Source organism: Bos mutus, unplaced genomic scaffold (assembly GCF_027580195.1).
Source record: "Bos mutus isolate GX-2022 unplaced genomic scaffold, NWIPB_WYAK_1.1 CTG213, whole genome shotgun sequence".
Lineage (NCBI taxonomy): Eukaryota > Metazoa > Chordata > Mammalia > Artiodactyla > Bovidae > Bos > Bos mutus.
In genome coordinates this window covers 74,182-146,270 of record NW_027219586.1, presented here as the reverse complement: position 1 = coordinate 146,270, position 72,089 = coordinate 74,182, and the positions used below count along the sequence as shown (strand labels likewise).

At 39.8% G+C, this 72,089-nt stretch overlaps 1 pseudogene; it reads left to right on the top strand.

Annotated features, from left to right (window-relative positions):
* The first annotated feature begins 13,034 nt into the window (after nucleotides 1-13,034).
* LOC138986839 (ubiquitin-like modifier-activating enzyme 1) lies at nucleotides 13,035-58,454 on the top strand (annotated as a pseudogene).
* The last annotated feature ends 13,635 nt before the right edge of the window (nucleotides 58,455-72,089 follow it).

Here is a 72,089-nt window from a genome sequence, read left to right as displayed (position 1 = left end):
AGTGACACTCCAGTAAATCACCAGAATACCTGACTCTGCAAAAACAATACCTAGTTGTAGATGTGACTGGTGATAGAAGCAAGTCCAATGCTGTAAAGAGCAATATTGCATAGGAACCTGGAATATCAGGTCCATGAATCAAGGCAAATTGGAAGTGGTCAAATAAGAGAAGGCAAGAGTGACTGTTGACATTCTAGGAATCAGCTAACTAAAATGGACTGGAATGGGTGAATTTAACTCAGATGACCATTATATCTACTACTTCAGGCAGGAATCCCTCAGAAGAAATGGAATAGCCATCATGGTCAACAAAAGAGTCAGAAATGCAGTACTTGAATGCAGTCCCAAAAACAACAGAATGATCTCTGTTTGTTTCCAAGGCAAACCATTCAATATCACAGTAATCCAAGTCTATGCCCCAACCAGTAACGCTGAAGAAGCTGAAGTTGAATGGTTCTATGAAGACCTTTTAGAACTAACACCCAAAAAGATGTCATTTTCATTATAGGGGACTGGAATTCAAAAGTAGGAAGCCAAGAAACACCTGGAGTAACAGGCAAATTTGGCCTTGGAATACAGAATGAAGCAAAGGCCAAAGATTAATAGAGTTTTTCCAAGAAAATGCACTGGTCATAGAAAACAACAACACAAGAGAAGACTCTAGACATGGACATCACCAGATGGTCAACACCAAAATCAAACTGATTATATTCTTTTCAGCCAAAGATGGAAAATCTCTATACAGTCAGCAAAAACAAAACCAGGAGCTGACTGTAGCTCAGATCATGAACTCCGTATTGCCAAATTCAGACTTAAGTTGAAGAAAGTAGGGAAAACCACTAGACCACTCAGGTATGACCTACATCAAATCCCTTATGATTATACAGTGGAAGTGAGAAATAGATTTAAGGGACTAGATATGATAGATAGAGGGCCTGGTGAGCTATGGACTGAGATTCATGACATTGTAGAAGAGACAGGTATCAAGACCATCCCCATGGAAAGAAATGCAAAAAAGCAAAATGGCTGTCTGGGGAGGCCTTACAAATAGCTGTGAAAAGAAAAGAAGTGAAAAGTGAAGGAGAAAAGGAAAGATATAAGCATCTGAATGCAGAGTTCCAAAGAATAGCAAGAAGAGATAAGAAAGCCTTCGTCAGCGATCAATGCAAAGAAATAGAGGAAAACAACAGAATGGGAAAGACTAGAGATCTCTTCAAGAAAAATAGAGATACCAAGGGAACATTTCATGCAAAGATGGACTCGATAAAGGACAGAAATGTTATGGACCTAACAGAAGAAAAATATACTAAGAAGAGGTGGCAAGAATACACAGAAGAACTGTGCAAAAAAGATCATCACGACCCAGATATTCATGATGATGTGATCACTCATCTAGAGCCAGATATCCTGGAATGTGAAGTCAAGTGGGCCTTAGAAAGCATCACTATTAACAAAGCTAGTGGAGGTGATGGAATTCCAGTTGAGCTATTTCAACTCCTGAAACATGATGCTGTGAAAGTGCTGTACTCTATATGCCAGCAAATTTGGAAAACTCAGCAGTGGCCACAGGACTGGAAACGGTCAGTATTCATTCCAATCCCCAAGAAAGGCAATGCCAAAGAATGCTCAAACTACCGCACAATTGCACTGATCTCACACGCTAGTAAAGTAATGCTTAAAATTCTCCAAGTCAGGCTTCAGCAATACATGAACCATGAACTTCCAGATGTTCAAGCTTGTTTTAGAAAAGGCAGAGGAACCAGAGACCAAATTTCCAATATTCATTGGGTCATCAAAAAAGCAAGAGAGGTCCAGAAAAACATCCATTTCTGCTTTATTGACTATGCCAAAGCCTTTGACTGTGTGGATCACAATAAACTGTGGAAAATTCGGAAAGAGATGGGAATACCAAAGCACCTGACCTGCCTCTTGCGAAATTTGTATGCAGGTCAGGAAGCAACATTTAGAACTGGACATGGAACAACAGACTGGTTCCAAATAGGAAAAGGAGTTCATCAAGGCTGTATATTGTCACCCTGCTTATTTAACTTCTATGTAGAGTACATTATGAGAAATGCTGGGCTGGAAGAAGCACAAGCTGGAATCAAGATTTCTGGGAGAAATATCAGTAACCTCAGATACGCAGGTGACACCACCCTTATGGCAGAAAGTGAAGAGGAACTAAAAAGCCTCTTGATGAAGGTGAAAGAGGAGAGTGAAAAAGTTGGCTTAAAACTCAACATTCAGAAAATGAAGGCCATGGCATCCGGTCCCATCACTTCATGGGAAATAGATGGGGAAATAATGGAAACAGTGTCAGACTTTATTTTTGGGGGCTCCAAAATCACTGCAGATGGTGATTGCAGCCATGAAATTAAAAGATGGTTACTCCTTGGAAGAAAAGTTATGACTAACCTAGATAGCATATAGAAAAGCAGAGGCGCTACTTTGACAATAAAGTTCATCTAGTCAAGGCTATGTTTTTCCTTCCAATTTTATTTTATTTTAAACTTTACATAATTGTATTAGTTTTACAAATATCAAAATGAATCCGCCACAGGTATACATGTGTTCCCCATCCCAACCCTCCTCCTCCTCCTCCCCCCCATACCATCCTCTGGGCCGTCCCCAGTGCACCAGCCCCAAGCATCCAGCATCATGCATCAACCTGGACTGGCAACTCGTTTCCTACATGATATTTTACATGTTTCATTGCCATTCTCCCAAATCTTCCCACCCTCTCCTCTCCCACAGCCTAGCAGTGGGGTTGCTGGATCATAAGGCAGTTCTATTTCCAGTTTTTTAAGGAATCTCCACACTGTTCTCCATAGTGGCTGTACTAGTTTGCATTTAAAATGTGGTGTTGGAGAAGACTCTTGAGAGTCCCTTGGATTGCATTGAGATCCAACCAGTCCATTCTGAAGGAGATCAGCCCTGGGATTTCTTTGGAAGGAAATCCCAGTTTGGAAGAAATGCTAAAGCTGAAGCTCCAGTACTTTGGCCACCTCATGCGAAGAGTTGACTCATTGGAAAAGACTCTGATGCTGGGAGGGGTTCGGGAAAGGAGGAGAAGGGGACGACGGAGGATGAGATGGCTTGATGGCATCACTGACTCGATGGACATGAGTCTGAGTGAACTCCGGGAGTTGGTGATGGACAGGGAGGCCTGACTTGCTGAGATTCATGGGGTCGCAAAGAGTCAGACATGACTGAGCGACTCAACTGAACTGACTCTGGCAAGAACTGGGATTCTGACATAAAACATATAAACCTAAGCAAAATTTCCAAACAATCACAGACTCTTTTCATTACCATTGTCTTTAGTCTTTTCCCCAACTGAGCTGCTTAGTCACAGCTACAGGAAGCTGTTCTCTTTTCCTTCTAAGGAAAGGGCTAACTCTGTGGAGCTTGGTATTCAAGTGTTCCTTGTAGTTAGATTCCTTGCCTTCAACCCCAGCTCAGTCGTGATGACCTTCAGGTCTCAAATAACATACTATGCAACTGGTGCATTTTACATTCTTACCACAGAAAATAACTGTTAGTTGTACCTCCACAGTATTAACTTAGCCACAAGGAAGCTCTGGCAAAACTGAACAAAATGTTAGAGAGAGAGGACAGCATTTCTATGAAATCTGCTGTCAGCATTACAAACGACCTATAAACTATTAAGACATCACTAAATAGACATCTACTTAATGCACATTTCATTACTGGTTTCTTGCTTCATATATAATCATTTTAAACTTTCTGATTTGCAACTTTTTCATAAAACCTGGGGTCCACTTTTTCAAAAAAAACTGCCTTTTTTTTTGAAGAAAAGATTTAATGGATGTCTTTAAGATGTTCATTTTAACATTTACATAATTCATAACCCCAAATATATAAAAAATGATATAAAACATCATAAATACACTAAAAAAATTATGTTAAATTTTTAGAGCCTCTGGTAAATGATAACAAAATTGGAACAGAAAAATTTTAGAAACATTTAATGATATTTCAACAATATTTTTCTTTTTTTTTAAATTTTATTTTATTTTTAAACTTTACATAATTATATTAGTTTTGCCAAATATCAAAATGAATCCATCACAGGTATACATGTGCTCCCCATCCTGAACCCTCCTCCCTCCTCCCTCCCCATACGATCCCTCTGGGTCGTCCCAGTGCACTAGCCCCAAGCATCCAGTATCGTGCCTTGAACCTGGACTGGCATCTCATTTCATACATGATATTTTACATGTTTCAATGCTATTCTCCCAAATCTTCCCACCCTCTCCCTCTCCCACAGAGTCCATAAGACTGTTCCATACATCAGTGTCTCTTTTGCTGTCTCTTACACAGGGTTATTGTTATCATCTTTCTAAATTCCACATATATGTGTTAGCATACTGTATTGGTGTTTTTCCTTCTGGCTTACTTCACTCTGTATAATAGGCTCCAGTTTCATCCACCTCATTAGAACTGATTCAAATGTATTCTTTTTAATGGCTGAGTAATACTCCATTGTGTATATGTACCACAGCTTTCTCATCCGTTCATCTGCTGATGGACATCTAGGTTGCTTCCATGTCCTGGCTATTATAAATAGTGCTGCAATGAACATTGGGGTACACGTGTCTCTTTCCCTTCTGGTTTCCTCAGTGTGTATGCCCAGCAATATTTTTCTAATCTTTTTTTCATTTCCTATTTCACGTGTGCTTTAAAACATCAGTAGAGTATTGGGCTTCCTTGGTGTTTCAGAGGGTAAAGCGTCTTGTGTAATGCAGAACCGGGTTCCATTCCTAGGTTGGGAAGATCCCCTGGGGAAGGAAATGGCAATCCATTCCAGTATTCCTGTCTGGAGAATCCTACAGACGGAGGAGCCTGGGAGGCTACAGTTCATGGGGTCACAAAGAGTCAGACATGACAAAGCAACTTCACTTTCACTTCAGTAGAGTATTATCATATGTTTAAAAATCTATAAAAATCTGGTAAAAATTTCATCATTAAAGGTACATATTCAGCTGTTCTAATTCATGGTGTGAGTAATCTGAAACAACTTGGGTTTTCATTGTTATTTGTGGCCATGCCGCACAGGAGGTGGATCATGCTTTTCCAACCAGGAATTGAACTCATGACCCCTGCAATGAGCATCTTGAAACACTAGACCACCAGGGTAGTGCCTTGTTTTCATTTCCTAAATGATTTGGAAAATCATCAAAGTATAATATGGACTGGTATGAACAGGATAGATGCAGCAAACGAATAGGAAACTGTAAACTGTATAATCTTGGTGAATATGTGATTGCTCAATTCAAATTAAAATTCACTTTCTCTGTGTCTGAAAATGATCTTAATAAAGATGTTGGTGATGAAGAGCTTGAAATCCATGTTCTAGGTCAGTGATCCAATTTAGACTTCCTACAATCTTCTCCTGGAATTCTAGACCTCTACCTTATTACTCAGCCATTAAAAAGAGTACATTTGAATCAGTTCTAATGAGGTGGATGAAACTGGAGCCTATTATACAGAGTGAAGTAAGCCACAAAGAAAAACACCAATACCGTATACTAACGCATATATATGGAATTTAGAAAGATGGTAACGACAACCCTTTATGCAAGACAGCAAAAGAGACAAAGATGTATAGAACAGTTTTTTGGACTCTGTTTGGGGGGGTGATTTGGGAGAACGGCATTAAAATATGTATAATATAAAAAAAATTCTTCACTGAGGAAAAAAGAAATTCAATTAAGAACTCATTTATTCTTTTGCACTTTTGCTTTCTACAGTACATTTTTACTACAAAAGTACCAAAAGAAGACAAAGAAGTCTAACAGGCCTTACAAGAGGATAAGCCATACTGCTTGTAATCAATCTTTGGCTCAACAGTTTCATTCCAAGAAAAATCATCCTAACTACAAACATATCACAGAGAACAAACTCACGATGAAATCTCTATAAGAAATTCACTGCCAAGTAAGTATTGATCTGATTCTCAATTATCTTAGTATTTCTTTTTTTTCTTTGTATTTCTTAAATGGCCTATATGTCATCAGAATCTTCACTCTTACTCAAAAACTCATAACTTTATAATAAAATGCACTGTAATAGAACAAAAAATTGCTATCATGTTCAAAATGTGAGTTTAGTACACTTCCTCTTTTTTTGTTACTAGAAACTTATTTTAATTGTTCCAAGCTTACTAGAGGAAGAATAGAATACTTTTATTTCTAAGAAAAAAAAGGGGGGATTTAAAAACACTGTCCACAAAGCTCCACAACAGTGCTCTATATACTAAGAAAAACTGAATGGTACCATAAATGTTGTCCTTGATTAGCTGAAAACAGGTATGATCTCTTAAGAATTGTTTTTAAGAGTGTAAAAGAGGCACTCCTTTAACAATTATTATGTACAAGTCTAGGACTTGTGAGCTTTTTAATTCCCCACCAAAAGAACATATATTAGGAAGAGAATCCATTACTAAGTTGTTAATATTCTGAAGTATTTAATACATACTTAAAGCGAATTTAAGCATCCATGCAAAAATACAGCAAAGAGAGTATTCTGAAACGACTGTTTCACCTAAACACTAACTAGCAAATACTATGATAAGACAGGGGCATGTAATAATTTTCACATTAATTACCATATTCCAGAAGCTCTCCATAAGCCTTCAGACTTCTAGCTTCATCTGCATTATACTTTAAAATTACATCAGCTTTGTTATCCTTAGAGAAAAATAAGGAAGGATCAAATTTGGTTATGCAAAGAATCATCAGTTGTCTCATAAATTACTTTCAAATTAAACACACTTAAGCAAAACCTCTGGAGACGGCAATGGCACCCTACTCCAGTACTTTGCCTGGAGAATCCCATGGATGGAGGAGCCTGGTGGGCTGCAGTCCATGGGGTCGCTAAGAGTCGGGCATGACTGAACGACTTCCTTTCACTTTTCACTTTCATGCATTGGAGAAGGAAATGGCAACCCACTCCATTGTTCTTGCCTGGAGAATCCCAGGGACGGGGGAGCCTGGTGGCTGCCGTCTGTGGGATCACACAGAGTTGGACACGACTGAAGTGATTTAGCAGCAGCAGCAGCAAGCAAAACCTCATTATTCTCTCACCTTCCTTCTATCATCTGCACGTGCACACACACACACACACACACACACATATACACACACAATCCTCGTGACAAAGTTTGCATGCATGACCAAATAAAGTATAGACTAAGGAAGTTATGTATACAATTCACTGAATCAAAGAAAGAAAAGGAAACACTTGGGGTGGCAGTTTTGCAATGTGGTCCTTGTCCACACTCTAACACTGCAGTTCAAATTGAAAGTGATATTATTACCCAAGAGAAACCTTACTATAACCCACAGTTCTTAGAGTATCTTACTGATTTGAATTGTCTGTGGTTGTTTATAAAAGATATCTATACCTTCCTAAAACCTTACAGGCCTGATGTGAAGTCTTTTTGTGTTTATGATGCAAACATGCCTGACAATGACTGCCCTAAAATGTTCACTTTTCTCTATTTTAAAGAAGCTGAGTCATTGACAGAGGAAAAAGTTCTGAATGCTTACAATTAAGTTAGAAAAGGCCTAAAGATAGGCAACTGAAAATATCACAGTCATAAAACTGCAGTGTAATAAAAACCAACACTTCTCAAACTATAATGTGCACCAAAAACACATAGGTATTTTGTTAAAATTCTGAGTGTAACTCAGTAGTAAAGAGATAAGCTAATAAACTGCTAATGTAATTCCATAGAGTAGTGATGCTATTATCTTTAGATTATGATTTGTGTAGCAAGAGTTTGTAATTATCCGCAACAGATTAAAAATCAGAAGAGCCATTTGTGGCTATCACTTTACAGTTGGTATTTTAATCCCTTGAGGGATTAATTGTGGTTACACTGCCCATCAAATAAAGAATTAAACTGGGAATTAACTATTATTTTATCCATTGGGGGTTATATGTAGTTAAACTAAAATAAATGGGCATGAAAATGATACACTTTATGGACAGATTCTATGTTTTTAGTCATCACATATAAAAAAATGGAAAGGTTATCAATGGATGTTCCAGATAATGAAACATACAAATGAAAAAAAAAATCAGTAAAATTTCAGGGTATAAAATCAACATAGTTAAATCTGTTATAATATTAATGTATCCATATTACCCAAAGTAATGCACAGATTCCATGTAATTCCTATAAAAATTCAAGTAGCATTTTTTTTTCCACAGACAAAGTTATATGGAACCTCAAGCAATCCAAACCTCCAAAGTAATCTTGAGAAAGAAAAAAGCTAGAGGACACACACTTCCTGCTTTTGAAATATAACTGTCCAAACAATATGGCACTGGCATTCCACCAGTAATGCACATCCTAGAACAAAGCTGAGCACTCAGAAATAAAATTTTTCAAAACTGGACAACTAATACTTGTGAAGGGAACCAAGATCACAGTGTAGAAAAGACATCCTCTCCAATAGACAGGGCTGGAAAAACAATACTTAACATAAAAGTACACCCCTTTCTTACACCAGAAACTACCTAAAATTACCCTGAAATAGATCAGAGATTTAAACACAGAGCTGAAACCATAAAACTACTGCAAGAGAATACAGTGTAAAACTACCAAATGCCACTCTTGCTCTTTGCTTTTGGTATAGGACACCAAACCCATAAGCAACACAAGCAAAACCTTAGTATGTGAAAGTATATCACACTAAATCACTTTTGCACAGGAAAGGAAATTGTCAACAACAAAAATAGACAGTACTAGATTGGTAAAAATATTTGCAAATGATATGACCACTAGGGATTAACACACAAGGTAGATAAATCCTGCCATTTGCAACAACATGGATGAACCTGGAGTGTAGTGTGCTAAGAGAAAAAAGTCACACAGAGAAAGCAAACACTGCAGGACCTCATTTATATGTGGAATCAGGACTGAACACAAACTCAGCAAAGTTCAGGGGTACTCCTAATCTCTCAGCTTTGAGTGACCTGGATTTTCTATACAAGCCTGAAATGAAGAGAAGAACTATCAGTTGGCTGAGTATCAAAAGTATGCCCCTGCAAGCTCAGAGACTAAAAGGAGAGGTTGAGAGCCGTACTGGTTTTTAATGAAACCTCAAACATGGACTGTCTGCTAGGTTATAAACAAGCATTCAGTGGTCACACACAAGGAAAAGATACATACCATACAGAATCTGTTTCAGAAATCACCCAAGAAAATGCTTTGGGAGAAGAAATTTGATGTCCAGTCTCACTACGTTACATCTGCATTTTCTAGTTTTCAACAACAACAAACAACAAAGAGAGACACACAGAGAAATAGGAAAAGGTGTTCAGTCACATATAAGGAAATAAATAGTCAATACAAAGCATGGCTGAGACAGCCTAGAAGCTGGCCTTAACAGATACTAACGCATATATATGGAATTTAGAAAGACGGTAACGACAACCCTGTTTGTGAGACAGCAAAAGAGGCACAGATGTATACAACAGTCTTTTGGACTCTATGGGAGAGGGAGGGGGGATGATTTGGGAGAATGGCATTAAAAAATGTATAATATCATGTAAGAAATGAATTGCCAGTCCAGGTTTGATGCAGGATACAGGAAGCTTTAGAATGGTGCACTGGGATGACCCAGAGGGATGGTATGGGGAGGGAGGTGGGAGGGGGTTCAGGATGGAGAACATGTGTACACCCATGGCGGATGCATGTTGATGTATGGCAAAACCAATACAATATTGTAAAGTAAAATAATAATAATAATAAAATTTAAAAAAAAGAGACTTCACATCAGGTAGTATAGATAAAAAGAATACAAGAAACAATGTGTATACTGCTTTTTTTTTTAATTGTCAAGAATATTTCAGTAGAGAATCAAGACATACAGATTCTTTAAAAGAAAACCAGTGGAGATGAAAAGTGGAGTGGCTGACTTCAAACTATCTCTTTAAATCACTAATAGAACAATCACACCAAAAAATCAACAAGATAGGACAATCACACCAAAAAATCAACAAGGAAACAGAAGTCTGAAACTTTACAAATCAGAAAATCTTAGGTATTTACAGAAAACATGACCTGACAATAGAATAGAAAGAAACAGCAATTATTTCATTCAAAATGTAATGAACCACAAGCAATGGGTTTGACAGAGAAATCTAAAGGATTTCTGTGTCACAAGTCATATTCCAAACATTGAGATCATACTGGGCAACTACCAAGTAGTTCTCTAAGTGTTCATCTTAGATTTATAACTTACACTTTAAAAGAACTAGTCTATGTCTTGCCTTTCTCCTATAAGGAAAAAAAAAAAACCATTTTGGAAATAGAAGTTTTGCCCTATTTAATTTCATCATCTATAGCAGTGGGTTCTCAAACTTGGGTCTGAGACCTTTAAGTTTAAAAAATCATAATTGAGAATCCAATATAAACTGACTAATTTTTTCTTTTGATGAGTGAGTATACTAATGAAAATCACTGTCATATGCTATCTTCTTATTTCAAGAAAGGTCATTTTTCAAAAATACTTAAAAAGCAAACCAGGGGGGAGTCCTCTGGTGGTCCAAAAATTAGGACTTACGGTTTTCAAAGCAGTATTCTGGGCTCAATCCCTGACTCGGGATCTAAGATCCAATAAGCTTCAGTGCCATCAAAAATAAAATTAAAAAAAAAAAAGAAAGAAAGCAAAATGAATAATCTTGCTCTGTGAAATATATATCATAAAATACGAAGATATCCTCTCGCTTTACCACAGTACACTGAAAAAGTCAGCCTGCAGCATAAACCCTGAAAACCTAGCACAGAGCCTTGAATACACCTGAAATTTAAATGAGGACAGAATGATGAGCTGTAGTATTTATCCAAAATTATGAGAATATTTATTGCATATTATATTTAAAATCAGAAAATAAACAACCAGTCTTCCCATACAACACATATACCATCAGTCAGCCAGAATCTTATCATCTTAAACATAAGTGGATCATAACAAATTTTGATGCCAGGAGGATGAGAATCATAACTGGCTAGAGCAGGTCAAATGCATTTTATTGCATCACTGAAATACTGATATTAATGATTCCTGAATTTAAGAACATTGTAAATTTAAGTGTAATTGTTACCTGATAGTCTCAAAGACCAACCAATATAATATCTGAAGTATTTATTCAAATCTATAAAACAAAACTCACAGTATATTGTATTTAAAATGCACACAAATAGTAGTGTTTGATATTAAGCCATACTTAATGTGATACAAAAAATACAATTCACTTAGTGTGTGAAAAGTATCTGCTAAGGATTAGGGGAAAACTAAAGATTGTGTGTATGTGTGTGTGTGCATGTGCAGGTATGTGTGTATGATGCGTGTGTGTGCTCATGCCACTTTGGGTCACATTTTCTAATTTAGTATATTAAAATATACAATAATTTTACTTCAACTAAAGTCTTTCAAAATTACAAAAACATAGTTATTTGCCATGTAAATTACTTTTATTCACAAATTGCTCTGGGAATTTTTAGTTATTTTAAAGAAATGAAAATAAGCCATCTACCCAAATAAAGCCATCTAGTTATCAATCTACATCAATTCAGGCCTCAAGTCACTAACTGGAAAAAAAAATTACTCAAGATAAAAAACTGTTTTTTTTAATCCAATAAATTCAGGTTGAAAGAACTTTTAAATAATATGATCAATAAATGTGCCAAAATTACTAAATAAGATGGTCTATTATATTCCAATTTCAAATGCTACTAACACCACCTATGGCTGTTTTCACAAATCAAAGTCTTACCCAGGACCATACACTATACTTAATTAGCAATTAGACTCCTTTGTCTTAAAAATAATTTTCAGGTTTTTTTTGTTTTTTCTTCCATGGCTTAATATTTTTGTTAAGAGTCTAGGTCATTAGTTTCACACACAGAATTTGTCTGTTTCCTCAAGTGCAAACATATCTGGCATAAGTCCAGCTTAGGTGTCACAAATCATTCTTTCTAAACATAATCCTATTATGAAAGTTATCAAGGATTTTCTAATTTTGTGCATTTATATTGCCAGATAAACCACTATTTTTGAAGTCTTCAAGAATTCACAAAAGTCAGTCACTTGGAAGCACATGTTAATTTTTTAAAGGTAAGTTTTGTATTAAAGTAAAATATATCTCCACACTGACATTTTGTCTGAAGCTTCCTCAGATATGACATATCGTTGTCACACCATCAAAACACATTGCTTTCAATCGTGCATTTCCCAACATTTTGGTTATTTGAGAATATTCTTTGGAAGGGGCAAAAACAAACAAACAAAAACTATAAGTTACGGTTCAATTTTTCTTAAAATGTAATGTTTGTTATTAGGTTGGTAACTTCAGTTTCAGTGCTACCTTTAGACCAAACCATGATAAATAAATAAATAAATAAAAGTCAAGTATTATAACAAATAACTGTCTCAAGGTGACATATTAATTTTCTCCATGGAAATGAGAGGACTCTTAATCTCTCAAACAATGTCTATAGTCTCTTGCAGCTACACTCATGTATTTATCCCCTTATGTTTAGAGCAAGTAAAAATCAACAAAAGTGAAGCTGTTAATCCAAAATCACAAATGCTATTTCCATGAAAAGCTATCTGCTACTGGGAATATTTAACCTATCCACTAATTTGAGGGGAAAATAAAATATCAATCTTAGTCTTAATGACTGCATGCTCTATTTTTGAACATCAAAGCGGCTCATTTTAAACTGCAACCTAAATGCTGACTTAGCAACTTCTCACGCTGAGTATTCGTCAAATCTTAGTTCTCCTTTCCTTCATGAACTCTACTGATTATAAACGGTAGGTTGATCATTAACAAACTTTTGCTTTAAAATACATTGATACTTATTCTAAAGTTCTTAAAATTGTAATTCAAGATAAAGCATCACATGTTTAAAAACAATTATATGTAAGAATAGTCAAGAGGCTACCTAATTCTACTGTCACTTGAAAACACTGACATAAGCATTAGCCAGTATGGGGCGATGTCTTTTTGACTTAAATGACAAAAGTGGGCATCAGAATAAAGAGCAAGAAACAGGTAATTAATATAAAAATGGTACACTACTACATTTTTTCATAAGGACTAATATCAAAGTGATAGCCACTGAAGCCATGATTAAAAAGTGCTTGCTCCTTGACCATTAAGTTATGACCTAAATCAAATCCCTGATGATTATACAGTGGAAGTGGGAAATAGATTTAAGGGACTAGATCTGATAGACAGAGTGCATGATGAACTATGGAAAGAGGTTTGTGACATTGTACAGGAGACAGGAATCAAGACCATCCCCAAGAAAAGAAATGCAAAAAAGCACAATGGCTGTCTGAGGAGGCTTTAGAAAACCAAAAAGAAGGGAGTCAAAAAGCAAAGGAAAAAAGGAAAGATATACCCATTTGAATGCAGAATTCCAAAGAATAGCAAGGAGAGACAAGAAAGCCTTCCTCAGAGATTAGTGCAAACAAATAGAGGGAAAAATACAATGGAAAAGACTAGAAATCTCTTCAAGAAAATTAGAGATACCAAGGGAACATTTCATGCAAAGATGTGCACAATAAAGGATAGAAATAGTATGGACCTAAGAAAAGCAGAAGATATTAAGAAGAGGTGGCAAGAATACACAGAAGAACTGTACAAAAAAGATCTTCATGACCCAGATAATCATGATAGAATGTTCACTCACTTAAAGCCAGACATCCTGAAATGTAATGGGCTTTAGGAAGCATCACTACAAGCTAAGCTAGTGGAGGTGATGGAATTCTCGTTGCTTCTGCTGCTGCTGCTAAGTCACTTCAGTCATGTCCGACTCTGTGCGACCCCATAGACGGCAGCCCACCAGGCTCCCCCGTTCCTGGGATTCTCCAGACAAGAACACTGGAGTGGGCTGCCATTTCCTTCTCCAATGCATGAAAGTGAAAAGTGAAAATGAAGTTGCTCAGTTGTGTCTGAGCTATTTTAAATCCTAAATGATGATACTATGAAAGTGCGGCACTAAAAATGCCAGCAAATGTGGAAACCTCAGCAGCGGCCAGGGAACTGGTAAAGGTCAGTTTTTGTTCTAATTCCAAAGAAAGGCAATGCCAAATAATTCTCAAACTACCGCACAATTGCACTCATCTCACACACTAGCAAAGTAATTCTCAAAATTCTCCAAGCCAGGCTTCAGTAATACATCAACTGTGAACTTCCAGATGTTCAAGCTGGTTTTCAAAAAGGCAGAGAAACCAGAGATCAAGTTGCCAACATCTACAGGATCATCAAAAAAACAAGCAAGTTCTTCAAAACATCTACTTCTGCTTTATTGACTATGGCAAAGCCTTTGACTGTGTGGATCACAATAAACTGTGGAAAATTCTGAAAGAGGTGTGATTACCAGACCACTTCACCTGCCTCTTGAGAAATCTGTAGAAAGAGATGTGATTACCAGACCACTTGATCTGCCTCTTGAGAAATCTGTAGAAATGCAGGTCAGGAAGCAACAATTAGAACTGGAAAGAGAACAGCAGACTGTTTCCAAGTAGGAAAAGGAGTACCTCAAAGCTGTCTATTGTCACCCTGCTTATTTAACTTCTATGCAGAGTATATAATGAGAAATGCTGGGCTGGATGAAGCACAAGCCGGAATCACGATTGCTGGGAGAAATGTCAATAACCTCAGATATGGAGATGACACCACCCTTATGGCAGAAAGTGAAGAAGAACTAAAGATACTCTGGATGAAAGTAGAAGAGAAGAGTGAAAGAGATGGCTTAAAGCTCAACATCAGAAAACTAAGATCATGGCATCTGGTCCCATCACTTTATGGGAAATGCGGAAACAATGGAAAGAGTGGATGACATTTTTTTAGGGGTGGCTCGAAAATCACTGCTGATGGTGATTGCAGCAACAAAATTAAAAGACACTTACTCCTTGGAAGGAAAGTTATGACTTATGTAGACAGTGTAATAAAAAGCAGACATTGCTTTGTCAACAAAGGTCCATCTAGTCAAGGCTTTGGTTTTTCCTGTAGTCATGAATGGTGTGAGAGTTGGAATGTGAAGAAAGCTGAATGCCTAAGAATTGATACTTTCTTACTTATTGTTGGAGAAGAGTCTCGAGAGTCCCTCAAACTCAAGGACATCCAACCAGTCCATCCTCAGGGAGATCAGTCCTGGGTGTTCATTGGAAAGACTGATGCTGAAGCTGAAACTCCAATATTTTGGCCACCTGATGCCAAGAGCTGACTCTATTGAAAAGACCCTGATGTTGGCAAAGATTTAGGGCAGGAGGAGATGGGGATGATAGAGGTTGAGATGGACAGATAGCATCACCAATTCAATGGATATGAGTTTGGGTAAACTCAGTGAGTTGTTGATGGAGAAGGAGGCCTAGCATTCTGTAGCCCATGGGGTCACAGAGTCAGACACAACTGAGTGACTGAACTGAACTGCTCCTTGGAAGAAAAGTTATGGCAACTCTAGACAACATGTTAAAAGGCAGAGATAACACTTTGCTGACAAAGGTCTATATAGTCAAAGCTCTAGTTCTTCCAGTAGTCACATATGGAAGTGACAGTTGGGACCATAAAGAAGGCTGAACGCTGAAGAGTTGAAGCTTTTCACTTGTAGTACTGGAGATACTCTTGAGAGCCCATTGGATGGCCAGGAGATCAAACCAGTCAATCCTAAAGGAGATCAACCCTGAACATTCACTGTAAGGTCTGCTGCCAAAGCTCCAATACTTTGGCCACCTGATGTAAAGAGTCAACTGAAAGGAGAAGACCCTCATGCAGGGAAAGCAAGAGGGCAAAAGAAGAGAACAGTGGAAGATGAGATGGTTGGATGATATCACAGGATTAAAGGTATATGAGTCTGAGAAAACTCAAGGAGATAGTGAAGGACAGGGAATACTAGTGTACTGCACTTCATGGGATCCCACAGAGTCGTAGACATGACTTAGCAACTTAATAATAACTGCAACAAAGAGCTCCTTGTCTAATCTGTAATTATCCTGAAAGCTAAATGGAATTCACACACTGGAGAGTTTCTTTGATAACAGATCATGAACCCAGCTTAGTACTCAGGATTGCTACATAGGAGAAAATAACAAAGAAAAGAAGACAATAATTTAAAAATTGGCCATGAAAACAAACTTCTAATGTAAGGAAAAATTATGAAGGTCAGGGACCGGATTATCTTTAGCCTCACATCATGCTCCAAATAATTAATAAAAATGTTTGTGTTTGTATGTGTGTGTGTGTGTGTTGTGTGTGGGTTTAGTGGCTTGTGCTATGCAGGAATAACTACATGGCTTAGTTATGAAGTGCTGGAAATTACTGAAATAAATGGAGAAATGTGAATGGAGGTTATACATCAGCTCAACAACAGAGAATAGGATTTTCAATTAAGAGAAAGGTATACATGTGAATTGAACAATATGCTAATTTCCATTCATTTCAACATCCACATATGGCTAGTGGCTATACCAAAAACAGGTTTCCCCAGTGGCTCAGCCATGAAGAATTCACCTCTAAATGCAGGAGACAAAGACAGGCATTTGACTTCCGGGCCAGGATGATCCCATGGAGAAGGAAATGGCAACACATTCCAGTATTCTTGCCTAGAGAATCCCAAGGACACAGGAGGCAGGTGCGCCATAATCCATGATTTCAGAATACAGTCAGACATGACTAAGCACAAGCAACAGTGCTAGAAAAGAATACTTCAGTTCAGTTCAGTTCAAACTCTCAGTCGTGTCCAACTCTTTGCAACCCCATAAATCGCAGCATGCCAGTTCTCCCTGTCCATGGCCAACTCCTGGGGTTTATCTGAACTCATGTCCATCATGTCCGTAGTTTGATGCCATACGACCATCTCATCCTCTATCTTCCATTCTTCTGCCCCAATCCCTCCCAGCATCAGGGTCTTTTCCAGTGAGTCAAACCTTTGCATGAGGTGGCCAAAATATTGGAGTTTTAGCCTCAGCCTCAGTACTTTCAGTGAACACCCAGGACTGATCTCTTTCAGGATGAAGTTGTTAGATCTCCCTGCAGTGCAAGTGACTCTCAAGAATCTTCTGCAACACCATAGTTCAAAAGCATCAATACTTCAATGCTCAGTTTTCTTCACAGTCCAACTCTCACATCCATACATGACCACTGGAAAAAAACAAAAAACAAAAAACAAAAAAACAGCCTTGACTAGACAGATCTTTGTTGGCAAAGTAATGTCTCTGCTTTTCAATATGCTTTCTAGGTTGGTCAAGAGATGGTTATACCAGACCACCTGATCTGCCTCTTGAGAAACCTATATGCAGGTCAGGAAGGAACAGTTAGAACTGGACGTGGAACAACAGACTGGTTGAAAATAGGAAAAGCAGTACATCAAGGCTGTATATTTTCACCCTGCTTATTTAACTTCTGTGCAAAGTATATCATGAGAAACCCTGGGCTGGAAGAAACACAAGCTGCAAACAAGATTGTAGGAAGAAATATCAATAACCTCAAATATGCACATGCCACCACCCTTATGGCAGAAAGTGAAAAAGAACCCCAAAACCTCTTGATGATAGTGAAAGAAGACAGTGAAAAAGTTGGCTTAAAGCTCAACACTCAGAAAACTAAGATCATGCCATCTGGTCCCATCACTTCATGAAAATAGATGCGGAAACAGTGGAAACAGTGGCAGACTTTATTTTTTGGGCTGCAAAATCATTGCAGATGGTGACTGCAGCCATGAAATTAAAAGACGCTTACTCATTGGAAGGAAAGTTATAGCCAACCTAGATAGCATATTCAAAGGCAGAGACATTACTTTGCGAACAAAGGTCCATATAGTCAAGGTTATGGTTTACTAGGTGACAAGAGAATGGTAAGGTTCAACTTCTTGTGACCGTGTCTCCTGAAGTTACATAGAGAAAGGCTTTGCTCTTAGGTGATGAAATATATCGGGCTAAAATCCATAACTGTGTAACTATACCTGACTATAACAAAGTTTAAAATGTTATGTTCATGTACAGAAAGAAAGTACAAAAAGAAAACTTTAGAGATTAGTAAGTCTAAGTAAAAAACATGTGGGAGATGTACTCACATTTCCAACATTTCCATAGGCTTAACTTTTCATTAAAAGGAAAAAAAAGTAGGTGTTTCTGTCAATTATTACTCTATTTTAGTCTGCACTTACTTAAATAAGAGTCAGTTATTCGGTTACTTTTTAAAATATAATCATGCATTAGTGACACTGTAGTACTGATGGTCTGAGGTCTCGGCATGGATTTCTCATAGTCTACTGAAAAATATTTCAATAGTAGGTAATTTTCAATGTTGGCAGCCAGCCTTACTCTGCTCTAAACCCTAAAATTCACTCAGTTATACCATGCTGAGGGAGAAGTCAGAAGCTCATGTTATGTATTCGGGGAAATGCTATATCAGGGGCACCAATTATCAGAGGGACTAGTCAATTACCAAAACCTCCAATTATGATTGGTATTACTATAAAGAAGATTATTACAAAATGTGTGCCATTACAACTACATTATAGATCTGGTCATCTCCGAGCAGGGTTCTGGGTTGACCTAGTTCAGCACGAATTAGCAGGCTTAGGGCTATTCCTACTATGGCATCTCAGGCACCAAACAGTAAGTACAAGGTACCAATATCTTTATGGTTGGTTGAGAATAATCAACGGTTAATAAGCATGGGTAGAATGATTGAGCAAAGCATTAGACTGTAAATCTTAAGACAGAGTTTTAGTTCTTTTTTTACCAGGCCCTGTGGTGAACTTACATGTTGAATTGCAAATTCGGAGAAACAGCTTCAACTCTGCCCTGGCTTCTCCTGCCCTTTTTTTTTTTTTTTTTCTCACAGTGGGAGAAGTAGATTGAAGCCAGTTGATTAGGGTATTTAGCTGTTAACTAAAATTTCATGGGGGTGGAGCCCACCAATCTAGTGAGGATTTAGCTTAATTAAAGTGGTTGATTTGCATTCAATTGATGTAAGATATGATCTTGCAATCCTTATCAGGAATTAAGTAAACTATACTTGCTTAGGGCTTTGAAGGCTCTTGGTCTAACCTAAATTCCTATTCTAGTACTGATAGAATTGGCATTAAGTGGTAGTAGTATGGTGGATAGTACAATTATTATTGGTAGGAGAGTTATTTGTTTTGTAGCAGAAACCTGTTCTTTTATTTTTATATTGTTTGTGGAGGGAAATATTGTTAATGCAGTGGAGTATGTGAGTCATATTTAAAAGTATAGATTTAGTAGTGCTGTGATTGCTATAAGGGTGGGTAGGATCATATTGTCATTTTTTGTCATTTCTTAGATGATTATTCATTTTGGTATAAATCTTGATATTGGGGGGAGTCCATCTATTGATAGGAGGGTGATGAGAAATAGGACGGTCATGACAGGTGCTATATTTCATGTGTGTGATAGTGATGGGGTGGTGGTGGTTGAGTTGGCTATAAATAGTGTAAATATAGTAGAGGTTATAATAATATAAATAATTATCTCTTCAAGAAAATTAGAGATACCATGGGAATATTTCATGCAAAGATGGGCTCGATAAAGGACAGAAATGATATGGACCTAACAGAAGCGAAGATATCAAGAAGAGGTGGCAAGAATACACAGAAAAACTGTACAAAAAAGATCTTCACCACCCAGATAATCACGATGATGTGATCACTGACCTAGAGCCAGATATCCTGGAATGTGAAGTCAAGTGGGCCTTAGAAAGCATCACTACAAACAAAGCTAGTGGAGGTGATGGAATTCCAGTTGAGCTATTTCAAATCCTGAAAGATGATGCTGTGAAAGTGCTGCACTCAATATGCCAGCAAATTTGGAAAACTCATCAGTGGCCACAGGACTGAAAAAGGTCAGTTTTCATTCCAATCCCCAAGAAAGGCAATGCCAAAGAATGCTCAAACTACCGCAAAATTGCACTCATCTCACACGCTAGTAAAGTAAGGCTCAAAATTCTCCAAGCCAGGCTTCAGTAATATGTGAACCGTGAACTTCCCGATGTTCAGGCTGGTTTTAGAAAAGGCAGAGGAACCAGAGATCAAATTTCCAACATCCACTGGATCATGGAAAAAGCAAAAGAGTTCCAGAAAAACAAAAACAAAAACATCTATTTCTGCTTTATTGACTATGCCAAAGCCTTTGACTGTGTGGATCACAATAAACTGTGGAAAATTCTGAAAGAGATGGGAATAACAAACCACCTGATCTGCCTCTTGAGAAATCTGTATGCAGGTCAGGAAGCAACAGTTAGAATTGGACATGGAACAACAGACTGGTTCCAAATAGGAAAGGGAGTACGTCAAGGCTGTATATTGTCACCCTGCTTATTTAACTTATATGCAGAGTACATTATGAGAAACGCTGGACTGGAAGAAGCATAAGCTGGAATCAAATGATATGCCAGGAGAAATATCAATAACCTCAGATATGCAGATGACACCACCCTTATGGCAGAAAGTGAAGAGGAACTCAAAAGACTCTTGATGAAAGTGAAAAAGGAGAGTGAAAAAGTTGGCTTAGAGCTCAACATTCAGAAAACGAAGACCATGGTATCTGGTCCCATCACTTCATGGGAAATAGATGGGGAAACAGTGTCAGACTTTATTTTTGGGGGCTCCAAAATCACTGCAGAGGTGACTGCAGCCATGAAATTAAAAGACACTCCTTGGAAGGAAAGTTATGACTAACCGAAATAGCATATTCAAAAGCAGCGACATTACTTTGCCAACAAAGTTTCATCTAGTCTAGGCTATGGTTTTTCCTGTGGTCATGTATGAATGTGAGAGTTGGACTGTGAAGAAGGCTGAGCGCCGAAGAAGTGATGCTTTTGAATTGTGGTGTTGGAAAAGACTCTTGAGAGTCCCTTGGACTGCACGGAGATCCAACCAATCCTTTCTAAAGGAGATAAGTCCTGGATGTTCTTTGGAAGAAATGATTCTAAAGCTGAAACTCCAGTACTTTGGCCACCTCATGCAAAGAGTTGACTCATTGGAAAAGACTCTGATGCTGGAAGGGATTGGGGGCAGGAGGAGAAGGGGATGACAGAGAATGAGATGGCTGCATTGCTTCACAGACTCGATGGATTTGAGTTTGAGTAAACTTCAGGAGTTGATGATGGACAGAGAGGCCTGGCCTGTTGCAATTCATGGGGTCGCAAACAGTCAGACGCAACTGAGCAACTGAACTGTTGTACAGGTATTTTTTTTCTTTAGGTAAATTTAGTTCTAAGTATTTTATTATTTTCATTGGAATGGTGAATGGGATTGTGTCTTTAATTTACTTTCTGTTTTTTCAAGTAAAACCAGAACCTATAAAAATCCTTGAGGAAAACATAGGCAAAACACTCTCTGACATAAATCGCACCAGGATCTTCAATGATCCACCTTCCTGAATAATGGAAATAAAAGCAAAAATAAAACAAATGGGACCTAATTAAACTTAAAAGCTTTTGCAAAACGAAGGAAACTATAAGCAAGGTGAAAAGACAGCCTTCAGAATGGGAGAAAATAATAACAAATGAAGTAATTGACAACAAATTAATCTCAAAAAGATACAAGCAACTCCTGCAGCTTAATTTCAGAAAAATAAGTCACCTGATTAAAAAATGGACCAAAGAACTAAACAGATATTTCTCCAAAGAATACATGCAGATGGCTAACAAACACATGAAAAGATGTTTAACATCACTCATTATCAGAGAAATGCAAATCAAAACCACAATGAAAAATCATTTCATGTCGGTCAGAATAGCTGCTATCCAAAAGTTTACAAACAATAAATGCTGGAAAGAATGTGGAGAAAAAGGAACGCTCTTACACTCTTGGTGGGAATGCAAACTAGTACAGCCACTATGGAGAACAGTGTGGAGATTCCTTAAAAAAAAAAAAAAAAAAAAATGAAAATAGGACTGCCATATGACCCAGCAATCCCACTACTGGGAATACACACTAAGGAAACCAGAATTGAAAGAGACACTTGTACCCCAATGGTCATCGCAGCACTGTTTATAATAGCCAGGATGTGGAAGCAAGCTAGATGTCCATCAACAGATGAATGATAAAAAAAAAAACGTGGTACATATACATGTTGGATTATTACTCAGCCAAATGAATACATTTGAGTAAGTTTTAGTGAGGTGGATGCAACTGGAGCCTATTATACATAGTGAAGTAAGCCAGAAAGAAAAACACCAATACAGTATACTAACGCATATATATGGAATTTAGAAAGAGGGTAAGGATAACCCAATACGTGAGACAACAAAAGAGACACAGATGTATACAACAATCATTTGGACTCTGTGGGGGAAGGTCCACAGAGCTTCTATGAGGGTGGGATGATTTGAGAAAATAGCACTGACACATGCATATTACCATATGTGAAACAGATCGCCAGTCTAGTTTCAATGCATGAAACAGGGTACTCAGAGCTGGTGCACTGGGATTACGCAGAGGGATGGGATGGGGAGGGAGACGGGAGGGAGGCTCAGGATGGGGAATACATGTACACCCATGGCTGACTCATGTCAGTGTATGGGAAAAAAAAAACACTACAATATTGTAAAGTAATTAGCCTCCAATTAAAATAAATTAATTAACAAAAAACATTTTCTGTTTTCTCATTGTTTTGTATATGAATGCAAGGGTTTTATCTGTATTAATTTATATCCTGAAACATTGAGATATTAATTAATTAGCTCTAGTTGTTTTCTGGTGATGTGTTTAGGGTTTTCTATGTAATGGATCATGTCTGTGGCAAACCGTGAGACTTTTACTTCTTCTCTTCCAATCTGGCTTCCTTTTATTCCTTTATTTATTTTTCTTCTCTGTTGGCTGTGACTAGGACTACCAAAACTATGATGAATAGTAGTGATGAGAACAGACATCTTTGTCTTGTTACTGTTTTAGAGGAAAATTTTTCAATTTTTCACCATTGAGGAAAATGTTTGCTGTGGGTTTGTTGTATGTGGCTTTTATTATGTTGGAATATGTTCCTTCTCTACCTGCTTCCTGGAGGGTTTTTATATCACAGGTGGATGTTGAATTTTGTTAAAGGCTTGCCTGCCTCCATTGAGATAATCATATGGTTTTTAATGGTGTATCACATTGATAGATTTGTGATGCTGAAGAATCCTGGCATCCCTAGGATAAAGCCCACTTGGCCATGTTGTCTGATCTTTAAAATATGTTGCATTTTGTTTACTGAAATTTTGTTGAGGATTTTAGCACTTATGTTCATCAGTGATATTGGCCTGTAGTTTTCTATTTCTATGGCATCTTTGTCTGGTTTTAGTATTACAGTGATGGTGGCCTTGTAAAATGAGTTTTGGAGTTAACCTTTCTCTGTAGTTTTCTGGAAGAGTATACTCGGGATATATGTTAGCTTTTCTTTAGATTTTTGATAAAATTCATCTGTGAAGCCATTTGGTCCTGGGCTTTTGTTAGTTGGAAGATTTTTTGTTACAGCTTTGATTTTTATGCTTGTGATGGGTCTGTTAAGATTTTCTATGTCTTCCTGGTTCAGTTTTGGAAAATTATACTTTTCTAAGAATTTCTCCATTTTCTCCAACCTGTCCATTTTTTAGCATATAATTGCTCATAGTAGTTTCTTATGATCTTTTGTATTTCTGTTGTGTTGTCTGTTGTGATTTCTCCATTTTCAATTCTAATTTATTTATTTGATTCTTTTACCATTTTTTCCTTGATGAGTCTGGCTAATTTTTGTCTATTTTATTTATCGTCTCAAAGAACTAACTTTAAGCCTTTGTGACTTTTGTAATAGTCTCCCTTTTTTCTTTTTCATTGATTTCTACTAGGACTTTTATGATTTCTTTCCTTCTACACATTTTGCAATAAACAAAGTTTATTTGTTTCAGGATGGTGGGATGTAGGGAGCCACCTTAGGCATTACTGACAAAATGGAGGCTTGGTCCCCAGCCCCCTCTCCTCATTCTGCAGGCATGGGTCCTGGGATGAAGGAGTTAGGCCTTGTAATTCTGATTTGTCTTTTCCTCTCCCTGGCTGAGTTGACTGAAAAGGAATATTAAGGTGCTTATTGTTCTTGAGAAGAGCATAAGTAGGTACAAAGCCTTCTGCAGTTGTGCTCAGAAAATAATTCATAAAGTTAATCATTGACATTTGTTCAAGGACTTTTACAAAAGGGTGTTCTAGGATGAGCACATAGGCTGTAGCTTGAGGCCATGGGAGGGATTGATATCTGAAGCCTATTTATGAGGAGAATGTTTATGGCAAAAGGAGTTTACTGAATTTAGGGCTTAGAAATAATTAAAATAGTTAGAAGTTAAAGATTTAAGAAATGTTGTAAAGTTAGCATATTTTACTATAGCTTATAGAAGTTAGGAATTTTTAGAGACACTATAGCTAGAAGCCTTTTTAAGAGGCTCTTAAAAAGTGACATCATTGAGCTCAGGATGTTAGGGGCAAACAGGATTTAGGAAGATAAGTAGTAAACTGAGGAGTGTAGCATTAGCTACAATGTAATCACAAGTTAACTATAGGACACATTAGCGGAGGTAGATAATAGATGATAAGGGTGATTCCAAGAGAATCACTGAAGCAGGAATTCTGTTTGAGGAACAACAATGACTTATGGAGATAATAAATCTGGAAGAAGGGGAACTGAAAATGTCAAACCTCTGGTCTAATGTTTTTGTAAAAGTATAAAAGAGAATCTTAAACTTGGAATAAATAGGCAGACCACAGAAAACTGAGAGGCTGTCTCATTGCTGACACCGTTCATCTTTTCAGGTTGAATCCCTGGTTGCTGGAGTTGGACTCTGGCAGTGGGAGACATGTACATGTTTGGCAATTCATGTAGATATATGGCAAAGGCCACCACAATATTGTGAAGTAAATAGCCTCCGATTAAAATAAATTTTACAAAAAGGAATAATAAAGATCTAACTTTTTAGTAAATTAAAAAGTGTTTATATTAAAAATATATCTGGTAATTTCTTTGGGACTGTTGTGGGCAGCATGGAGTCAGTTCAGTGTCATAGAGTTACTTGTTTCAGCTAGTGCTTGTTCTCAAGTTCTATAGGTGTCTGTGAAAGACACAATCTCCAGTATTAAATGCAGGCTTTTAATCTCTTGCACTTTTCACTTCCAGAGTCCTCCTCCATTGTTTATTTTGACTTCTTCTGTTCACAAATCTCTTCAGTGTTTAATTTCTGCCATGACACAATGGGGTAAATGAAGGAAAGTTACATAGCTCAAAATACCCTGGAGTTAAAACTTCCTTCCAGGTCCTCCCCATCATTCTATGCAAAACAAAGAACTCTCTCAACCAAAGAAGAAATAGACATTAACGTTTATTATGCCCAGCTCTCCACTGGTCCAGCCTCTGGCCTATCTTCAACATTCCTTGCCCCAGCTGCTTAAGAGATAAATACTCCAAACAACTCTGGAGAAGAGCAGGCCCCTTTAAGACAGTAACTTTCCACATACATGCCTATATATACATACTCTTTTCATGGTTAAGCGCAGCAGCTTGCTTATCTGACTGCTGCCCCTTTTCACTTCATTAAAGGTGATCTGTTTCTGTAAAGTGCTAGTCGGGGTCTTTTTCTGAACCTTGCCTCCTCTAAATCCCTTACCTTATAATAAAGGTGGCCATTTACTTAGGCTAACTTGTTCAGTTGTGTTTTGGGGAGGGAGGGACGTGTCAAATACCACTGGCACATGTGGGGAGTGCTCACAGTGGACGGCCAACACTGGGTTTGCCACAGCCTTAATGGACTGTACTTCCCAGATCTGCACGGCTCAGTCTCCAGGGTGTTCTGCACAGTCACCGTCTCAAGTGGGCCCTGCTTTTCATGCAGTTCCCAGGACTATGTCTCTCAGGTTTTCAGGTGCTCTGCTTGGGTACAGACCCAGATGGGCTGTGCAATGTGTGCCCTTCCCAGGTTTGAGCAGTGCAAGTGACAAGGTGCTCTGTGAGTGTACTATCCAATGTGCACCATGCATCTTATTTACATGCCTGGTCAAGCTGCCCACTTTCCCAGGTGCACTGAGAGGACACAGTCCCAAGTGTGTCATGTGTTTCCTTTGGGGAGCTGATGTCAGGCTGTGGTACTCCTGGCTGATGTCAAATCATCCAGGATCCCAGGCAAATGTTGTTAGCAATTGGGAGCCTTTTCACAATTTGGTGGAAGATGCAGTCTTTGGGGTCAACATTGCAGGAACCCCTTGCCTTCCAGCTTTGGCTGTCACTCTTCTGACTCTCTGTCTTTGAGAAGGGAGGTCCCTATATGTCAGGCAGCTGGCTTACTCTCCTTTGGTATTTCCTCAATCCTTTGTTCTGTGATTGTGCCAGGGATTAGAGCCTTTAGTGGGAAAAGTCTTCTTCTTCTTTGTCTCTCTGGCAATCCCAAGGTTTGGATTGCTTTCTCACATTATTTCCCTCAGATTGTCCCCCAGGCATTCAAACCAGTCCTTACCATAAGGATCGATGATGCAGCCCGTGCCTCCTTGCCCAGCCTCCTTTCACTGGTAGCAGACACAAGCATTCTGGCCACTTCTCTGCTGGTCATTACACCTAGATGCATATTCTGTGAGCTTTGCCCCACTTCTTGTTATATTGCCCTCTGAGATTCCAAAACTCTCCACAGACATGCATACGAGAGGGTTACCTACTGTGTGGAAACTTCTCCTCCTTCATGACTCCCTCCTCAGAGCAAGTCTCCATTCATGAGTATTTTTTCTCTGTTTTTGTCTTTTATATTTTGTCCTACCTAATTCTGAAGAGATTCAGCTGCCTTTCTGGGTGCCTGATGTCTTCTTGTTTAGAAGTTGTATTGTGGCAGTTCCTCAGCATTCAAATGATCTTTTGATGAATTTTGGGGGAGAAAGTGGTCTCCCCATCCTATTCCTCTGCCATCTTAGGACCACCCCCATAATATTCTTTTATGATTGTATTTCTGTGTTGCTTGTTGTAATTTCTCCATTTCCATTTCTAATTTTATTGATTTGAGTCTTCTCCTCCTACCTCTCTTTTTTATTGAAGAGTCTGGCTGGGGATTTGTCTATTGTGTTTATCTATGCAAATAAATATTTTTAGTTTTATTGATTTTTCTGTTATCTCCTTCATTTCTTTCTAGCAACACTGTTTTGTGTGTGTGTGTGTGTGTGTGTGTGTGTGTGTGTATGGGATTCTCTTTCTATTTGTTTTGGATGTAAAGTTAGGTGTTCCATTTGACTTTTTGCCTGGATGATCCATCCATTGATTTGAGTGGGGCATTAAAGTCTGTCACTATTATTGTGTTACTTTCAATTTTCCTTTTATGGGGTTGTTAACATTTTCCTTATGTATTGAGGTGCTTCTGTGTTGGGTGCATATATAATTATAATTGTTATATCTTCTTTTTGGATTGATCCCTTGATCATTATGTAGGGTCCTTCTTTGTATTTTATAATGATCTTTATTTTGAAGTTTGTTTTAACTGATATGAGTATCTCCTTCACTTTCCAGGTACAAGTCACTCAATCTCACAGGGAAGCACACAGTTCCAGGTTGGCCATAGGTCTCATCAACCTCCCAGGTCCAAGCCACTTAGGTTCCTGGGTGTTCCCTGGGGTGGAACAGTCCCAGGTGGGCCATGTATCTCAGGAGATCTGGTTGGAGGCTGTGATACTCCTGGAAGATGGGAACACTCAAGGATCTCCTGAAGAAGTGATTTGTGACTAGCAGCCGGCTCACACTTAGAGGTAGATGCTGTCTCTTGGGCCTAGATTAGCAGAGGTCCTCACATTCTGCATCTGGCTGCCACACATCTGCCTCTCTGCCCCCTCAGTGGGCCTAAGAGCACCTGTCTTGCTCTCCTTTGGCATTCACTAGGATGTAAACCTTTGTTTCATGAGTGTGCCAGTGTGTCTTTAAAGCTTTCCTTCAAAAAAGGTCCTTTGCTTTTGTTTGTATCTCTGGTGTTCCCACAGTTTTGGGTGTTATGTCACATTAGTCCCCTGAGAATGTACTCAGGGCATTTAATCCTGGTTCTTACTCTAAGGACTGATGATGCTGCCCACATCTCTGCAACCATCTCATATTTAGTGCTGAAAAATAAGAGTTGTGAGCAGTTACTTCACTGGTAATTGCATTTTTGTGCAGATTCTGTGGTGACTTTTCCCCCCTTCAGTTATCCTGCCTTCTGACAATCCAAAGATCCCAACTGACCTACCTGTGAGTGGGTTTCCTATTGTGTAGAATCTACTCTTCCTTCAAGGTTGCCTCCACAGGATGGGTCTCCGTCCACAAGTCCTTTGTCTCTTTTTGTGTTTATCTTTCATCCTACTTCATTAGGAAGATATTGGTGTGCCTTTCTGTGTATCTAGGGTTCTCAATCAGCATTCAGAAGTTGTTTTGTGGAAGTTGCTCCATATGCAGATGATCTTTTAATGTATTTATGGACTTCCTGTACTATTTGTCTATCATCTTGGGACCACCTCAGGCATGCTTCAAATGCTGAGCTGGTGCTTTAAGAACATGTGCCACATCTCCTGAGCTTTCATTCTACAGCATAGCTCCCATCACTAACAAGCATGTGGTCTAGGGCTGACATGGCAAGCTATGGGGATGGCACTCTGGACCTGTGTCTGACCACTACTGAGTCTGAATTTGAGTACAAGTGCTGAAAATACTGAATTTACAGTATGTAGCACAGCACCCTTCCTGACACTATTGTGCTTGCACTTTAGAGCAGGCTGTCTGAAAACACCCAACTGGTTCCTGGAAAGATATAGCCAGACACTACTGAGTCTGCATTCTAGAGCACGGTCCCATCACTATGTAGCCCATGCACTACAGCAGAATGGCTAAAACTCCTCAGTTGCATTCTGGAACATGGGACTTTCTACTACTGAACTTGCATTCTACAAATGTTCCACAAGTACTGAGCCTGTGCTCTAAAACTGGCATGCCCCCAATACTTTTCTTGACTTCTAGAGCCTGTGTCTTGCAAACGCTAAAGCACTGCTTTAGATAAACAGTGCTGTAATCACTGAGCTTCCCAGAGCATGCCTGAACCCACATTTAATACCACACCTACCTCCACAATGGATGCTGTGCTCTAAAAACTATGAAGACACAGGGAGTAAGCCCAAACTGCAGACTATGTGTGCTACACATATTAATTTCCCTTTGCATCATGCATCTCAACACTAATGAATCCTGGCACTAAAATATACATGCTGCAATGACTGAGATACACACTGGTGCACATTGTCACACCATGAGTGAGTTTCACAGTAAGCAAGTTTACTGCAACTATTCAGCCCATGCTCTAAAATATGCATTCACAACCTCTGTTGTCACACTCAGGAGCACATATTTCATAACTACTGAGACTGTGCTTTGGAACACAGATGCTGCAACTACTGAGTTTCCACTATGAACAACACATTCCACCACTAATGAAATAGTAGTCTAGAGAAGATATGTCCAAGCTACTAACCTTGTACACTGGAGAACCGATCGCAACATTACTGAATCTGAATATTAAACACATGTGCTGCCACTTTTGACCATGTTTCTAGAGAAAGCATATGAAGTTACAGTTTTTGCACTCTGGAGCATGTGTTCCATCACAACTGAGACTGAGCTCTGCAAAACACATTCTCCAACTTCTGAACTTGAATCATGGAGCACATGTCCCACCATTACTCAACTTGTACTCCTGAACTTGCATATGAGGCTCACATTCTGCCACTACTGAGCAGGTTTTCTAGCAGGCATTATACCAATACTGAACCTGATTTCTATAGCATCTCTGAGTACTACTTAGCCCAAGTGAACAGCATGTATTCATCAAAACTACTGAGCTCACCCTCTGCACCATGTGCCACACAATTATGCAGTTGCAGTCTGAATCATGTTTCTTATAGCCACTGTATCTCAGATTATTGCAGTACTTTTACTGCAACTAATGAGTTGGCATTCTGGAGAATATAAACAGCCACTACTAAGTGCATGCTCTTGTGCATGCATCTGGCCCCTAAGGAGCCTGTGTAACAGGAATGATGCTGCTACTGAACTTGTAATCTGGAGCCTCTGTTCTGCAATTAGTATGCCTGTGACCTTAAGCACTGTGCTACAACATTGTTGTCTGGAGCATTCCTCTAGTGTTCATTTGTTTGTATTCCAAAGGACAAGTCCTGCCTCTCCTAAACCTGTGCTCTTGGTAGACATGAACAAGCATCTAAACTTTCACCATGGAATGTTTTCCCCACAGCTTAAGAACTCGAATTCTGAAGTACCCAGATGAAAATTTGCTGCTATGAGCCATTAATGATGCTAGGATTCTTGGCCTCTGAAAGAGAGAAATTCAATCTGGGGCCAGTAGTGAGGCTTTATCATTCAGAACTTTTGTGAAATAAAGTTTTATTAAATTATTAAAGAGAGAAAGTTTCTGAAATAGACATCAAAAGAGGTCAGAAAAAGTGCCCCCTTGCTAGTTTTAGCAAGTAATTATATACCTATTAACAAGCTGCTAATTAGAGAAAAGAAATGCCTCAAAACTGAGGGAGTAGCACCAGGCACCTGATCCAGAGCATGCATTTAAAGATAGCATTGGCAGAAGGTTAGTCATCCTGGGCCATAAAACAGCTGACATGAATTTTGAAGAAAGGGCATATTTCCAAGCAAATTCTGAGTTCATTAACAGCTTAAGAGAACATATCCATGAGTAAAAGATACTGATTTGCAGAGCCATCATCTGTTCTGAGTCTTAGGCAGAACTGACTTGAAGAAAGCAGATTCTAAGGTAAATACATAGTTCATCAACATAGCTTAAGAAAAACATTTCCATAAGGAAAACACATTTTAGAAATATTAGTTTCAGGTGGAACCAGATGCCATTATGGCGACACAGAATTTTCAAAGACAGCTCCTTTTAATTTTTGTGTAGAGAAGGGGGAAAAAAAGAAGAAGAAGAAGAAGAAGCCTGACACTTGTAGTCTATTTTCTCTGCTTGGGAACCCCTAGCCAACACACTTTTGTCTGATTGCAAGTTCATTTATTGTGACCTGTGTGCTAGAGTACTCTTCAGCATGTGTCTCACCATAACAGGACCAACAGTTTAGTACATAGGCCATTAACAACAGATTCATCATCTAGATCAGATATGCTTCAAGTACTGAGCTTAATTATGCTATAGAGAATATGTGCTGCATCTCCTAAGCTTATAATCTAGAGCACACTTCTGACCACTCCTGTGCCAGTGCTCCAGTGCAATGGGCCACAATGAGTGAGACAACACTCTGGCGCCTTCATCCCACCACTACAGAGTCTGAGTTCTAGATGAATCCAGTCACTACTGGACCTGCATTCTAGAGCACACTTGCCACCACTTCACAGCACGTGCTTTACAGCAGGATGGCTAAAACTGATCAGTTGCTTCCTGAACCTGTGTCTTTCTACCACTGGACTTGTGTTCTACAGCAGATATTCCACAACTACTGGGCCTGTGCTTTAAAACTATCATATGCCAAATGCTGCCCTTGTCTTCCAGAGCATGGGTCTCACTATCACTCAGTCCAACTTTAGATCAGCTGTGCTGCCATTACTGAGTTTGTTCTCAGGATCATGTCTGAAGCCATGTTTTGTAGCACACCTACTGCCACAATGGATTCTGTGCACTATAACTGTCATGCCACAAATGAGCCTGCACTCTAGATTATGTGTGTGACAAGTACTGGTTTTCACCTTGGAGCATGATTCTCACTTCTATTGAACCCTGACTCTTAATTGCACATGCTACAATTACTGAACTTCACTCTTTAGCATTCATCATAACTGAGCTTCATTCTAAGTAGGTGTGCTGTAAGTAATCAGCCCACACACTATGCATTGATGACCAATTTTATGGCAATCAGGAGCACACATTCTATCACTAGTGAGACTGTGCTCTAGAACACAGGTGCTGCAACTACTGAGCTTTCACTGTGGAGCACAAATCCCACCATTGTGAAATAGTAGTGTATAGTAAGTGTGCCAAAGTTACTGACTTTGCACTCTGGAGACCTTATCACTCATTACTGAGTATGCACTCTAAGCATATGTGCTGCCACTTGTGATCTTGTGTGTATGGTGACTACCTGAAGTTACTCTTCTTGCACTGTAGGGTATACATTCCACCACTACTGAGACTGAGTCTAGAAGTCACATGAAGCAACTATTGAACTTGGACTGTGGATATCATGTCCCACAACTACTCAACTTGCACTCCAGAGCTGACACATTGCAACTTCTGATCTTGAAATATGAGGTTCGTATTCTGCCACCATTAACATGTACTGTAAGGCAGGCATCCTGCCAATATTGAGCCTGCCTGCTATAACATCTCTGAGTATCTTTGAACCAACACTGTATGCTAAGCCTGCCTCAAAACTACCAGATCACCCTGTGTAACATGTGTCCCACAACATCTCAGTTTGCATCTGAACCATGTTTCTTGCTGCTACTGTACCACCCTTTACTTCACTCTTGCTGCAACTACTGAGCTGGCACCCTGGAGCGCATTATCTATCACTACTAAGCGCATACTGAAGTACATGCATCCAGTCAATCCAGAGCTTTTGTTCCAGAGCGGACATGCCACAGTTACTGACCTTGTACTCTGTAATTTATATTTTGCAACTACTATGCCTGTGACATTTAGCATCATACTACAATGACATAGCATGTCATCTGCTGCATTCCTACAATGCCTATCGGGCTTGTAGTCCAAAGCACAAATCATGCCTTTCATAACCCGAACTTTTGAGTAGACATGACAAAACTCCTGAGCCTGCCCTCTAAAATATGTGCCTCAATACTAATCAACTCAGGTGTTTTTATCACATGTATGCTACTTCTGATTATGTTCCAAGCCCCTGTGCTATAACTACAAAGACCACAAACTAAATTATGCCTACAGCAATGACTGAATTTGGACATGGAACATATGTCCTGCTTCTAATGAGCATGATATTAGAGCACATGTACCACACACAGGTAATTAGCTTACACTACAGAAAATACTTTACAACTCTAGTCAGCCCACATACCTAAGCCTATATATCACAAACAATTTTGCCTATGCTTTGGAACTGGCATGCCACTACTACTGAACATGTACCTACTTTCACCATTCCTAAGCACTCATTTCAAACTATGTGTGCTATAAATACTGAGATTGCACTCTGAAATATGTGTCTCATCACTAGTGAGGCCACCATCCACAGCACGAGAGCTGCAACACTGAGCTTCAGTTCTGGAGCAATTTGCTGCCACTATTGTGCCTGTGCTGTAGAGCCATGTGCCACAAATAAAATGTAGTATAGAGTCCACTACTATTGAGCTCCTGTTGTTGAGTATATGACCTGCCACTACTAAGCCTGCATCATAAAACTTGCCTACTGCAACTACCAATACTGCACTCCTGATCCTGCATCCCTGAAATATTGAAATTACATTTTACATAAAGTGTGCCTTATGACCCTTCACTGTAAATATGCATGCCACAAGTATTAGCTTGCTGTTTTAAATGTAAATCAGCCCCTTCTTATTCTGTAGTCTAGATCAGGTATACCAAAGCAACTGCTGAACTTGCACTCTGAAGAATAGCTCTTGCCACCACTACACTATGAATTACACTTGGATCATGCATCCAACAATTTGAGTCTAAGTACTACAGCACACTTCTTGCCATTTCTGAGTCCTCATATTTAGGCAGGTATAAGAGAGTTAGTGATCCTGTGTTCTATAACACTTGCATTGCAATTACTGATCTTGCCTTCTGAAACATGTATTCTTCTACTCCTAAGCCCATGCTCCAAAATACCCATGCTGCAACTAGCATGGTACACTCATATGCGCCCTGGTATATATACTCTGCCCATAAGTGAGCCATTACTCTAGATCAAGTGTGGGGTCACTACTGTGCTTGAAAACTGAAGTAGGAATCTCACTTCAAGTATTCCAGTGTTCTAAGGATGTGTGCTACAACTAATTATGTTGTAGAACACCCATTAAGCTGCTAGTCAACCAGCACTCTATGCTCTAGATCATGCAAGCTGCAAATAGTGTACCTGGGATGTCTAGCCACAACTTCATGTCTGGTACAAAGCATCATATTTCTTGCCTTGACTGATCCTGCATCCTGTGATCCAGTGCACACATGCTACAAACTTATTCTCGACCACTTGTCTTGCCTCTACAGAGATCATGCTCTAGACCAGACATACTGTACCTCCTAGGCTTCCTCTCTGAAACCTGCATCCCAACATAGTTATCCAGCATTCAGTTGGGCATGTCCACCAACAACTGAGTCTGAATTCTTGAGCTAGTGCCTCACAACTACAGAGATGACACTGTGTATTATGTGTCAGCCAATACTGACTCCCATTTTTAGAGGATTCATACTGAAATTACAGCACTTTCACTCTAGACCATGCACTTCACCATCAAGGAACATACATCTTACAACATATGCCTGCCACCACAGACTCATTATCTAGAGAGGGCATGCTTCAACTCTATTCTGTGCTTTAGAGTACATGTGCATATCTCCACAGCTTACTTGCTACAGCATGCATCCCACCACTACTGACATTACTCTACCACAGATGTGCAACAACTAGTTCAATGGCAATTCGGAGTCTGTGTCCCAAAACTACTGAATTTGAGGTCTACTGTATGAGGCCTGAAACTACTGAGTTTACAATCTGGAGCATGTTTCCAGCCACTAGTGTGCTTGCAATTGAGAGCAGACTGTCTAATACTGGTACATGGGAAGATACAACAAGCCAACTACTGAGACAACATTCTAGAACACACTCCCATCTCTACTGTGCCATTGCTCTACAGCAGGAGGGTTAAACTTCTCAGTTGCTTTCTGGAGAATGCATCTTTCCACTACTGAACTTGCATTTCAAAGCAAATGTTCCACAACTGTGGAACATGCGCTCTAAATCTGAATAACCTCAAAGTACTTTCTTTTCCTTCAGGAGTATGTGTCTTGCCAGCGTGAATCCTGTTTTGGTCAGCTGTGCTGCAATCACTGAGTTTGCCCTTGGCATGTTTTAAATGACCATTTATGTGACACCTGATGCCACTATGGATTCTGTTCTCTAAAACTGTTGTGACACAATTAGTGATCTTGCATGCTAAACTATGAGTGCTACAAGTACTGAGTTTCACTCTGGAGAATGTGTCTCACCACTGCTGATCCAGAGTTCTTAAGTCTGCATTTTGCTACTAGAGAACTCCACATTGCAGCACAAATCACATCAAATCTGAGCATAGACCTAAGCAGGAGTACTGAAACCTCAGCACATTGCCAGATTATGCATTAACAACCAGTATCCAACTCAGATAGAGAAGGAAATGGCAACCCATTCCAGTGTTCTTGCCTTGAGAATCCCGGGGATGGGGGAACCTGGTGGACTGCTGCCTATGGGGTCTCACAGAGTCAGACACGATTGAAGCAACTTAACAGCAGCAGCAGCAGCATCCAGCTCAGAAGCATACATTCCTCCACTAATGAAACTGTGCTTCGGAATGCTGAGCTTCTAGCTTGGATCACACTTTCCACTACCACTGAACTAGTGGTCTAAAGCTCCTGACCAAAGTTACTGACCTTGTCCACTGTAGAACCTACAACATACTACTGAAGCTGCACTCTAAGCACATGTGTTGGCACTTGTGAACCTATGTCCAGAGGAAGCATCTGCAAGTGTTGTTCTTTCATTCAAGGATATGGATTTTATGACTACTGAGACTGATCTACAGAAAAACCATGCTGCAATTACTGAATTGAATCTTGGAGCATGTGTCCACATACTCAATTTGTGCTCAAGAGCTGGCATTTTGTAAGTACTGAGCTTGCATCTGAGGTTCTCATACTGAGTTGTTCTCTAAAGCAGGTATCTTGTCAATATTATGTCTGCTCTCTATAACACCTTTGAGTATTATTGAGCTCACAGTGTAGAACATGCATGCATGAAAACTACTGAGCTCACCTTCTGTCTGTAGCATGTGTCCCACAACTACTCAGTTTACACTCTCGAGAGGGTGACAGGCAGGAAGGTAGGAGTCTCCAAACAGAGGAAATAGACTACAACTGTCAGACTTCTTTTTTATATATCTCTCTTAAGTTGCAAGGGGAAACAAACTACAAGTGTCAGATTTTTTTCCCTTCTCTATGCAAAATAAAAATGAGGTTTCTCTGTTGCTATGATGACACCTGGCTCCACCTGACCTTAATTTTTCTCAATCCTTGAGCTAACCAATGCATTTTTCTTATGGAAATGTTTTCCTTAAGCTATGTTAATAAACTATGCATTTACCCTAGACTGTTTCTTCAAGTCAATTTCACTTATGACCCTGAACTGACAATGGCTCAACAAAGCAATATGTTTTACTCATACAGCTTTTCTCCTAATGTATGTTAATGAAACTATGTATTTGCTTGGAAATGTGCCTTTCTTCAAGATTCATGTCAATTGTTTTATGGCCTGGGATGACTCACCTTGTGCTCGTGTTATCATAAAAATGCATGTTGTGGGTGAGTGGCCTGGTGCCATACTGAGTTTTGAGACATTTCCTTTCTCTAAGTAGCAGCCTACTGGTAGCTATATAACATCCAGCTAAAGACAAGGTGGGGAGGCACTCTTTCTGCACCTTCTGATAGCTATGTCAGAAGGTTTCTCTGTCTCTTTTATACGTTAATAAAACTTTTTACAGAAAAGTGCTGAGTGACCAAGTTTCATCACTGGCCCCAGATAGAATTCCTCTCCTTTGGAGGCCAGGATTGCCAGCATCTTTCACAACTAACCGACAAACTTCCACTCTGAAGAATGTTTCTTTCCTTCTACTGTATTGCAACTCCCTCCCCACCCCCCACCCCCACCTTCTGCTGCAACTAATGAGCAGGCACTCAGGAGTATGTGAACCACTACTACTGAGTGTAGGCCCAAGTGCATGTAATTGGCCTATACAGAGTCTGTGCTCTGGAGCAGAGATGCCACAAATACTGAGCTTCACTCTGGAATATGTAGTTTGCTAAGACTTTGCCTGTGGCCCTGAGCATTATGCTACAATGACATAGTTTGCAGTCTGATGTATCCTCCCATGACTTTGGGCTTGTATTTCAAGGCACATATCCTGCTCTTCTAAGTGCATGCTCTTCAGTAGACATTACACAACTGTTGATCTTTCATTCTGGAGAATTTACCCCAATACTAATTAGCTGGCATTCTGTAGCACCCAAGTGTCTCTTCTGCGGTAATTCTCCAAACTCATGAGTCACAACTAAGACCACATTCTAGATTATGAATGCTGCAATACTGAGTTAGGAAATTGGAGCATGCATCCTGCTACGAAATTAGGGCACATGTACCACAAGTAATTAACTTGCACTCTAAAGCATACATTGCAACTCTAGTCAGTTCTAAATCTATGGCATTTGCATCACAGTTGAGTGTGCCTCCTGTCAGCTGGCATACCAAAACTACAGAGGATGGATTATTCACAATTTTCGTTGCTACTGAAAGGTTGTTGCTGAACCACAAAAAGATGCTGGAATTCTTGGCCCCTGGAGAAGAAAAATTCAATCTGGGGCTAGAGACGAGACTTGATTGCTCAGAGCTTTTGTGTAATAAAGGTTTGTTAAGTATAAAGGAGATAGAGAAAGCTTCTGGCATAGGCATCAGAAAGGGGCATAAAGAGTACCCCCTTGCTAGTGTTAGCAATGGAGTTATATACTCTAGTTAGTTACTACAATGAATTAAAAGAATGTCTGGACGTTGTAAAGACCTCACTAGACCTACTCTCATAATCTACATTTTAAGATAACAAGATTATCTAGAAGGTTTTCCCCCAGAGACTGTCCTCAAGCAGGATGCGTTATTGTTATATAATCCTGAAATACGTAGAAGGGAAAAAAAAAATCTCCTTTCTTCTTCTTTGAAAATTCCAGACAGCTCTCTCCTTGAGGACCACTGCACTTCTTACCAATCTGCCTAGGAATTAACTCTCTCATTCTCCTCTTTTCTTTTAGGAGAATTATGTTGCCTAGGGAAAGGGGCATCATTTTCATTCCATAACTACTTCTTGCTGTGTAGGGGCATGGTTCCTAAATTGTAGAGGCAACATATTCTCCTAACCCTCATATTGAGGGTCTCTGATCCAGGGGCCCCAAATAATAGTGGGAGAAGGCTGCGGTACTCATAGGAGCTCAGATAACCATTTGTAAATTAAAAGCATTGATGCAACTAGAAACAAATCTAATTACACAATACAGATGCAGGGAGCAAACAGCAAAAATAGAACAATCATAATTACTGTGATTAAGATAGTTTTGCACTATGGGGAACTACTAAACATTTCCAAAAGTGAGGCAATTGAGGCTTCAGGAGTATCCATAGTCACAATCATCTTGGTCATGTGTTTAGTAAAATGAGTAACATTAGTGCTCATATTAGGTATATATGTACAGCATTGGGTATGAATAATGGCACAAATTTCACCTTGTGCAGCTGTCAGAATTCAATAGCCAATCTGTTTTGTAAAACCACCTTTCTATTTTGTGCTTGTTTGACATTAGGAGCTGAAATAGCTTTATGCGAATCTTGTAATGCCTGTTGAGTAAAGTTAATCAAAGCATCCCCTTGTAACATAACATGTGTAATTCTCAAAGATGGGACAAACACTGCAGCCAAATAATCATACCAGTGAAATACAGACCTTGCCCACCGAGTTTTAAGGTGGGGTAAATTAGCAGGCTTTCTGGAAGCTCTGAAAATATAAAGCCATGGGTAAAGGCTAGACCTAGGGTGCATCTCCCTATCCAACTAGGGGGAAGCCATACCCATAGGTAAGAGCAACATTTGGAGCAAGCCAGCATGACTGAGATATCCAGTCCCAATTAGTGCCTGGCCAGAAAAAGGCAGGACCAGAACTGGGTTGGAAAACACGGGAATGATTACATTGCATGTTTCCTGTGGCAAAAATCCCAAGTGTTTCCCATCATTATAATTAAGTTGTTGACTAACTTCTGGGGACGGCTTTGTTTGTTTCCAGCATATAGGGGCAGTAGATATTAGACGTCCTTTTTCAGGAGTTAACCATATAACCTCATCCCATGTTTGATAAACGTCAGGTAAAAATCCATTAGATTTATACCTATTTGCCTCCTGTGTAGCAAAAGAGTCATTGAACTGAGACAACGTATAATCAAAATTAAAAGGCATATTACGTCCATAGAAAGTACAACGTGCTGCTCCAGTCCATTTTAGGGTTGTTAGATGCCATCAGATAAAAAAGAGGCATCGGGTATGATTGTTATTGAAAGTATTCACAGACTTGGAGAAAGTCTTTTCCTTGAAGTGGAAATGTCCATCACGGGAAGCCTTCACTGATGAAGAGGGAAACACTCCACAGACCCAGCAGTTAGACTGATTGTGAAATGCTGCATAGGAGTGAGCCCCGGACAGGAAGGCATTGTCTTGAGGATCAAACAGCAGACTCAGGACTTTGGGAGTCAGCAGAATTAGGCTCACATACGTTATCAGGCCCATCTGAAAAGTACAAAATCAGAGCATAGAAAGTAAAGACATAAAATGAAGTCACTTAGTTCTGGTCAGGGTGCCACCTCTTGAGTGTGATGTACCCATGAATCAATTCCTGGCACTTTGACAGTTGTGGGAGAAGAAAGAATAACCTGGTGTGGGTGTTCCCAGAGGGGCTCAAGGGATGAGCCCCCAGACCCCAATGTTTTTATGAGGACCTCAGTTCCTGGCTCAAATAGAGGCTTGCTGGACTCAGAGGCTGTGTCAGGAGTCGTTTCATGGAGTTCTGTTAAAATGCCTGTTGAAAAGCTGAGAGCTGAGTTACACAACTAGCTAATTTTAAGGCTTCTGGGTCTATAGCACGGTCTGTGTATAAGAAAGGCCTTCCATAAATACATTCAAATGGGGGACAGTCCCTCCTTTTGGGGGGAAATTCAAGCCCTCATTAAACCTATCAGTAGGACTTTAACCTAATTGTCCATTGTCTCGAGTTAATATGTGCAGATGTCTTTTGATAATGTCATTAGCTTTTTCACCCTTTCCTGAGTATTGGGGGTCTCCAGGAACAGTGTAAGTGATATTCTATTCCTAGAGCTTTAGACACCCGCTGAGTTACAACAGCTTTAAAGGTGGAGCCATTGTCACTCTGAAGGCTTCTTGGCAGCCCAAACCTGGGGATACTTGCATGGGTTAAAATCATTATAACCTCCTTAGTCTGTTCACTATGACAGGGAAAATCTTCAATCCATCAAGTAAAAGTGTCCACCCAAACTTGTAAGCAAGAATAACCATTAGCTTTTGGCATATGATTAAAATCAATTTCCTAGTCTTCTCCAGGATATTCTCAACTTCGTTGTAATCCAGATTTTGCTAGCTTTTCAGACTTTGGGTTATTTTCTGACAAACCTCACACCTTTTGATAATGTTCTCTAAAGTTTTCATTACATTTTACCTTCAAACAAATAAGAAGCCATCTTGTAAGTATTCTCTGCACCTAAATGAAAACTTTGGTGTAAACCCTTAGGAATTTTCCATCGAGTGTTTTCAGGAGTTATTAATAGTCCATTCTTGGACTGTAGCCATCCTTTATCAGCAATCATTGCTCCTCTTTTCTCATATCTTCCTAATTCTGCCTCAGTATATTGTGGTTTTTCCTCTTCCACAAGACCTGTCCAGATCAAAGGCATCTGTAATGATGGGGTTTCATACAGTGCCACTTTTCTGGCTTGGCAGTCAGTGAGCTGATTATCTTTAGCTACCTTACATCCATACCTGTTATATTCTTTGCAACGCGTAAGAGCTACTTCTTTAGGACCATATATAGTGGTTAAAAGTCTCTAGATCTTTCTGAAATGTTTAATAGTTTCTCCTGTTGCTGTTTTAAACTTTATTTTTTTTTTACACATATTTCATCTTGAGCATGTTAAGTCAAATAAGCATACTGAGAATCAGTGTAGATATTTACCCGCTGCCCTTTGCTTAACTCTAGAGTTCAATTCAGAGCCACAAGCACTGCTAATTGAGTACTGGTCCCTGGGGGAGATATATTGCTTCTAAAACCTTTTAGCAGTCACTATGATGTAACCTGCTTTACGCTTTCCATCATGAACAAAGGAACTGCCGTGAATAAATATTTCCATGTCAGAATTGTCTAATGGAGTACCCATTAGATCTTCCCAAGCTGCATAGTTTAAAGTTAGGAATGGGGAACTATCATGATCAGATGTTTCATTTTCCTTCTCAGGAAGGAATGTGGCAGGATTTAAATTTCCACAAACTTTAAGCTTACTTACTGGTCCTTCTAACAACAATGACGGATATTTAAAAAGTTTACTGTCTTTCATTCAAATATTAACCTTAGAATTTAAGATTCCACTCACATCACGAGAAGTCAGTACAGTAATGTTTCATCCATTAATTATTTTTAAAGCTTCAGGTGTTAATAAAGTTGCTACCTCAATTATTCTTAGGCACTGGGGCCACCCACGAGAAAATACATCTAATTCTCTGTTTCAATAAGCAATAGGTGGCTGGTTCAGGGTTGTGTCAAAACTCCCAAGGCCACACCTTTTATTTTAGTGACAAACAAATTGAATTCTGACCCTGTGGGCGAGCTCAGAGAGGGAGCTTGCAGGAGAGCAGTCTGAATAAACTTAAAAGCCTTTTGAGTATCCGGAGACCAAACCAGTTTGTGGGTTTGGGCCTGCTGTGTTTCAGCTATAAGTTTATATAAAGGCTGGGCAAGTTTCCCATTACCCAGAATCCAAATGTGACAGTAACCCGTGATTCCCCAAAATCCTCTCAATTGTCTTAAATTCATAGGTAGGGGGTGATTTAGTATAGGTTTAATTCTCTCAGGACCTATGGCCCTAGTCCCTTCTGATATGATTAGGCCCAGATATCTAACAGGTTTTTGGCAAAGCTGAGTCTTTTCTCTTGATGCTTTGTAACTGCAGCCTGCCAGAAAGTTTAGGAAGTCTTCTGAGGCTCGTGAACAAGCTTCCTCCGTCTCAGCACTGAGCAAAATATCATCCCTATATTGTAGCATCACTGCTTCAGAGCTATTAAAATTTTGTAAATTCTCGTGACAAATCTTGTCCAAATAAGTGAGGACTGTCATGAAATCCCTGGGGCAATACTTCCAGGTTAACTGAAAAGCTGGCTGTGTAGGGTCCTCAAGGGCAAATAGAAGTTGATTTTCGGACGGAGGAGCCAAGATGGCGGAGGAGTAGGACGGGGAGAACACTTTCTCCCCCACAAATTCATCAAAAGAGCATTTAAACGTCTAGTAAATTCCACAAAACAACTTCTGAATGCCGGCAGAGGACATCAGGCACCCAAAAAAACAATCCAACTCTTCGAAAGGAGGTAGGAAAAAATATAAAAGACAAAAAAAGAGACAAAAGAGGGAGGGACGGAGTTCCGTCCCGGGAAGGGAGTCTTAAAAAGAGAGAAGTTTCCAAACACCAGGAAACCTTCTCACTGCCGAATCTGTGCCGAGCTTTGGAAGCACAGAGGGCAACATAACAGGAAGAAAAAATAAATAAACAATTAAAACTCGAAGATTGTGAGTCCTACGGTAACTCCCCCAGCGGAGAAGCAGCGCAGACGCCTGCACGCGCCATTAGCAAGCGGCTGCATCGCTTAGAGTAAGAATCTGGCCTGAATACCCTGAGCACTATCTGAGCGAAATAATTTGGGCTAGCAAACCAGACTGTGGGATATCTACCACGCGAAAAACCAGCCCTAACCTAAGACCGCCAGGCCCGCGCACGGAACAAAGAACTGAACAGAGATAGCCGGCTGCAGACCTTCCCCCTCCGGTGACAGGCAGCCAGAGCCGGAAGAGGGCAATCACAGCCCCAGAGAGACATTATCTATAAAACTGTAAGCAGGCTTCTTTGCTAACTAAAACTTTTTGGGGGTCTGGACAGTTAACATCTGCCTGAGAAGGTGCGCCGGTTTTACACCCAGATAACCGAGTGGCGGGGAGGCGATAAGCGCAGCATTGGCGCTCGCCAAACACCTCATCACTTGAGCTGCTCGGACCTGGGAAGAGCACAAAACTCAGGCCCAACTGAGTCTGCGCCTCTGAGGACTACCCGAGTGCCTGAACCTGAGCGGCTTGGACCTGGGAGGTACATGCAACACAGGGCCAGCCTCGGATTGTTCCCGGCGGAACAACCTAGAGCCCGAGCAGTGTGGGCAGGGAGGCTACACGTGCCGTGAGCGGGGGCAGACCCAGTGTGGCTGAGGCACTGCGAGCGCACGCCAGTGTTATTTGTTTGCAGCATCCTCCCTCCTCCCCACAGCGCGACTGAACAAAGAGAAGAAATACAGCTCCACCCATCAGAACACTGACACAAGCTTCCCTAACCAGGAAACCTTGACAAGCCACCTGTACAAACCCACACACAGCGAGGAAAAGCCACAATAAAGAGAACTCCACAAACTGCCAGAATACAGAAAGGACACCCCAAACTCAGCAATTTAAACAAGATGAAGAGACAGAGGAATAGCCAGCAGATAAAGGAACAGGATAAATGCCCACCAAACCAAACAAAAGAGGAAGAGATAGGGAATCTACCTGATAAAGAATTCCGAATAATGATAGTGAAATTGATCCAAAATCTTGAAATTAAAATGGAATCACAGATAAATAGCTTGGAGACAAGGATTGAGAAGATGCAAGAAAGGTTTAATAAGGACCTAGAAGAAATAAAAAGAGTCAATATATAATGAATAATGCAATAAATGAAATTAAAAACACTCTGGAGGCAAATAAATAGTAGAATAACAGAGGCAGAAGATAGGATTAGTGAATTAGAAGATAGAATGGTAGAAATAAATGAATCAGAGAGAATAAAAGAAAAACGAATTAAAAGAAATGAGGACAATCTCAGAGACCTCCAGGACAATATTAAACGCTACAACATTGAATCATAGGGGTTCCAGAAGAAGAAGACAAAAAGAAAGACCATGAGAAAATACTTGAGGAGATAATAGTTGAAAACTTCCCTAAACTGGGGAAGGAAATAATCACCCAAGTCCAAGAAACCCAGAGAATCCCAAACAGGATAAACCCAAGGCGAAACACCCCAAGACACATATTAATCAAATTAACAAAGATCAAACACAAAGAACAAATATTAAAAATAGCAAGGGAAAAACAACAAATAACACACAAGGGAATTCCCATAAGGATAACAGCTGGTCTTTCAATAGAAACTCTTCAAGCCAGGAGGGAATGGCAAGACCTACTTAAAATGATGAAAGAAAATAACCTACAGCCCAGATTATTGTACCCAGCAAGGATCTCATTCAAGTATGAAGGAGAAATCAAAAGCTTCTCAGACAAGCAAAAGCTGAGAGAATTCTGCACCACCAAACCAGCTCTCCAACAAATACTAAAGGATATTCTCTAGACAGGAAGCACAAAAATGGTGTATAAATTCGAACCCCAAACAATAAAGTAAATGGCAATGGGATCATACTTATCAGTAATTACCTTAAACGTAAATGGGTTGAATGCCCCAACCAAAAGACAAAGACTGGCTGAATGGATACAAAAACAAGACCCCTACATATGTTGTCTACAGGAGACCCACGTCAAAACAGGGGACACATACAGACTGAAAGTGAAGGGCTGGAAAAAGATTTTCCATGCAAATAGGGACCAAAAGAAAGCAGAAGTAGCAATACTCATATCAGATAAAATAGACTTTAAAACAAAGGCTGTGAAAAGAGACAAAGAAGGTCACTACATAATGATCAAAGGATCAATCCAAGAAGAAGATATAACAATTATAAATATATATGCACCCAACACGGGAGCACCGCAGTATGTAAGACAAATGCTAACAAGTATGAAAGGAGAAATTAACAATAACACAATAATAGTGGGAGACTTTAATACCCCACTCACACCTATGGATAGATCAACTAAACAGAAAATTAACAAGGAAACACAAACTTTAAACGATACAATAGATCAGTTAGACCTAATTGATATCTATAGGACATTTCATCCCAAAACAATGAATTTCACCTTTTTCTCAAGCGCACATGGAACCTTCTCCAGGATAGATCACATCCTGGGCCATAAAGCTAGCCTTGGTAAGTTCAAAAAAATAGAAATCATTCCAAGCATCTTTTCTGACCACAATGCAGTAAGATTAGATCTCAATTACGGGAGAAAAACTATTAAAAATTCTAACATATGGAGGATGAACAACACGCTGCTGAATAACCAACAAATCACAGAAGAAATCAAAAAAGAAATCAAAATTTGCATAGAAACGAATGAAAATGAAAACACAACAACCCAAAACCTGTGGGACACAGTAAAAGCAGTCCTAAGGGGAAAGTGCATAGCAATACAGGCACACCTCAAGAAACAAGAAAAAAGTCAAATAAATAACCTAACTCTACACCTAAAGCAACTAGAAAAGGAAGAAATGAAGAACCCCAGGGTTAGTAGAAGGAAAGAAATCTTAAAAATTAGAGCAGAAATAAATGCAAAAGAAACAAAAGGACCATAGCAAAAATCAACAAAGCCAAAAGCTGATTCTTTGAAAGGATAAATAAAATTGATAAACCATTAGCCAGACTCATCAAGAAACAAAGGGAGAAAAATCAAATCAATAAAATTAGAAACGAAAATGGAGAGATCACAACAGACAACACAGAAATACAAAGGATCATAAGACACTATTATCAACAATTATATGCCAATAAAATGGACAACGAGGAAGAAATGGACAAATTCTTAGAAAAGTACGACTTTCCAAAACTCGACCAGGAAGAAATAGAAAACCTTAACAGACCCATCACAAGCACGGAAATTGAAACTGTAATCAAAAATCTTCCAGCAAACAAAAGCCCAGGTCCAGACGGCTTCACAGCTGAATTCTACCAAAAATTTAGAGAAGAGCTAACACCTATCCTGCTGAAACTCTTCCAGAAAATTGCAGAGGAAGGTAAACTTCCAAACTCATTCTATGAGGCCACCATCACCCTAATACCAAAACCTGACAAAGATCCCACAAAAAAAGAAAACTACAGACCAATATCACTGATGAATATAGATGCAAAAATCCTAAACAAAATTCTAGCAATCAGAATCCAACAACACATTAAAAAGATCATACACCATGACCAAGTGGGCTTTATCCCAGGGATGCAAGGATTCTTCAATATCCGCAAATCAATCAATGTAATACACCACATTAACAAATTGAAAAATGAAAACCATATGATTATCTCAATAGATGCAGAGAAAGCCTTTGACAAAATTCAACACCCATTTATGATAAAAACTCTCCAGAAAGCAGAAATAGAAGGAACATACCTCAACATAATAAAAGCTATATATGACAAACCCACAGCAAACATTATCCTCAATGGTGAAAAATTGAAAGCATTTCCTCTAAAGTCAGGAACAAGACAAGGGTGCCCACTTTCACCATTAGTATTCAACATAGTTTTGGAAGTTTTGCCCACAGCAATCAGAGCAGAAAAAGAAATAAAAGGAATCCAAATTGGAAAAGAAGAAGTAAAACTCTCACTATTTGCAGATGACATGATCCTCTACATAGAAAACCCTAAAGACTCCACCAGAAAATTACTAGAACTAATCAATGATTATAGTAAAGTTGCAGGATATAAAATCAACACACAGAAATCCCTTGCATTCCTATACACTAATAATGAGAAAACAGAAAGAGAAATTAAGGAAACAATTCCATTCACCATTGCAACGAAAAGAATAAAATACTTAGGAATGTATCTACCTAAAGAAACTAAAGACCTATATATAGAAAACTATAAAACACTGGTGAAAGAAATCAAAGAGGACACTACTAGATGGAGAAATATACCAGTTCATTGATTGGAAGAATCAATATAGTGAAAATGAGTATACTACCCAAAGCAATTTATAGATTCAATGCAATCCCTATCAAGCTACCAACAGTATTCTTCACAGAGCTAGAACAAATAATTTCACAATTTGTATGGAAATACAAAAAACCTCGAATAGCCAAAGCGATCTTGAGAAAGAAAAATGGAATTGGAGGAATCAACCTACCTGACTTCAGGCTCTACTACAAAGCCACAGTTATCAAGACAGTATGGTACTGGCACAAAGACAGAAATATAGATCAATGGAACAAAATAGAAAGCCCAGAGATAAATCCACACACATATGGACACCTTATCTTTGACAAAGGAGGCAAGAATATACAATGGATTAAAGACAATCTCTTTAACGAGTGGTGCTGGGAAATCTGGTCAACCACTTGTAAAAGAATGAAACTAGACCACTTTCTAACACGATATACAAAAATAAACTCAAAATGGAATAAAGATCTCAACGTAAGACCAGAAACTATAAAACTCCTAGAGGAGAACATAGGCAAAACACTCTCTGACATACATCACAGCAGGATCCTCTATGACCCACCTCCCAGAATATTGGAAATAAAAGCAAAAATAAACAAATGGGACCTAATTAAACTTAAAAGCTTCTGCACATCAAAGGAAACTATTAGCAAGGTAAAAAGACAGCCTTCAGAATGGGAGAAAATAATAGCAAATGAAGCAACTGACAAACAACTAATCTCAAAAATATACAAGCAACTCCTACAGCTCAATTCCAGACAAATAAATGACCCAATCAAAAAATGGGCCAAAGATCTAAATAGACATTTCTCCAAAGAAGACATACAGATGGCTAACAAACACATGAAAAGATGCTCAACATCACTCATTATCAGAGAAATGCAAATCCAAACCACTATGAGATACCATTTCACACCAGTCAGAATGGCTGCGATCCAAAAGTCTACAAATAATAAATGCTGGAGAGGGTGTGGAGAAAAGGGAACCCTCTTACACTGTTGGTGGGAATGCATACTAGTACAGCCACTATGGAGAACAGTGTGGAGATTCCTTAAAAAACTGGAAATAGAACTGCCTTATGATCCACAATCCCACTGCTGGGCATACACACTGAGGAAACCAGAAGGGAAAGAGACACGTGTACCCCAATGTTCATCGCAACACTGTTTATAATAGCCAGGACATGGAAGCAACCTAGATGTCCATCAGCAGATGAATGGATAAGAAAGCTGTGGTACATATATACAATGGAGTATTACTCAGCCATTAAAAAGAATACATTTGAATCAGTTCTAATGAGGTGGATGAAACTGGAGCCTATTATACAGAGTGAAGTAAGCCAGAAGGAAAAACACCAATACAGTATACTAACGCATATAGATGGAATTTAGAAAGATGGTAACGATAACCCTGTATACGAGACAGCAAAAGAGACACTGATGTATAGAACAGGCTTATGGACTCTGTGGGAGAGGGAGAGGATGGGAAGATTTGGGAGAATGGCATTGAAACATGTGAAATGTCATGTATGAAACGAGATGCCAGTCCAGGTTCAATGCACGATGCTGGATGCTTGGGGCTGGTGCACTGGGACAACCCAGAGGGATGGTATGGGGAGGGAGGAGGGAGGAGGGTTCAGGATGGGGAACACATGAGAAATAAAAAATTAAAAAAAAAAAAAAAAAGAAGTTGATTTTCCTCTGCCAAACGCATTGGATAGAAGGCAGCTTTCAAATCAATTACTGAGAAATATTTGGCTCATTCAGGAATTTCAGACAATAAAATATAAAGATTAGGCACCACAGGGCATAAAGGAATGACAGCCTCATTTATATTTGTAAATCTTGAACTAGTCTCCATTTACCATTTGATTTCTTTATACCAAAAATAGGAGTGATGCATGGACTGTTACAGGGAATTAATAGCCCCTGCTCCTTTAAATTTTTAATGATGGGTTTTATCCCTTTCTTAATCTCAGGTTTCAGTAGATACTATTTTTGATGTGGAAATAAATGCAAGTCTTCAAAATTAAAAATGAAAGTATTTTTAATTGAAATGCAGTTGACTTAAAATCTTGTTAGTTTCTAGTTAATAGTAAAGTGATTTAGTTGTATATACATTATTTTATGTGTTCTTTTCCATTATAGTTTATCACAGCATATTGGAAATTGTTTCTTGTGCTATATTGCAGGACCTTGTTGTTTATCCATCCTATGTACAATAGTTTGCATCTGCTAATCCCATACTTGCAATCCAAGGGAGAGGTGGGTGGTGGAGAGGGAGAGTGGGAGGTTCTTCCGTTCTGGTTTTAATAGTACTGTTGATCCTGGGAGGGTGTGAATTGACAGATAAGTCTTCATGCTTTGTATCCTCCAGGTCCCTATACCTTTAATATCTGTGATACCTCAAATTTCTCTGATTATATCCGTGGAGGCATTCTCAGTCAGGTCAGAATAACTAAGAATATAAGCTTTGTGAATATGTGCAGGAGGGTGTACTGTAGGGGTCCAGGTATTTCTTGTTTTGTTTTGCTTTTCTAGTTCTAATGTGCTGTTCTCTGTTCTCCACCAGAAATCCTTGCTCAACTCACTGGCAGAGCCAGACTTTGTGATAACAGATTTTGCCAAATATTCTCCCTCTGCTCAGCTGCACATTGGTTTCCAGGCCTTGCACCAGTTCTGTACTCAGCATGGCCGGCCCCCTCAGCCCCACAATGAGGTAGGTGGGTGAACCTAGCCTGGGTCCTTGCACCAAAGCTCCACCATTACTTATTTTCTCTTTAGTTTTTCTACGTCTCCCTCTCCCCACAATGGAATGACTGGGTCTTTGTTTCTTGTGTAGTACCAGAAGGAGGCAGCAGAACTGGTGACCCTAGCAGAGGCTGTGAAGTCTCAAGCCCCGCCACCAGTGCAGCAAGACAAGTTGGATGAAGACCTCATCTGGAAGCTGGCTTACGTCGCTGCTGTGGATCTAGCACCCATGAATGCTTTCACTGGGGGCCTGGCTCCTCAGGAGGTAATGAAGGTAAGTTTGGGTTGAAGGACAGTGGTGGAGTGGGCTAGGTTTCTTTCTGACTCTGCTACTTACTGTCAGGCTCTGGTTAACCAGGGAGCACTCCCTCTTTCTTACCTCCTCTTCAGGCCTGCTCTGGAAAGTTTATGCCTATTATGCAGTGGCTGACTTTGATGCTCTTGAGTGTCTCCCTGAGGACCAAGAAGCTCTTACAGAGGACAAATGCCTTCCAGTATGTGATGGGGGCCCAGAGAAAAGATATTTCTTTGGTCCTCTCTGACATACCTTTTCTGTAATCATCTCCTCCCTTCACATGATGCAGTGCCAGAACCGTTATGGTGAGCAGGTGGCTGTATTTGGCTCTGGCCTGCAAGAGAAGCTGGGCAAGCAGAGATACTTCTTGACAAGAACTCCTATTGGGCAAAAGCTACTTTTGTTTATTCTAGCTCAGGCCACCTCTTCTTAAGTCTCCTGTTACCTTGGAAGGGTAGGTGTTTGATTGTACCTTCATCTCTTCTGTGTACCATTTTATTTATTTTTTTTATACCAGATCCTTTGTTCCTGGTCTTCTGCCTCCTTCCTGATGACCATGCATTTTTATGCTCCTGGGACTTAAATATTCAATACTAGATTCTCTTGTCCAACCCTCTCTTACAGTCTCCAGGAGAAATAAGGACTGAGGGGTTGTGTTGTTACCTGAGTGCTCCTAACCATCACCTCTCTCTTCTTGACTGCATCTCACTCAGGTGGGTGCAGAGGCCATTGTCTGTGAACTGCTCATGAACTTTGCCATGATTGGGCTAGGCTCTGGGGATGGTGGGTCAATCACAGTTACAGACATGGACATCATTGAGAAGTCAAATCTGAACTGACAGTTTCTGTTCTGTCCTTGGGATGGCACAGTGAGTGAGATGCACAGGGTTAAGTTGTTGCATTTTTATCCTTTTTCTTCTTATCTATCATACTGACTTAGGTCTTTTTTGTTTCCCCTTTCCTTCAGTTCCTCCCTTAATTTTTCTCTACAGTTCAGTCTTACAGCAGATATTCACTGAATACTTATATATTGCATTTGTCGTTTTATATCTCTCCCTACTTTTTTTTTCTTTGATTTTTAGTTATTGATTACATGAGATTACAGGAGCTAGGTTATAGGGGAAAGTCTTATGTGAAAGTCTTATGTAAATTCAGGCTCATTTTTTGTCTGCTCAGTGTCTGCATTTCATTTTATCATGAAGGTACTAGGCACTACTTTCACAGTTGAGATATATAAGAAAATAGAGACATTTCTGCTCTTCTCTAATGCAATGATATAAGATGGAGAGATTCTCAAAATTCAGTGGAGGTAGACAGCACTTTTTCCTCAAGTCCACAAATGTTTCAAGACTTACTAGGATATTATTTTCTTTTTATTCTCATTTCACCAGCGGAATGGGGGAATCTTCTTCTCTACTTGTGAAAGCTGTCTGCAAAGGACACGGTGTTTTCCAAATGAGTAGATGATGGTACAGAATTTTGCATTAAGGAAAGATCCATTCAAAATGCATTGAAAACCAGTGGATGTTGATATGGATTCCACATTTCACCTTGCAACTGCATTTGTAAACACTTGTCAAGTGTTATGTATTTTTTAAAAATATCACCTAAAAACTGTTACTGAAACATATATATAATTTTTTTTTTGGTAAGGCTGACTATCCCTTATGTTCTTTTAAACAAAATATATAATACATTGACTGCACGAGTTGTGAAAATTCATCTGTCTTCTAAAATAGCATAAGACAAAATTGAAAAACTGTAAATACACTCGATTCCTGTCTAATCTTAAAGTTTTCATTTTGCAATGTTTTTTCTTAATGATTGTGTTATATAATGGGATTATCCTAGTCTTAAACAGACTAATATTATTTAAACCTTTCTCTGTTTAGATGTCTAATGTAGGAAATATTGATGGCTTTGCATCACATTAAAAAAAAAAAAAAACTTTGTAAGAGCTCTACTTTTGTCAACTACTAGAGTGGATAAATACCAATAACAAAATGTATAGTTTGAACATGGGGTTAAAAATAATGTTTCAGGCTAAGAATGAAATGCAAGATAAAGAACATAGAGCCATGAGAGGGTAGTTTGCAATGTGTTAAAAAAAGGTCTCATTGGAGAGGTGACATTTCCACAGAGAACTAAAGATGAGAGAGGTGAAGGGGAAGAAATTTCAGGAAACAGTATACCACATAAAGGTAACAGCATGAGGAAAATCTCAAGGTTGAAATATTCTTTCTGTGGTTAAGAGACAGAGACAGTGCGAGATCATGGGAACAGAGAAACCTGTAAAAGTAATAGGGGCCATCTCACTGTTTCCTTTGTTGAGAGTGGGAACTGACAGAGGGTTTTGAACAGATAAGGAACATGAGCTGATACAGGGTTTCAGAGGATCCTGGTTTTGTAAACCAGAGGATCTTGGTTTTCTCACAGCGAATGCACCCCACATGCATTCTGGGTGCTGGTAAGTAAAACTAACAATGCATATTGGGTAGATAGAAGAAACAGGTGCTCAATGCATTGTCTACTGTTGTATCACTGTTTTCTTTTTCAGCCCTGTTCCCAATACGTTTCAGCCTCAGCTGTGTGGATTTTTGTCCTGTGCCACAGAGCCCCTGAACTCACAGTGTCGGTTTTGAGCATCATTACTTAATCAGTTTTTAGAATAGGTCTGCACATGTCAGTTGGGTGATTATATGAATGACAGTTCTGTTTGCTCTGCCCCTACCCAGAAATCGAAGTCTGACACAGCTGCTGCAGCTGTGAGCCAAATAAATGCACACATCCGGGTTATAAGCCATCAGAACTGTGTGGGCCCTGAGACAGAGCATGTGTATGATGATGACTTCTTCCAAAACCTGAACGGTGTAGCCAATGCCCTTGACAGTGTGGATGCCTGTAAGTGTTCTGGATGGGTGAAAAGAAGGCCAGAGCGATGTTTGTGTTTTCAGGAGGCAGTGTCACCATCTCATGTACTGATGTTTACCTCCCCTTCATCTGCTGACTCTTTTCCACAGGCATGTACATGGACCACTGCTGTGTTTACCACCATAAGCCACTTCTGGAGTCAGGCACACTGGGAACCAAGGGTAATGTAAAAGTGGTTATCCCCTTCTTGACGGAGGCATACAGCTCCAGCCAGGACCCTCCTGAGAAGTCCATCCCCATCTGCACACTGAAGCACTTCCCGAACTCCATCGAGTACACTTTGCAGGTGACCGGCTGTGGGGGTAGAAAGAGGTGGAACAGATAGGCATCTGGACAGTGCCAAGCTCTTTTGATTCCAGTGATGTGCGCCTCAGTGTATATAAAATGTGCCCTACCTTCAAATCTCCTTCATTCGCTTACACCTAGTATCCTAAACTTTTTGGAATGTTGTTTCTTAACTTGCGAATTTTATTTTGCAAACATACAGGGAAGTATTATGTATACTATGTAAACTATTTTGCATAAGAAATGTATATCTAACAAGTGAAGATGTTTCTCTTAATATACAGGATATTGTTTTCTTGCTAAACAAAATCATCTTAATATCAGCTCTGCTTGTTATTTAAAGGCCTGTCTAACACTGAGTACATAGTTTTGAATATAGCTCTCTGATTTTTGTCCAAAAAACATTTAGCAGCTTGTCAGAGTAATTCTGTTTACATAATGTACATATATAGAGAAGCACATATCTTTCATCTAGATTGACAATGTAAAAGCCTCTGGTTAGCTGGCACTCAGAACCTACCCCTAATCACTGTCTCTTTTTTGGTCTGCAAATAACCATCATTTTATCAAAATAATTCTTAATGCAGTTTTTTAGTATGTTTAGGAAGTATGGGAATAGTAAGAAAATGAGAAGAAACAGTTGTATCTGTCACTTTTCCTTTCAGGATGAGTTTATACTGACAGATTCAGTACGCAGTGTGTCTCTCTGCCTGTCCATGCCTCCCATGTTTGTGTGTGTATGTATATATTTATAGTCAGAGACAGAGGGAGAGGTAGTAAGATGTATTGGGGTGTGTGTGTGTGTCTGTCTGTCTGTCTGTTTCTCTGAATATGTAAAACCTTTGCAAGATTATGGTTTCGTTACTCTGTTTCTACTAACATACAGAGTGGCCAATAAAAGGGCTTTTGAAACAAATACCTGTTTGACACTTGGACTTAAGCTCTTTATGCTTCAGATCCCTTACGGTAAAATGGAAATGAAAGTTGTAACTCTCACAGGACTTTTGTAAAGCATTTACATTTGGTATGTCCTTGTGACATTCACAATAAGTTTAGAATACATACCTGTGTGCTTATTATTTGATATTAACTCCTTGAGGTATAGATATTAGTGATATAGAATCTTTAAATGAGGATACAAAAGACAAGATGTATCTGAAGGTCACAAAAGTGTGGCAGAGCTGGCATTTGGATCTAGATCTCCACCAGCAGGATGTTTCACATCACTTTGCCTGGGACTGTATTTATTTATCTTTTAATTCTCAGGGGGCAAAGTGCTATTATTATTTTCTGCCCAGTCCTCAGAAGATCACTGTGGAGAGACCATTCATGTTTTATTCTTTGTGTGAACTTTTTTCTATAATTTAGGCATGACATACCTAGGCTAGTGTATATAACCTCAGAAGTTTTCCACAAACTTAGCCTTGGCAGTAATTTCTGCCCAGACCAACCTCATGGATTTTTAAATGGAATGGTGGGGGCTTCAAAAGTTTGAGGAGTCCCATTGGTAGGGCTTCATTCTTCTGTTTTCCAATAGCAGACATGCTCTTCCTATTTCCTGTATTTCCCTGATGTTCTCTCTAATGCCTGCAGAAAAGTTAACTTTTTTTCCTGTATCCCACGTAATGTCTTCTGCTCAGTCTGAAGTAGGCTTGGGATGAGTTTGAAGGTCTTTTCAAGAAGCTGGCAGAAAACATCAACCAGTATCTTATGTGAGTACTTTCGTGCAAATGCCTGCTCACCCTTCCTCTGGCCTGTCAGGCAGAGTACTCTGTAACCATTTAACAGTTAGGACCTACTGTACTTTTTTTTTTTTCCCTCAGGGGTTTGGGGGACACACCAATAATCACACCTGTGGTTTATGGACACTTAGTACCCCAGGCAGGGATTGAAACCATACCCCCTCTGGCAGAAAGACAGTTAGTGGTGACCAGGGAATTCCCTGGTGTACTTTCTGAACAAATTAATGGTTGCTTGGGCCTTATACTTTTGGAAGATAGGACTGACTGTCCACAGACATAAGCTTACTCCTAAGATAACTTTGTAATTCTGCATTGGTTTCCCCTTTGATTCTTGATAGAGATCCCAAGTTTGTGGAACGAACGCTGTGCCTGGCAGGCTCCCAACCTCTGGAGGTGCTGGAGGCTGTGCAGCGCAGCTTAGTGCTGCAGCGGCCACAATCATGGGCTGACTGTGTGACCTGGGCATACTACCACTGGCATACCCAGTACTCCAACAACATCAGATAGCTGTTGCATAACTTTCCCCCTAACCAGGTAGTAACACAGTTTTAGGGACCATTTGTCAGAATAGGTCTACTGGGAACAGTTTACCCCAGCATTGTTTAATTTATTTTTTATTTATATTTAAATGGAGGGTAGTCGCTTTACACTATTGTGTTGGCTTCTGCCACGGTTTTGACATGATTCACTCTGGTTAATCCAGTTGTGGCAAGCTCAGCAAGCCTTTGAGAGGTCTTAAAACAAATAAGGAAATGATTTTTGAGGTCAAAGACTGCCACTGTTCTCCTCTAATCACCAGTTACTGTTTCCTCTACCCTGAGATGTTTGGTATCAATTTCCTTTATCCGTAGAATATGTCATTCCAGATTCCCAGTCAAGACTGTTGAAACTATAGAAGAAAAAATTCAGAGTTAATGGCATAGAATCTAGCTGTGTTCTCTTGGAACTAGTTACGCAGTTCCTCTCTTCACCTCAGTATACTCATCACGGAATTGGGAATAGTGATAACCTAATTTCCTAATTTCATGAGCGTTTTGTGAAGGTTAGTTGCTCTTTATTAAGTTAGTAAGTTAATTTGTTAGTACAGTGCCTGGTGGGCTTCCCTGCTGGCTCAGTGGTAAAGAATCTGCCTGAAGTGCAGGAGACCTGGGTTCAATACCTGGGTAAGGGAGATCCCCTGGAGAAGGGAATGGCTACTCATGCCAGTATTCTTATCAGGAGACTCCCATGGACAGAGGAGCCTGGCATACTGCAGTCCACAGGCTCACAAAGAGTTGGACATGACTTAGCATCTGAACAACAAGAACACAGTGGCTGGCAGTCCGTAAAAGTTTCATCAATATCTCTGTATCTGGCAGAAAGCGAGTGTCCAAGTATAATGAATTGGGCCTTCCAGGACTGAAAATGAGGAGTCGTGGTTATTAGAGAGACTTCTTTTGGCAGGTTCTGCTCCCCCTAAATCTTCTTGTTTTCTAGCTTACAGGTTCAGGAGCCCGTTTCTGGTCTGGGCCTAAATGCTGCCCACACCCACTCATCTTTGACATCAACAATGTAAGTCTATCTCCTGTACCGGGGTCCAGCCCTGGTTGGATCCAGGGATATCCTCAGGAGGACGGCATTGGCTAAAGAATAGCAAAAGGGGAGAGACAGAGGCTTAATCTAATTGGTTTTTGTGGGAAACTAATAAAGTTTGTGACACCGAACTTGCTCTGACCATGGAGGCCGCAGGCGCCCTCTCGAACAGCTGAAGGTGCCACACCTTAGGAACCTTCTTTAATGGGTCTTAGAAGCCCAGGTCTTAGAAGTGGTCTCCGAGAATCCCCATGTTGCATTCAGTCATCCTGAAGGAAAAACAGAGAAGAAAAGAAGAGAAAGGGAAGCAAGAATGACAAGGGGAGACCAAACCTGATGAGCAAGGCCTGTGGCTTTATTTTCAAAGGGAGCTTATACACCTTAAGTTGTGCATAGAGGATAATTGGGGGTGTAAAGTCCTGCAAAGTCCGCAGTCCTTGATTCTTATCAAGACCAGGCTTTCTTTTCTGCAAACTTATCGTATACAAATGTTTTAGGTGATTTACATCATCTTCTGGCCAGGAGGCCTATTAACATTTTATGACTTTTTGTTCTGAAGGTTATCAGAACAAAGTTAGTTAACCAGAAAACTTATTTTTTCTAAGAGTAATTATTTTAAAGTTTGGCTCCATCCTCCTAAAGTGTTAGATAAAGTTGCATTCCTATAGGGCAAAGCTGCAGTGGGCTTACAACAAGGAAAGAATTTATTACCTCCAGGGTCTAAGGTTGTTAACACCAAGGCCACTACTTATTTTTTCTATATACCAACTATATTAATTAATATACTCCCAGGGACTAGGAGAATGCAACATTGGAGAAGGAAATGGCAACCCACTCCAGTGTTCTTGCCTGGAGAATCCCATGGATGGGGGAGCCTGGTGGGCTGCCGTCTACGGGGTTGCACAGAGTTGGACACAACTGAAGCGACTTAACAGCAGTAGGGACACAATGGGTAAGGGATATGGAAACTTGGCAGCAGCATTAGCTCAACAATGAAATCTTCTACTAGTTCTATTCTAATAATTTTTAACTCCCCAAGAGGCTCTATACTATTTGAATATACTAAGCTTCCCATGCCTCTCACGGCTGGGAGGCTGTAAACAATCATACGTGTAGCTGTAGGAGTCCAGATAAACCTATCAGGCAAGTTAGAGAGCCATCTGAGGGGTTTGGATTGAAACACTCCTATTATGCCCAGGAGTCTTATTAACTAGAGCTCTAAGTTGATTTCCTTCAGAGAAAGGTGGTTGGGAATAGGCCCCCCAGACCCCGCCCCCGTTAATGTCAGAGGAGTTGGTAAAAGTCATAAAATAGTAAAACAGACAGATTCTGGTTTTGGCCTTAGATGCTCAAGCAGCTCCAGGGGGCCCCTCAAGTCCTGACTTGCCTTGCCCATTAGGGCTCTCCCGGATGACCTTGTCATGGGTGGGAACTCCCGTGCTGGCTCCTAGCACTCCTGGGTCTCCTGCAGTTAGGTAGGAAGTCACTGAACGTGTGGTAAAGAGACTGAGCCTCCATAGGGGAGTACTGATGTTTTTACCCCTCCTTACCTTGCCTTCTCTTAGCCCCTGCATCTGGACTACATGATAGCTGCTGTCAACCTATTTGCCCAGACCAATGGGTTGATGGGCTCTCAGGACCGGAGTGCTGTCACCATAGTCATTCAGTCTATGCAGGTCCCTGGGTTCACCCCAAAGTCTGGCATCAGCATCCAAGTTTCTGATGAGGTTCTGCAAACCAGTTCCTCCATTAGTGAGAGCACTTTAGTTGGGTTGGACCACCACACTACTGTAGCCCATGTCCATGCAAGCCTCCTGTGCACTGGTGTTTTGCTCCTGGCTCTGCTCTGAGATCTCCTGTCTGAGATTTATCCACTGCCCTTTTTCCTTGCTTCTTCAGTTTCCAGTAGCATTGTATTGAGGCAAATCCTCTCTCACACTATTTATTTCTTCTCCTTCTCTCAGATAGACCATGTCTTTTCTTTGTGTGTTTTTTCTTTGTTTTGTTCTATTTCCCTATACTTCTTCTTGTGTTCTTCTGAGGTAGAAATGGATATGATTTCTACTAGTAGTCTCTCTGCCTGATTTCTTCCCTGGTTCATCTTGACAGGTCTCATCTACATCCCTACTTTTCTTTGATGTGTATCTTTAACCTGTGATTAATCTGTATGTATATCTTTCCTCATCTCTCTCTCAAGATATACCTCATCTCTCCATATGTAACTGTCCCCAAACTCAAAATTCCAGGTCTCCCCTACCCTTCTCGTGTTCTATAAATCCCTGTCTACATTTTATTTTCTTTCTATGTATCCCTCAATTTCTTCCTGTGTAAAAAAGCAAGAGAGTTCCAGAAAAGCATCTATTTCTGCTTTATTGACTATACCAAAGCCTTTGACTGTGTGGATCAAAATTAACTGTGGAAAATTCTGAAAGAGATGGGAATACCAGACCACCTGATCTGCCTCTTGAGAAATTCGTATGCAGGTCAGGAAGCACCAGTTAGAACTGGACATGGAGTCACCATGTTTATTTAACTTGTATGCAGAGTACATCATGAGAAACACTGGACTGGAAGAAACACAAACTAGAATCAAGATTTCTGGGAGAAATATCAATAACCCCAGATATGAAGATGACACCACCCTTATGGCAGAAAGTGAAGAGGAACTCAAAAGCCTCTTGATCAAAGTGAAAGTGGAGAGTGAAAAAGTTGGCTTAAAGCTCAACATTCAGAAAATGAAGATCATGGCATCTGGTCCCATCACTTCATGGGAAATAGATGGGAAATAGTGGAAATAGTGTCAGACTTTATTTTTCTGGGCTCCAAAATCACTACAGATGGTGACTGCGGCCATGAAATTAAAAGACGCTTACTCCTTGCAAGGAAAGTTATGGCCAACCTAGATAGCATATTCAAAAGCAGAGACATTACTTTGCCAACAAAGGTTTGTCTACTCAAGGCTATGGTTTTTCCTGTGGTCATGTATGGATGTGAGAGTTGGACTGTGAAGAAGGCTGAGCACCAAAGAATTGATGCTTTTGAACTGTGGTGTTGGAGAAGACTCTTGAGAGTGCCTTGGACTGCAAGGAGATCCAACTAGTCCATTCTGAAGGAGATCAGCCCTGGGATTTCTTTGGAAGGAATGATGCTAAAGCTGAAATGGCAGTACTTTGGCCACCTCATGCGAATAGTTGACTCATTGGAAAAGACTCTGATGCTGTGAGGGATTGGGGGCAGGAGGAGAAGGGGACGACAGAGATGGCTGGATGGCATCACTGACTCGATGGACATGAGTCTCAGTGAACTCCAGGAGTTGGTGATGGACAAGGAGGCCTGGCGTGCTTCAATTCATGGGGTCGCAAAGTCGGACACGACTGAGTGACTGATCTGATCTGATCTGATATCTGTCCTCTCCTCTTATATCTCTTGCATTTTCTGTCTGAAATAACCACTCTTTCAGATGCCTCTTTGTATATTTCTCTTTAAGCATCTTTCTACCTGTCTCCCCTTTAGGTACTTTCTACTGTTTTTTCCTATACATTTTTTAAAAATCTGCACTGTTTTTCCTCTCCTTCCTTCTCATATATATCCTGTTTATCCCATTTCACTACTCTCTTCTTTGCTATTGGTACATTTCCCCACAATATATCTTTTTCTGTTTCTTTTTACCCTGATCTCTTGTTTGCCTTGTGTGTTACTTCTTATCTCCTCTTGTCTCTGTCTTTCTTCTTAAGATGTCTTATATTGACATCCTGTGTTTGTTCGTTTCTTTATTTAAGATTTTGGTTAAAAAAATAAATATAAAACAAGAGATTTACCATCTTAATCATTTTTTAAAATATGCTTAAGTAGTATTAAATACGGTTACATTGTACAGCAAAATTTCTAGAACTTAACTTGCAAATCTTAAACCCTATACCCATCAAACAGTAACACCCCAGGTCCCTTCCCCTCTGCCTTTGGCAAACAATACTGTATATTCCATCTCTATGATTTTGATTTTTAGGTACCTTATGCAATATTTGTCTTTCTATCTCCAGCTAAGCATGAAGTTCTGGTCCCTACATTCTGTTAAACTACCAGAATTTCAAATGTTCCTTTTCAGGGCCAAATGGCTGTTTGATGAGGCCTTACAAATACCTGTGAAAAGAAGAGAAGCACAAAGCAAAGGAGAAAAGGAAAGATATAAGCCTCTGAATTCAGAGTTCCAAAGAATAGCAAGAAGAGATACTAAAGCTTTTCTCAGTTATCAATGCAAAGAAATAGAGGAAAACAACAGAATGGGAATGACAAGAGACCTCTTAAAGAAGATTATAGATATCAAGGGAACATTTCATGCAAAGATGGGCTCGATAAAGGACAGAAATGGTATGGGCCTAACAGAAGCAGAAGACATTACGAAGAGGTGATAGGAATATACAGAAGAACTGTATAAAAAAGAAATTCATGACCAAGATAATCACAATGGTCTGATCACTCACCTAGAGCCAGACATCCTGGAACGTAAAGTCAAGTGAGCCTTAGAAAGCATCACTACAAGCAAAGCTAGTGGAGCTGATGGAATTCCAGTTGAGCTATTTCAAATACTGAAAGATGATGCTGTGAAAGTGCTGCACTCAATATGCCAGCAAATTTGGAAAACTTAGCAGTGGCCACAGGACTGGAAAAGGTCAGTTTTCATTCCAATCCCAAAGAAAGGCAATGCCAAAGAATGCTCAAACTACTCACGATTGCACTCATCTCACATGCTAGTAAAGTAAGGCTCAAACTTCTCCAAGCCAGGCTTCAGAAATACGTGAACAGTGAACTTCCAGATGTTCAAGCTGGTTTTAGAAAAGGCAGAGGAGCCAGAGATCAAATTTCCAACATCTGCTGGATCATCAAAAAAGCAAAAGAGTTCCAGAAAAACATCTATTTCTGCGTTATTGACTATGCCAAAGCCTTTGACTGTGTGGATCACAATAAACTGTGGAAAATTCTTCAAGAGATGAGAATATCAGAGCACCTGACCTGCCTCATGAGAAACCTATATGCAGGTCAGGAAGCAACATTTGGAACTGGACATGGAACAACAGACTGTTTCCAAATAGGAAAATGAGTATGTCAAGGCTGTATATTGTCACCCTGCTTATTTAACTTATATGCAGAGTACATCATGAGAAACGCTGGGCTGGAAGAAGCACAAGCTGGAATAAAGATTTCTAGAGGAAATATCAATAATGTCAGATATGCAGATGACACCACCCTTATGGCAGAAAGTGAACAGGAACTCAAAATCCTCTTGATGAAAGTGGAAGTGGAGAGTGAAAACGTTGGCTTAAAGCTCCATATTCAGAAAACGAAGATCATGGCACCTAGTCCCATCACTTCATGGGAAATATATGGGGAACAGTTAAAACAGTGTCAGACTTTATTTTGTGTGTATGGGGGGGTGGGGGGCTCCAAAATCACTGCAGATGGTGACTGTAGCCATGAAATTAAGACGCTTGCTCCTTGGAAGAAAAGTTATGATCAACCTTGAAAGCATATTCAAAAACAGAGACATTACTTTGCCAACAAATGTCTGTCTAGTCAAGGCTCTGGTTTTTCCAGTGGTAATGTATGGATGTGAGAGTGGCACTGTGAAGACAACTGAGAGCCAAAGAATTGATGCTTAGAATTTGAACTGTGGTGTTGAAGAAGACACTTGAGAGTCCCTTGGGCTGCAAGGAGATCCAACCAATCCATTCTGAAGGAGATCAGCCCTGGGATTTCTTTGGAAGGAATGATGCTAAAGCTGAAACTCCAGTACCTTGTCCACCTCATGTGAAGAGTTCACTCATTGGAAAAGACTCTGATGCTGGGAGGGATCGGTGGCAGGAGGAGAAGGGGAGGACAGAGGATGAGATGGCCAGTGGCATCACTAACTCGAAGGACGTGAATCTGAGTGAACTCCGGGAGTTGGTGATTGACAGGGAGGCCTGGCCTGCTGCGATTCATGGGGTCGCAAAGAGTTGTACACGACCGAGCGACTGAACTAAACTGAACTGAAAATTTAAAGACGCTTACTCCTTGGAAGAAAAGTTATGACCAACTTAGCATATTCAAAAGCAGAGACATTACTTTGCCCACACAGGTCCGTCTAGTCAAGGCTATGGTTTTTCCTGTGGTCATGTATGGATATGAGAGTTGGACTGTGAAGAAAGTTGAGCGCCAAAGAATTGATGCTTTTGATCTGTGGCGTTGGAGAAGACTCTTGAGAGTCCCTTGGGCTGCAAGGAGATCCAACCAGTCCATTCTAAAGGAGATCAGCCCTGGGTGTTCTTTGGTAGGAATGATGCTAAAGCTGAAACTCCAGCACTTTGGCCACCTCATGAGAAGAGTTGACTCGTTGGAAAAGTCTCCGGAGGGATTGGGGGCAGGAGGGAAAGGGGACGACAGAGGATGAGATGGCTGGATGGCATCACCGACTCAATGGACGTGATTTTGAGTGAACTCCGGGAGTTGGTGATGGACAGGGAGGCCTGGCGTGCTGCGATTCATGGGGTCGGAAATAGTTGGACACGACTGAGCAACTGAACTGAACTGAACGGAACTGAATGATGTTCTTCAAGCTGTTTTTGCCATTCTTTAATTTGGGTATAATGCTCACTGATTTTAATAGCAAATTAACAACACTTTTCTAATGTGCTGTTAGAATGTGGTGAGCTCTTGTGTTTTAGGGTTTTGGTTTAAAAACCGTGCATTATTGTTAGGGCTGTAGTATCTTTTGATACTGAGAGAGAGACTACAAATATTCCAAACTAATTTGATTTTAGTAATTCATGTTTTCTGACGAATAAAAAAGTTACTCATCAAAATATTTTATTGCCATGGAAAAACTACCCCTAAATCTTTAAGTACGTCATGACTTTATTAAAGGAATCTGTGAGAACCTACATTACTCTGCATCATGGTTTCACCAATACACCTCTATGAGATGAAAAAAAAAATTTAGAATTCACATACTTGAGGAAAATAATATTTAAATATGGAAAACTTGTTTCAATAGCAGTAAAAATGGCTGTATGGGAAGTGAATTGATAAATTTTCTATATTTTTCTCTGAGTATCTTCTTGAAAGTTATGTCTTAATTTCTTACTGAAATGTATTTTTCTGCTCTTGTTCAGTTGCTCAGTCATAGCAACTCTCTGCAACACCATGGACTGCAGAACACCAGGCCTCACTGTCCATCACTAACACCCAGAGTTTGCTCAAACTCATCTGCATCAAATTAGTTGCACAATCCGACCATCTCATCCTCTGTTGGGCCCTACTCCTTCTGCCCTCAAGCTTTCCCAGCATCAGGGTCTTTTCCAATAGTCAGTTATTTGAATCAGGTGGCCAAAGTATCAGAGTTTCAGCTCAGCAAAAGTCATTCCAATGAATATTCATGGCTGATATCCATCAGGATTGACTGCTTTGATCTTCTTGCAGTCCAAGGGACTCTCAAGAGTCTTCTCCAACACCACAGTTCAAAAGCATCAATTATTCCATGCTTAGCTTCCTATATAGTCCAACTTTCCCATCCATACATGAGTACTGGAAATGCCATAGGTATGACCAGACAGACTGTTAATTGCAAAGTAATACCTCTGATTTGGATATGCTCTCTAGATTGTTACAGCTTTTCTTTCAAGGGTCTAGCACCTTTTAGTTTCATGGCTGCACTAACCATCTGCAGTGATTTGGAGCCCAAGAAAGTCTATCACTGTTTCCATTTTTTTCCCATCTATTTGGTGTGAAGTGATGGGACCAGATGCCATGATCTTCATTTTTTCAATGTTGAGTTTTAAGCCAGCTTTTTCATTCTCTTCTTTTTTTCATCAATAGGCTCTTTAGTTATTCTTCACTTTCTGTCATATATGCGGTGTCAACTGCATTTCTGAGGTTATTGATATTTCTCCAGGCAACCTTGATTTTAGTTTGGGCTTCATCTAGCCTGGCATTTCACATGATATGCTCTGAGTATGTTAAGTAAGCCATATGACAATATATATCCTTGATGTATTCCTTTCCCAATTGAAATTAATACATTGTTCCATGAGTAGTTCTAACTGTAGCTTCTTCACTTGCCTACAGATTTCTCAGGAGGCAGCTAAAGAGATCTGGTATTTGCATCTTTTCAAGAATGATCCGTAGTTTCTTGTCATCCAAACAGTCAAAACCTTGACATAGTCCAAATAAGATGTGGATGCTTTTCTTGAACTTCCTTGCTTTCTCTCTGATCCAAAGGATGTTGGCAATTTGATCTCTAGTTCTTCTGACTTTTCAAAATCCAGCTTTAACATCTGGAAGTTCTCAGTTCATGTACTGTTTAATCCTGTCTTGGAGAACTTTGAGCATTATTTTGCTTGTATGTGAGATGAGTGCAGTTGTGTGGTAGTTTGAACATTCATTGGCATAGCTTTCTTTGGGATTGGTGTGAAAACTAACATTTTCCAGTACTGTGGCCAGTGTTGACCTTCCCTAATTTGCTGGCATATTGAGTGCAGGATTTTAATAGCATCATCTGGTAGGACTTGAAATCCCACAACGGGAAACCCATCACCTCTACTAACTTTGTTCACAGTGATGTTTCCTAAGGGCTACTTGACTTCACATTCCAGGTTGTCTGGTTCTAGGTGAGTGAAGACACCATCGTGTTTATCTAGATCATTAAGATCTTTTTCTGGTACAGTCTGTGTATTCTTGCCACCTCTTCTTAATATCTTCTGCTTCTGTTAGGTCCATATATTTTCTCTCCTTTACTGTGCCCATCTTTGCATGAAATGTTCCTTGGTATCTGTAATATTCTTGAGGTAATCTCTGTTCTTTACCAGTCTATTGTTTTTCTCTATTTCTTTGCACTGATTCCTGAGGAAGCCTTTCTTAACTCTCCTTGCTATTCTTTGGAAAACTGCATTCAAGTGGGTTATCTTTCTTTTTCTCCTATGCCTTTAGCTTCTCTTCTTTTCTAAGCTATTTGTAAGCCCCCCTCAGACAACCATTTTGACTTTTTGCATTGATTTTTCTGGATATGGCCTTGATCACTGTCTCATGCAGAATGTCATGACCCTTGGTCCATAGTTCACCAGGCAGTCTGTCTATAAGATCAAATCCCTCAAATCTGTTTGTCCATTCCACTGTGTAATCATAAGGGTTTGCCTTTGGTCAAACCCAAAATGTCTAGAGGTTTTCTATACTTGCTTCAATTTAAGTCTGAACTTTGCTTTAAGGCTATCACGATCTGAGCCAGGTCACTGCTTAATCTTGTTTTTGCTGACTGTATAGAGCTTCTCCATCTTCAGCTGCAAAGAACATAATCAATTTGATTTCAGCATTGACCATCTCTAGAGACACCTCTTGTGTTATCGGAAGAGGGTGTTTGCTATGAATTGTGAGTTCTCTTTGCAAACTCTGTTAGCCATTGCCCTGCTTCATGTTGTACTCCAATATCAAACTTGCCTGCTACTCCAGGTATCTCTTGACTTCCTACTTTTTCTAAGATGCAATGGCTATTGGCAGTGTATGCCCACGTTCCTCTGCCTTTTCTAAATCCAGCGTATATATTTGGAAGTTCTTGGTTCACATATTTTGAAGCCTAGCTCAAAGAATTTTGAGCATTACCTTTCTTAGTATGTGAAATGAACACAATTGTGCAGTACTTTGAATAATTTTTGGCATTGCTCTTTGATGTGGGGATCAGTACTTTGTCATGTGTACACTAGAGCTTGCTCAGTAGTGGCATAATGTGTATTCCATAGTGCAAACTCAGAAGTTAGATCATATACACCATATAATATACCTCAGTGGAGGTAGGATGATACTTCCAGAATGCAGTTCAGTAGTTGTGGCAAGCCTGCTGTTCAGAAAAGGTAAGATGTGTGTTTTAGAACACAGGATCAATATTGTTGTCACATTTCCTCCAGAGTTTAGCCACTGCAGAAATGACATGTGTGCTTATAATGGGGTCTTAGTAGTCGTGCGATGCATGCTCTACAACTCAATCTCATGGGGTCTTAGTAGTTGTGAAATGCATGCTCTACAACTCAGTCTCAGTAGTGGAGAAATATGTTCTCTAGAGTGCAAGCTAGTTGTTGCAAAATACTTGGTGTGATGATCTGTGGTACACGAAGAAGTAATAGAAGTTGTCACAGCACTGAAACACTGAATAGTGAAAAACTACTAGGTGTGTTTGACCCACAGTAGACAAAGAAGCATTCCAAGAATGCTTTACCTCTGATATACAGGATGGTGGTAATTATTGAGTGTGTTCCACCTAAAGTGTATGAAGTTGTACTTGAATCATGTCTTAAAACAGAAACAGTAATGGTTATAATCTATTAACCATGCTTGAGCTATTTGGATGCAAAAACACTTAAAAACTTACAGCACTAAAACACTGGAATTTGATAAATTATTGGCTGTATCTTCCAAGAATGTGAGATAAAGCACTTGAAATGTGTCACATAGCTGAAAGACTGGATGTTGATCAATATTGGGTGTGTTTTACGTGGGTAGAATGGGGATTCATTTTATCACTAGTTCAGTTCAGTCACTCAGTTGTGTACGACTGTTTGCGACCCCATGAATTGCAGCACACCAGGCCTCCCTGTCCATCACTAACTCCCGGATTTCACTCAAACTCATGTCCATTGAGTCTGTGATGCCATTCAGTCATCTCATCCTCTGTCGTCCCCTTTTCCTCCTGCCCCCAATCCCTCCCAGAATCAGAGTCTTTTCCAGTGAGACAACTCTTCTTATGAGGTGGCCAAAGTACTGGAGTTTCAGTTTTTTCATCATTCTTTCCAAGGAACAACAAGGACTGATCTCCTTTAGAATGGACTGGTTGGATCTCCTTGCAGTCCAAGGGACTCTCAGGAGTCTTCTCCAACACCACAGTTCAAAAGCGTCAATATTTTGGCTTTCAGCTTTATTCACAGTCCAAATCTCACATCAATACATGACCACTGGAAAACCATAACCTCAACTAGATGGACCTTTGTTGGCAAAGTAATGTCTCTGCTTTTGAATATGCTATCTAGGTTGGTCATAACTTTTCTTCCAAGGAGTAAGCCTCTTTTAATTTCATGGCTGCAGTCACCATCTGCAGTGATTTTGGAGCCCCCCAAAATAAAGTCAGACACTGTTTCCACTGTTTACCCATCTATTTTACATGAAATGATGGGACCAGATGCCATGATCTTCGTTTTCTGAATGTTGAGCCTAAAGCCAACTTTTTCACTCTCCTCTATCACTTTCATTAAGAGGCTTTTGAGTTCCTCTTCACTTTCTGCCATAAGGGTGGCTTCATCTGCATATCTGAGGTTATTGATATTTCTCCTGGCAATCTTGATTCCAGCTTGTGCATCTTCCAGCCCAGAGTTTCTCATGATGTACTCCGCATATAAGTTAAATAAGCAGGGTGACAATATACAGCCTTATAATACTCTTTTTCTTATTTGGAACAAGTCTGTTGTTCCATATCCAGTTCTACCTGTTGCTCCCTGACCTGCATGTAGGTTTCTCAAGAGACAGATCAGGTAGTCTGCTATTCCCATCTCTTGAATAATTTCCCACTATTTATTGTGTCAAAGGCTTTGGCATAGTCAATACAGCAGAAATAGATATTTTTCTGGAACTCTCTTGCTTTTTCAATGATCCAGTAGATGTATGACAGCCCTAAAACACAGGATGGTTATACATTTATTAGTGTGTATGAACTGGTATATACAGAAACAGTTGAAACATATCACAGAACTAAGAGCTTGATGGTGAACAATTGGCAGGTGTATTTGAACCCAAGTATATGAAAAAAGACTTGAAGAATGTTACAGAACTGAAACAATTGATGATGATAAACTATTGCTTGTATTTAACATGGAGTAGAAGAAGAAGCCCTTGAAACATGTCACAGCACTGAAACACCGGATGGTCATAAGCTACTGGGTCTGTTTCAGCTCAAATGGATTAGAGAAACATTTGAAGCATGTCACACAACTGAAACATTGTATGTTTATAAATGACTCAGTGTACTTGACATGGAGTGAATGAAGAAACCACTTGAAGTATGTGACATCACTGAAGCATTGATTGAGAATTCTGACTATGTTTGACCTGGGATGCACACAGAGGCTCCAGAATCATTTCATAGTAATGAACACTAACACTAGATGGGGAAAAAACTACTGTGTTTGTTTGACACAAGAATGGATGAAGAAGCAGTTGACATTATGTCACAGCAGTGAAATAAGATTGTTATAAATGGTGAGTATGTTGATGTCATTGGGACAAAAACACATTTAATCTTTAAAAAGCCCTGAAACACTAGAGGGTGATGAACTATTGGGTGTGTATGCCCCAGTGTGAACAAACAAAATTTCAAATCATGTCACAGCACTGAAACGCTGGTATGGTGATAAAATACTGACTGTCTAGATTTAGGGTGGATGATGAAACTCTTTAAGCATGTCACAGTATGTAAACACTGGATGGTGACAAACCACGGAGTCTGGTTTATGAGTGAGAATGAAGAAGCCATTGAGCCGTTGCCAATTGAGTCGTGCTCCAAAACTAAAACACTGGCTGTTGATAACTACTAGAGGTTTTGCACCAGGGTTGATGTAGAAGCATTTGTAGCATGTCAGTGTACTGAAACAATGAATGGTGATAAACTACTATGTTAACCTGGACTGAGTGAAGAAGTACTTGAATCCAGTGGCAGGCATGAAACACTGTGTGTTGATAAACCTCTGGTTGTTTTTATTACTCACTTCACTAATGAAGAAATGAAATCGGTCATATGTCACAACACTGGACACTGGACGGTACAAAATATTGGCTATGACAGAACAGAGTGGGAAAAGAAGCATTTGAATTTTGCCACACCCATTAAAGCAAAGAAATAGAGGAAAACAATAGAATGGGAAAGACTAGAGATCACCTCAAGAAAATTGGAGATAACAAGGGAAAATTTCGTGCAAAGATAAATTCAATAAAGTACAGAAATGGTATGGACCTAACAGAAGCAGAGGATATTAAGAAGAGGTGGCGAGAATACACAGAAAAACTGTACAAAAAAGATATTCATGACCCAGATAATCACTATGGTGTGATCATTCACCTAGAGCCAAACGTCCCAGAATATGAAGTCAAGTGGGCCTTAGGAAGCATCACTACAAAGAAAGCTAGTGGAAGTGATAGAATTCCAGTTGATCTATTTCAAATTTGGAAAGATGATGCTGTGAAAGTGCTCACTAAATATGCCACCAAATTTGGAAAACTCAGCACTGGCCACAGGACTGGAAAATGTCAATTTCCACTCCAATCCCAAAGAAAGGCAATGCTAAAGAATGTTCCAACTACTGCACAATTGCACTCATCTTACACACTAGTAAAGCTAAGCTAAGCTAAGTCACTTCAGTCGTGTCCGACTGTGTGCGACCCCATAGAGGGTAGCCCACCAGGCTCTCCCGTCCCTGGGATTCTCCAGGCAAGAACACTGGAGTGGGTTGCCATTTCCTTCTCCGATGCATGAAAGTAAAAACTGAAACAGAAGTCACTCAGTCGTGTCCGACTCTTAGCGACCCCATGGACTGCAGCTTACCAGGCTCCTCCACCCATGGGATTTTCCAGGCAAGAGTACTGGAGTGGGGTGCCATTGCCTTCTCTGACACACTAGTAAAGGAATTTTCAAAATTCTCCAATCCAGGCTTCAGCATACATAAACCATGAACTTTCAGATGTTCAAGCTGGTTTTCAAAAAGGCAGAGGAACCAGAGATCAAATTCCCAATATCTGCTGGATCATTGAAAAACCAAGAGAGTTCCAGAAGAAGATCTGCTTCTGTATTATTGAGACTTTGACGGTGCGAATTACAGCAAACATTGGGAAATTCTGAAAGAGATGAGAATACCAGACCACCTGACCTGCCTCTTGATAAACCTGTATGCAGCTCAGGAAGCAACAGTTAGAATTGGACATGGAACAACATACTGTTTCCAAATAGGAAAAGAAGAACCTCAAGGTTGTTATTTATCACACTGCTTATTTAACTTCTATAAAGAATACATTACGAGAAATGCTGGGCTGGAGAAATCACCATCTGGAATCAAGATTGCCAGAGAAATATCAATAACCTCAGATATGCAAATGACATCACCTTTATGGCAGAAAGTGAAGAAGAACTAAAAGAGCCTCTTGATGGAAGCAAAATGAGAATGGATAAGTAGGCTTAAAGCTCAACATTCAAAAAACTAAGATCACGGGATATGGTGCCATCAATTCATGGCAAATAGATAGGAAAACAGTGGAAACAGTGGCTGACTTTATTTTTCTGGGCTCCAATATCACTGCAAATAGTGAGTGCAGCCATGAAATTAAAAGATGCTTACTCCTTGTAAGGAAAGTTATGACCAACCTAGACAGCATATTAAAAAAACAGATTTTACTTTGTCAACAATGGTCCACCTAGTCAAGGATATGTTTTTCCAATGATTATGTATGGATGTGAGAGTTGGACTATAAAGAAGGCTGAGCACTGAAGAATTTATGCTTTTGAATTCTTGGGTTGGAGAAGACCCTTGAGAGTCCCTTGTATGGCTAGGAGATCCAACTAGTCCATCCTAAAGGAAATCAGTCCTTAGTGTTCATTAGAATGCCTGAAGTTAAAGCTGAAACTCCAGTACTTTGGCTACCTGATGTGAAGAGCTGACTCATTTGGAAAGACCCTGATGCTGGGAAAGATTGAGAGCAGGAGGAGAAGGGGACATAAGAGGATGAGATGGTTGGATTGCATCAACATCTCAAAGGACATGGGTTTCAGTATACTCTGGGAGTTGGTGATGGACAGGGAGGCCTGGTATGCTTCAGTTCATGGGGTCACAAAGTATTGGACATAATTGAGTGACTGAACTGAACTGAACACCCCTTAAAGAGTGATTATATATATATATATTGGGCAGGTTTGACCTGGGTGAGTATAGAAGCCTTTGAAGCATGTCACACAATGAAATCCTGAATGGTCAATAATTACCAACTGGGTTTGACAATGAATGTATGAAGAAGCACACGAGCCATGTCACTGAAGTTGAACACTGTATGGTGATAAACTAGTGAGTGTGTTTAAATGAGGTGACAGAACACACAACTGAAGGATATCTTAGCATTGAAACCATAGGTGGTGAATGTTACAGATGTGTTTGACTTGGGATGATGAAGAAGACTTTAGGATGTCACACAGTAAAACATTGGATGGTGTTAACTGCTGAGTGTGTTTGACTTGGTGAGGACAGAAAAGTCCTAGAAGCATGTCATGAAACTGAAACACTAACTGATGATATGCTACTGTATGTGTTTTACCTGGAGACCATGAAGAAGCACATGAAGCATGTCACAGGACTGAAACAATGGATGGTGATAATCTACTGGGTGTGTTTTGTCTAGGGTTGAGAATAAGCACTTGAGGCAAGTCCTTGAACTGAAAC